Here is a 72,089-nt window from a genome sequence, read left to right on the forward strand (position 1 = left end):
GAGAATCTCAGTGTTTACTCAGATTTTCCCAGGATGAAAACTATTTCCAGATTTTGAAGTGCACATTGAAAAGCTGTGTTAATTGCTATGGCCACTAGAGGTCCAAATGAATACATCAGTGAACTGAAAGACAGTCACAATATAAATAAAGATTTTGGATATTGTATTCAATAGAACATCTTGACTTGATAAATAGATGCTATCTTAAAGATCTTGAAATTCAAGCTCTTGAAGGAGTTTCTAAGGAGTAAGATTCTTTCCCCACCTCCTTCTGACCTTTTGGAAAATACTTCATTTAAACTTCTGGAAACAGGTGGTTTCTTTTTTTTTTTTTTCTTTCCTCCAAACTCAAAGACAAGAGTTCCTATACCTAAGCTATTATTGTTAATCAGTTCCTATGTCTAAGTAGTAGGATGTGTCCCTTTATTCAGTATCTAAACCAAGGCCTTCCTGTTATAATTTATGATAATTTCTTTTTATTCTATTCTTAGTGGACCTGGAGAAGAGCCAGATCCTGTTTTAGCCATACTTCATGAAGTTCATACTTCATTTACTGAAAGGCCATTGTTAATCTCTAATCTACTCTCTTTAAAGAGCACAGTGAGGGCAGATCATGAGATAATCCTATGTTTTATGTCCACAGAACTCATCTCAGTCCAGAATAGGACAATAATAGTAATTAACAACTCTAAAGCAATTCAAACATCATAGAGGGCTCTTCCCAGAACATCTCTGTGAGGAAGATCACATGACTGTTATTATCCTTTTTTTAACTGATGAGGAAAATGAAGCTGAAAAAAGGGATAATGACTTGTCCTAAGCCATACAGCAAGAACTGTTAGAGATGAAATTTAAGCTGATCTCCTGATTCTAGGTTCAATAATCACTGAATTTTTGGTATTGGGTTGAGCCTTGTGGGGTATCCAGTCATAGATGATACTTGGAATGACAAAGAAAATAATGCTGATGGTAATAATAATAACAATGCCTAATAATGCCTTAAAACTCTTGGTGGAAAATACTGTTCACATCCAAATAAAGAATCGATGGAATCTGAATGAAGATTATGCTATTTTTTCCTTTCTTTGTTTTTTTTTTTTCCTTTAAAGTGTCTTCTTACATAGCATGACTGATGTGGAAATATGTTTTATGTGATTTCACATGTATAATCTATATCAGATAGCTTAAAATTTTGGAAAGGGGGAAAGAGAGAAGAGAGAAAAATTTGGAACTCAAAATCTTATAAAAATAAATGTTGAAAATTGTCTTTATATGTAATTGGGAAAAATAAATGCTGATTACATTAAAAAAGAAATGCCTTAAATTGGTATTATTTCTATTATTTAGAGTTCTCTCATATATACTATTTCATTTGATTTTAACTTGTTTTCATGTTTTAGATTTCTGTTGTCTAAGGACTACATGTAGCACAGTACCATCACATAGCAAATGTTTAATGAATGTTTATTGATTGGTATATAATTATATGAAGTGTTCTATTAAACTGATGGGGATGGTCTAACTCTGTAATTTTATTGGTGTGAAAGCTCCCTCCATCAATTAACATAATATTGAAGTGATAACTGCAGAAATAAGAGATTGAATGACATCCATTTTCCCAGAGTTCTTGACTCTGAGATGGCCTTTTCTATACTATACTAAGTGGTTTATAAAATTAAAAGAGAGATAGACATAAAGAGACAAAGACGTACACATTGATAGAGTTGGAGATGGAGATAGAGTCTTGAAGATAGATGATAGAGATAACAGAGATGGGTAAATGGATAGACAGCCAAATAGACAGATTAAAAATAGATGAAAGTTAGCTCTATCTGCTTATCTCCTCTTGTAATTTTTATTTCTGCATTAAACAAGACATTTTCATACATTGCACTTATATATGTATATTTGTGTTTGTATATTTTATATTCCTACATGTATACATACAAACTCCACATTTTTATGTTTATCTCTCTCTCTCTCTCTCTCTCTCTCTATATATATATATATATAAATGTGAAGAGCATCATAATTACCTTCAACTTGCAAATCCCATACCTGGAAATTTAACTCTAACAGAAATTTGCCAAGGTTTGCAAGTATTAGAACTTCTTATGAGAGCCAAGATGGCAGAGTAAAGTTAGGAAGCTGCTAGAGCTCTCCCAGTTTCCCTTGAAAACCACATGAAACCAAGACTCTGAACAGAATATGATGGAATGAAACCATTTTCCAGTTCAAGGTAGACTGAAAAAATTTCAAGAAAGGTCAGTCTCACTGGAGTCAAAAGTGTGTTCAGACCAGGTCAGATAGACACTGGGAGAACTGGTGAGAGGGTCTTAAACACAGCAAATCAGCAACTAAGACTATCAGTCCTAGCTCAGTAGAGTAGCAAACGAGGGAGGCAGCTTCCAGTCTTAGCCCAGAAGGCAAACTCTGGGAAATCAGACTGTTTCCTGAATGGAATTATCAAAACTACACAAACACAAGGGACCTCTGACAATCAAAGTCAATGCTCAGAGTTACAGAGGAAGCTTGGGATAGTGCCACCTTTACCCAGGAGCAGAGCTAAATCTTTAAAGTAAAAAAAAAAGGAAATACCAAAAGGAAAGAAAGAAAATGAGCAATAAACAGAAAAGAACCTTGATCATAGAAAGTCATTATGGTGACAAGACAGACCAAAACACAAGCTCAGACAAACACAGAGTGTTCACAGAAGAAATCTCAAAGATAAATTGGTCTCAAGCTCAAAGGAAACATTTACAAAGACTTCAAAAAGCAAATAAAAGAGGTAAAATAAAAAGTGAGAAAAAATGAGAGATATGCGTGAGGGTCAACAATTTGGAAAAGGAAGAAAACAAATGTCTGAAGAAAACAACTCCTTAAAAAGTAGAATACATCAAATGGAAAAGGAGATAAAAAAGATAAGAAAACCACACATTAAAAACTAGCACAGGCCAAATGAACACTAATGACTTTGTGAAATGACAAAAATCAATCAAACAAAAAAACAAAAAGAAAAATGGAAGAAAATGTGAAATATTTTATTGGCAAAACAGCCAACCTGGAAAACAGATCCACATGAGACACTTTAAAAATTATTGGTCTACCTGAAATCCATGACCAAAAAAAAAAAGGGCTTGGATAGCTTTCTACAGAAGATCACTGAGGAAAACTGCCTTGATATTCTAGAAATAGAGAAGGAAATACTCATTTAGAGAATCCATAGATCACCTCTGGAAAGAGATCTCACAGTGGAATCTCACAAGGAAAATTCCAAGGAACATTGTTGCGGAACTCCAAAACTAAAATCTCAAAAAAAAAAAAAAAATACTGCAAGTTACCAGAAAAAAAACAATTCAAGTATCAAGGAGCACAGTCAGAATTACCCAGGATTTGGCAGCTTCTACAATAAAGGATCAGAGGATCTGGAATACCATAGTTTGGAAAGCAAAGGACCTGGGGTTACAATTAAAATTTAACTACCTGGCTAGAATCAGCAACTTCTTTCAGGGGAGGAAATGGAGCTTCAATGAAGTAAGAGACTTTGAATCATTTCTATTGAAAAAAACAGAACTAAACAGAAAATTTAATCTACAAATATAGGAGGTAAGAGAACTATAAAAAGGTAAAGAAGGGAAAATATATATTTAAAGATTACTGTTTACATCCCTAGATGAGGAAGCAATAACTGTAACTATTGAGAACTCTATTTTTCACTGGGGCAGACAGAGGAGGCCATCCATTACATGGATGGATGAGTGTGGATATGAGTGACATGATGACAAGAAAGAAAACGATATTAAGGGGTGAAAAAAGGTCTGTACTGGAAAATGAGGAAAGAGGATGTATAATGGGACAATTAGTTCACATCAAGAGGATCAAAAGACCTATTACAATCCAGTGAAAGAAGGGAGGGCTATTAGCATTGTCTGAAGCTTGATCTCATTAGTTTTGGCTTTAAGAAGAAATAATTTAATCATTCAGTTGAGTATAGAAATTTATCTAACCCTATAAAGAGTAGGAGGAAAAAAGAAGAAAAGAAAAAGGAGGGATAGGATTGAAAGGAGGCAGGAACACTAGGGAAAAACTTAAGAGAAGGGAGGAAAGATAGATAGAAGATAAGGTAGTAAGTGGAATAGGTTAAAAAACTAGTAAGAGAAGGGGGAGGGGTGATATAAAATAAGGTAGTGGGTGATGTGGGTAAAAAAGACATACAACTAATGTTAGGCTGGAAAGAGAAAACAAAAGTATATACAGGGGAGAAAATAGGATGAAGGGAAATACAGAGCTGATAATCATAACTGTTAATGTGAATGGGATGAACTCTCCCATAAAACAGAAGCATATAGCAAAGTGGATTAAAAAACGGAATCCTAGAATATGTTGTTTACAAGGAACACACTTGAAACAGAGAGACACATACAGAGTAAAGATAAAAGGCTGGAAGAGAATTTATTATGCATCAGCTGAAGCAAAAAAACAAAAAACAAAAGCAGGACTAGTAATTCTGATCTCAGATAAAGCAAAAGTAAAAAATAGATCTCATTAAAATTAATAAACAAAATTAAGAGTTGGTTTTATGAAAAATTTATAAAATAGATAAACTTTGGTTAATTTGATCAGAAAAGGGAAAAAAATCAAATCACAAGCATCAAAAATGAAAGGAGAGAATTATCACCAATGAAAAAGAAATTAAAGAAATAATTAGGAGATAGTTTGCCAACTGTATAACAGCAAGTCTAACAATCTAATCAAAATGGATGAATATTTAAAAAAATATAAACTGCCCAGATTAGCAGAAGAGGAAATAAAATACTTAAATAGTCCCATTTTAGAAAAATATATTGAACAAGTCATCAATTAACTTCCTAAGAAAAAATTTCCAGGGCCAGATGGATTCATAAGTGAATTCTACCAAACATTTAAAGAACAATTAATTCTAATACTATGTAAATTATTCAAAAAATTGGTTAAGAAGGAATACTTCCAAATTCCTTCTATGAAACAAATATGGCACTGATACTTAAACCAGGAAGAGCCAAAACAGAGAAAGAAGATTACAAACCAATTTCCTTAATGAATATGGATGCAAAATTTTAAATAAAATATTTAAAAAGAGATTACAGCAACTTCTCAGCAGGATAATACAATATGACCAAGTAGGATTTATACCAGGAATGCAGGGCTGGTTCAAAATCAGGAAAACTATTACCATCATTGACCATATCAATAACAAAACCAACAGAAATCCTATGATAATCTCAATAGATGCATAAAAAGCTTTTTGACAAAATATAGCACTCATTCCTATTAAAAACACTAGAGATCACAGGGATAAAGGGAACTTTCCTTAAAATAATAAGAAATCTCTATTTAAAACCCACAGCAAGCATTATTTGTAATGGAGAGAAGTTGGTCACATTACCAATGAGATCAAGGATGAAATAAGAATGTCAATTATCATCACTATTATTTAACATTGTATTAGAAATGTTGACTTGACAATAAGAAAAGAAAAATAAATTAAAGGAATTAGAATAGACAATGAGGAAATGAAACTCACTCTTTGAAGAAGATATGATGATTTTATTGAGAGAAAGAAGAATGCAAAAATGAAAAACTTTTTCTCGAAAAGTTCTACAACAAAATTTTGTTATTGTCATTTATATGTACACTCTCCCTTTTTTAGCCTTGTTGCATTGTTGTGTTTTCTATGGCTACCTGATACAATTTACTAAGGAATTCCTTCTTTGTCATCTGAGTGGCAGGATCTTTATACACCTCTATCATGGTCTCTATTGTCACCTGATATTTTCATCCAGATCTCCTATCCTTGGTCAGTTTCTAGCACTTTATATATACCCAGAGTATAATGTTAAATCTTTAATTGCTTCTTTGGGAAAGTGTATCTCACACATTGTTAAGTTTAATATGTGTGTGAAGTCAAGATGCCTGAGTAGAGGCAGGAACTCATTTGACTTCTGCCAAATTTATAGAATTAGAGAAACACCAAAAGGTCAGGGAAAGACAATTGTAATGTCAAAGAAACTTTGGAGGTCAGCAGGGTGGATTGGGAGCTCTTAGCCCATAGACAATAAGGGACTGGGACAATTGGTCAAAAAAAAATGATTACACTTTTGCACTGAGTGCAAGACTCTGTTACACTACCCCCATACATAGTTTCAGGGCAAAAAGATTACTACAGCTGCAGCATCAGGGATTCAGAGATATTGGTCAGGATAGAAAAAAAATGATTGTGGTTGCTCACAAGGGAGTAGAGATACTAGTCTTTAAGTTACAGGACAAAAAGGAGCACTGACACTTGCAACACTAGGAGATGAGGGAAACTGTTCTCAGTTCAAGGACAACAAAGAACAATAATACTTGCAGATAGAGGAGACTAAGACCTTTTCCTAAGTAAAGATCGGAGCACAGGCCCAGGAGAAGTGAACACATCTATTCTTATATCATACTAACTTAGAAGCACTAAAAGCTATTTGATCTCAGAATTACCTCCAAAAACAGCTCCACAAAGAACCTGAAGTTTGGGATAGTGCCTCCTGCACCCTTGAAGTAGAGCACAATTTTATTCATTCATTCGTTTGTTTGTTTGTTTAGAAAATAGCTTTTCTTTTTTCAAAACACATGCAAAGATCGTCTTCAGCATTCACCTCTGCAAAACTGTTATTCCAAACCCCTCTTTCTCCTTTCTTCACAATTTCCCTCTCAGACAACAAGCAATCCAATGTAAGTTTAAAATGAAAAATTCTTCCAAACGTATTTCCATATTCATCATGCTGCACAAGAAAAATCAGAGCAAAAAGGAAAAAAAATGAGAAAGAAAAAGCAAACAACAACAAAAAAGGCAAAATACTTTTCTGTGATCCACAATCAGTCCTCATAGTATTTTTTCTGGATTCAGATGCTTTCTCCATCACAAGACCATTGGAACTGGCCTGAATCACCTCATTGTTGAAAAGAGCCATGTCTATCAAAGTTGATTATCACACTATCTTCTTGTTGCTTTGTACAATATTCTGTTGGTTCTATCCAATTCACTCACATCAGTTCATGTAAGTCTCTCCATGTCTTTCTGAAATCATCATGCTGATAATTTCTTGTAGAACAATAATATTTCATTATATTCACATACCATAATTTATTCAGCTATTACCCAACTTATGGGTATCAACTCAGTTTCCACTTACCACTACAAAAAGGGCTGCTACAAACATTTTTGCACATGTGGATCTTTTTACATTTGTATGATTTCTTTGAGATACAGACTGCTGGATCAAAGGGTTTGCACAGTTTTATAGCCCATTGGATATAATTCCAAATTGCTCTCCAAAATGGTTGAATCAGTTCATAACTCCACCAAAAATATATTAACAGCCCAGTTTTCCCACATCCCCTCCAACATTATCATTATCTTTTAGGACATAACTTTAACATTAAGTTAACATTCAAGAATTATAATGGAAAATGAGCAAATAACAACAAAGAATATGGCCATAAAAATGATTATGATGATAGGGAAGATCAAGATACAAACTTAGAGGAAGAAAATGATGTCAAAACATCTGCAAACAAAATCTAAAAGAAAAATGTGAATTGGACAGAAACTGAACAAAAATTTGCAGAAGACCTCATATAGAAAGCTGATATCTAAGCCAGGAAGAGAAAGAAAACTATAGACTAATTTTCCTAAAGAATATTGTTGCAAAAAATTAGGTAAAGTATCAACAAGGAGATTAAAGCAAATATTACAAAGATCATAAATGACCACTACATGTGGTTTATACTAGGAGTATAATACTAGTTCAATAACTAGGAAAATTTTAAGCATAACTGACCATATTCAATAATGAAAGCAAAATTATGTGATCATCTCAATAGATGAAAAAAAAAAAACTTCTGACAAAATACACATTTTTCCTATTTAAAAAAAGAAGGCATAGAAATAATTGGAGCTTTTCTTAAAATGATAAGTAGTGTCTATTCAAAACATTAGCAGGCCTTATATATAATAGGGATAAGCTAGCAGCTTTCCTAAGAAGATTGAGGGAAATGAGGATGCCCATTATCTTTACTACTGTTCAGTATTATATTATAAATACTAGATATAGCAATAAGAAAGAACAAGGAAGGAAAGGAATTATAACAGGTAAAGAGGAAAGAAAACTATCATTTTTTGGTAGACAATAAGATGGTATTCTTAAAGAATCCTTGAGAATAATCAAAAAACATTTGAAACAAATTCAACAAAGTTGCAGGATATAAAATAAGCTCACATACATCATCAGCATTTCTATATATTACCATCAAAGTCTGGTAGCAAGTGAGTGAAAAAAAAATTCACTTAAAATAATGCAGATAATATAAGATAGTTGAGTTTCTCCCTGCCAAGACAAAACCAAGAACTATATGAATACAATTACAAAATGCTTTTCGCACAAATAAAGTCATATTTAAGCAAATGGAGAAATACTAATTGCTCATGGGTAGACTAAAGCAATACAATAAAAATGAAAATTGCAACTGAAATAATGTACATATTCAGTGTTGTACATTCAACTTACCAAAAATTAGTTTATAGAACTAGAAAAAATAATTAAAAATTTATCTGGAAGAAAAACAATCAAGAATATCAAGGGAATCAATTTTGAAAAAATGAAAGAAGATAGCCTACCAGTACCAGATATCAAACTCTATTACAAAATGGTAATCATCAACTTGTTAAAAAAAAGTTGTAAATCAGGGCAATAGGCTAGGTTCATAATACTTAGTGAAATGACAATAGTAACTAGGGTTTTATAAACCCAAAGATTTAAACTTTGAGGACAAGAATTCATTTTCTGAAAAAAATTGCTGGGAAAACTAGAAATTTATCAGGAAATAAGTCTAAATCAATATCTTATAACATATACAAAGATAAGACCAAATGGGGTATATGATTTAGACATAAAAGGAGATACCATAAATAGAAATTTTTTACAGCAACATTAGCTGATAACAGGCTTCATCTCTTAAATATACAGAGAACTGAACCAAATTTCAAAGGATATGACCAGGAAGTTTTCAGAGGAAGAAATCAAAACTATCTATAATCAAATAAATAAATGCTCTTTATCACTACTGATTAGAAAAATGAGAATTAAAATAACTCTGGGATACCACCTCACATATAAAAGATTGGCTAATATTAAAGAAAAAAGAAACTGACAAATGTTGGAGGGTATATGGAAAAATTGGGACACTAATGTATCCTTGGTAGAACAATTTGGAAATATAAAGAACCAAAAAACTGTGCATAACCTTTGACCTAGCAATACTTGTCTATATCCCAAAGAGATACAGAGCCCAAAGAGATCAGAATATAAAGAAAAGGAACAATACGTACAAAATTGTTATATATAATTGGAAATTAAGAAAATGTCCTTTTGGGGAATGGTGTTGCAATTTATGATTCTGATAGAATATTATTGTTCTCTAAAAATTAGTAGCATGACAGTATCAGGAAAATATGGGAATATTTACATGAAGTGACACAAAATGAAGTGAGGACAAAAATATCATATATAGTAATATCAGTATTTTCCAATAGACAGTTGATCAGCTATATTCTGAGCAATGATCCAAGACAGTTCCAAAGGACTTGGTGATCAAAAATACTACATATTTTTAGAAAAAGAACTAATTCATGTTTTATTTTAAATTTCGTTATTTTCCTTGTTTTTCTTTTTTGTTGTTGTTCTTGGTTTCTTTTTTTGGCATCATGGCTAATATGGAAACATAATTTGTATGACCACATATATGTTATATTAAAATATTTACCTTCTCAAAATATTGCAAGGGAAAGAGATAAAATTTGGAACTCAAAATTTTAAAAAAATGTTAAAATTCTTCCTACATGTAATTGAGAATTATTTGATGAAATAAATTGACATATTAGGGGAAATTGTTTTGCAATTTTAAAATTGTCTTCATTACTCTGCTAAGTCTGTACAATCAACAAGGCTGGGTGTGGCTATTCAAGAAAAACTAGTACCCCTGCTGTAAAGGCTGACAAATCCTTTTCAGGGATGCTTTCTATCTTTGTTGTATACCTGTTTCTCTACTCTCACTTGTGGCTCCAAGAAGTTGTATGTGGCATGCGCAGTAGCATTCCTTTTGGCAGGAAGGTTAAACCCTGCAGGCAAATAGGGTAATTGAGGGGCATCAAATTCATTGGTGAATTGGAAGGGTTATTGATCCCATGCTTGTAAAACCTTCCCCAGAAGAACAATTAGGAGGATATAAAAAATTTGTTCCAGTAGATGGAAGCAAGTGCAATTTAATTAGACATAGAAGACATCAATGTCATTCACTGCATTGTAAGCTATTGGCAGTTGTCTTGAGTTTTGTTTTGCCAATGGACTCTGGATCACTCTGTAACAGAGAGTAACATTGATGACTTTATGGAGCTCTGCCTTACTTGAATTCAATTTGTGTGAGTCAAAATCACATATAATATCAATACATTTTGCCATTTTTATCTGCCTTGAAGATTTATGGTGATGAGCAAGTAATAAAACAACAGGTACATTTACAATGATATCTGTAATCACACAGGCTGCTTAGAGATTAGTGTCATCTTCTCACTGGACGAAAATAGACTCCTGGATGTCTGAGTAGCCTTTTTTAATGACCACATTGCTCACCTCTTGGAATGAAGAAGTGGCTGGATAAAGTACCCTCGAAATTGTTTCACCTAATCTAACCCTGGCCTGCTTACAGTAGTAGGCCAGGGGTCCTATCTTACTGTCAAAACTGTCAAAAATATACACAAAAACTTTTGCAAAAAATATTCTGTTTACCAATGATAGACCTGAAAGATGAACAGCACTTGTTGCAAGAGATCTCAGAAGGTAATATATACAAATAACAATCCTGAGTGAAACTGTCAAATGAAGGCCAGCTTACCAAAGTTGGAACTAAATGTACTTTTTTTTTCATATAGTGGGCTCTTAGCCCACTCTTAGCCCAAAATTTTTGCCAGAATTCTCCTTAATAGGTTGAACTTTCACCTGGCAGATGGTTATCTACCTGAGAGCCAGTGTGATTTCAAAAAGGGTTGTAGGATAGTTGATGTGGTTTATTACCTAACAACTTCAATGCTAGGAATAGAAGAGAAGTCTATATAAAACATTCATCAATCTGAATGACCAAGACCTTTGATACTGTTAGTGAGGAGTTTGTGGAAGATCATAGCCTTGAGTGAGGTGAAAGTTGAGGTAAAATTCCTTGAGGCCAAATCTGTTTCCTGACAGCTGCTCCAGAGCCTGCTATTTGTTAATTCAGTGGAATTGGCCTGAAGGTATTTATATTTCACTCAGGCCAAACCTCAGCCCTTGTAGGTCCTCTCTTTTCTGAGGTTTTCTCATGTTGTCTTAGGAAGACAACTGCTTTGATCCTCTGTTTTTATTGCGCTACATTCATTTTATGTTAATTTTTCTGTCTGTTTGTGGAGGAAATCTGAAGAGTCTAGAAATTTTTCTCTTAGTTTGCCATCTTACCAGAATGCTTAAACAGCACTATGGGGTCAAGAACACTTTTTAGAGGGACAGAATGGCTGAAGGGCCTGAGACTTAGGAGAGGAGAGTAGTCATCTCCTTTATTCAAAAAATAAAAATAAGGGTCACTAGTTAGTGTAGTGGATAGAGCACCAGCCCTGAAGTCAGGACCACCTGAGTTCAAATCTGGTCTCAGACATTTAACACTTCCTAGCTGTGTGACCTTGGGCAAATGACTTAATTCCAATTGCCTCAGCCAAAATTAAAAAAAAAAAAAAAAGAAAAAAAAAAAAAAAAAAAAAAAAAAAAAAAAAAAAAAAAAAAAAAAAAAAGAAAAATAAGGAGAATCTGAGGCCTAGAACAACATTACCGACAATTTAGGACTAAAGTTGATGTTAATAATAAGCTGCTAAAAATAAAATAAAATTAAAATTAAAATGAGTAATGTCAAGCCCCCCCACCTCCAAACTTCTTAGAAGATCTTAAAAAGAAATGCAAAAATCAAATAAGATAAATTGTGGAATAATCAGGGGAAAAATAAGATTAATCCAAAAAAATTACCAAAAGAAAATTAATAGAAATGACATGGTACAAATGAATTTTTCCTTAAAGTGATAAAAATCATTTATCTAAAATTATTAGCAAACTATTTGTAGTGGGGCTAAGTTAGAAGCTTTTCCAGTAAAATCCAGTAAAATTACAAAAAGAAAATTAATGGAAATGACATAGTACAAATGAGGTTTTTCTTAAAGTGATAAAATTCATTTATCTAAAATTATTAGGAAACTATTTGTAATGGGGCCAAGCTAGACACCTTTCCAGTAAGATCAGGTATGAGTCAAGGATGCTTGTTGTCACCAATATTATTCAATATTATTTTGGAAATCCTAGCAATAGCATTGTCAAAAGAAAAAAGAAATAGAAGGAACCAAAATAGGGAATGATTTAATAAAATTATTTTTTTTTTACAGATATTATGATGGTATATTTGGAAAATTCCAAAGACATAACTAAAAAAATTAGTTGAAAAAATAATTTTAACAAAGGATCAGAATACAAAGTAAATCTACATAAATCATCATCATTCCTATATATCAAAACAAAACTCTGCAAGAAGAGAAAGCACTACAGTTCTGTATTCACTTGCACACCTGGTAGTACACCTGCCAAAACAAACCCAAGGGCTATAAAAACAAAATTATTAAAAAAAAAACCCTTTCATATAAATAAAATAATATTTAAATAATTGGAGAAATATTAATTGTTCATGGATAGGCAGGACCAACATGATAAAAATGAAAATTTTACCTAATTTACATATGCAATGCTATCCCAATTAAATTATCAAATATATTTTACTAAATAAGAAAAAAAAGCATAACATTTATTTAGGAAAACAAAAAATTAAGAGTGTCAAAGGAACTAGTGAAAAAATTTTAAGAAAGGGGGCTTAGTAGTACTAGACTTAAATTATATTACAAAACAGTTATTTTTCAAAACTATATGGCACCACCTAAGAATTACAAAGGGAATTGCAATCAAACAGAGTAGACAGACAATTTACAGAAGCAAATAGATATAATATCTTTGCATTTGAGAAGTGTAAAGACTTATTGGAATAAGAATTTGTTATTTGGTAAATAATTATTGGGAAAATTGGAAAGCAATATGACAGAAACTGGGCATAGACCAATATCCTATATCATTTACCAAGATAAGATCACAATGGATTCATGACCTAGATAAAAAGAGGAATATTAAATGTAACTAATAAGCAAGTGAAACATAATACTTATAGGCTAATAATTTATAAATAAACAAGAGATATAAGATAAAGTTAAATGTAAAATGGATAATTTCAATTATTTTAAATTAAAAACAAATGTAGCCAAAATTAGAAGAAAAGCAAAAAATTTGGAAAAAGTTATAGACTGTTTCTCAGATAAAGGTCTCATATCCTAAATATATACAGAAATTTGTCAAATGTAAAAGTATGAATCTTTCCCTAATTGATAAGTGATCAAAGGATATGAACAGGCAGTTTTTTAATGAAAAAATGAAAACAATTTATATTCATACGAAACACTCTAAATCATTACTGATTAGAAAATGCAAATTAAAACAACCTTGATATATCATTTCACACCTATAAAATTGAATAAAAATATTAGGAAAGTGACAAATGTTGGAGGGGATGTGGAAAATTGAAACACTAATTCATTGTTGGTAGAATTCTGAAGTTATCTAACCATTTTGGAAAGCAATTTAGAATTATGCCCAAAGAGTTATTAAATTGCTTATACTCTTAGACTTATCAATACCACTACTTGGTCTATTTCCAAAGCTCATTAGGGAAAAAGAGGAATAACCTAAATGTTCTAAAAAAGCTTGTGGTAGTTCTCTTTGAGGTGTCAAAAAAGGGAAATTTCAGGGAGGCCCATCAATCTAGGAATGGCTGAACAAGTTAAGGTAGATGATTGTGATGAAATACCACTGTGCTATAAGAAATGATGAGCTTAATTATCTTAGAAAAACATGAAAAGTCTTGCATGAAATAATGAAGAGCAAAATGAGCAGAACCAAGAGAAGTAATAGTAATATTATACCATAACAACAGTGCTACTTTCCTATTGACTTTGAACAAATAAGTCATCTTGACTATTATAAATACACAAATTAATTATAAAGAACATATGAAATAAGATGCTACTTGCATCTAGAGAAAAAAAATGAAAAATAGAAGTATGCAGAGAATAATTTTACACACACTCATGCAAATATCCATTTGTATCTAATGGTAGTCATCTCTGAGACAAGACAGGGTTCAGGGAAGAGAAGAAAAAAAGGGGGAAGGGAATTTACATGCTAACTCTGTTGTGTATTTAAAATGAACAGCTAGTTGAACACATTGGATTTGTGGTTTTATGTTATGGCAAAATTTGTTTGCCCTGAGAAGTTAATCAGTACTGTATGTCAATTTCATGACAGCATGCTTGCATGAGCTCTAGATAATATACTAATATATATATATATAATGCTCTAGATAATGTACATTTTCCTAGTTATCAATGGAGTGAAGGAGGGCTCTGTGCTTGACTGTGGTTTTAAACATGTTTTTATCAATGTCATCCTCAACAAGGATGAAAATGGCATCAAGCTATTTCATTCAAGGTAAATTGCTTAAGTTGAAAAGGCTACCAGCCAAGACTAAACTAGTTGAAGATTTGGTGTGCAACATTTTGTTCACATATGATTTTGCACTCAATGCAGCCTCTGAGGCTGAGACAAAAAAGAGTATGCATTGATGCTTTACTAATTGTGTTAATTTTGTCTTAACAATAACACCAAAAAACAGAGGTACTCTACCACCTAGCACTGTACCAATCCATTTTTTGAACTATTGGTTACAGCAAATGGAGAAATCTTGAATGCAGTGATTAAATTCATTATCTTGATCATATACTTTCCAGGGATACACACACAGATGAAGGTATGCATTGCTAGAACTAAGTGTTTGGGAAACTCTGGAAGAAAGTATAGGAGAAAAGATGTTACTCTGACTTCTAAAATGAAAGTCTACAGAGCCTTTGTGCTGATCTCATTGTTGCATGTGTGTAAAATCTGTATAGCATACAAATGACATACCAGAAAACTGAATCCTCTCCATTTGAATTATCTTAGAAGAATTCTGAAGATCACCTGGCAAGGTGATGTACTGGACATTATAGTTTTCCCTTGAGCTGAATTGTCAAGCTTTCAAATTCTACTGCAAAGAGTGAAACTCCATTGGGCTGGCAATGTTGTTCAAATGCCAAATGTATGTGTGCCTAAAAGACCCTTTTTGGGTGAATGCACAGGAGGCAAGAGCTCATAAAGAGGTCAAAAGAAGCAATACAAGGACATTCTCAAGGTCTCTCTGAAGAACCATGAAAGACATGGGTGCCATTGATATAGGACCACCAAGCCTGGTTTCCCCACATCAAAAAGGGGGCTTTGCTCCATGAGCAAAATAAAAATTTAACAACTCAAAAGAAAAGTGAAATGTGGAAGTTTAAAGATATTTCCATTTCCATTATGTTCAGTTAAACAATTTGTGCCCAACCTGTGGTACAGCTTTTTGAGCTTATGTTGATCTGATCAACCACAATTGAACACATTGAATCTTGACCCCAACATAATGAGTTGTTATGGTCCTCATTAAGCATGAAGAACAAGAATTGTTACCACTATCAACAAGACAATAAACCAAGCCCTGATGTGTAGATTTGTTGATTTCTATGGTGTTAATTTTTGAGTAAATTTCCTTTCATGGAAGGAGAGGTAGAGTACCTCTGTTTTTTGGTGTTATTGTTAAGACAAAATTAACACAATTAGTAAAGCATCAATGCATACTCTTTTTTTGTCTCAGCCTCAGAGGCTACATTTGAGTGCAAAATCATATGTGAACAAAATGTTGTACACCAAGTCTTCAACTAGTTTAGTCATGGCTGGTAGCCTTTTCAACTTAAGTAATTTACCTTGACTTTGTGGTATGAGCAAAAGTAATAACCGTTGGATCCAGGACTTCACATGAAGACCCATACCAGCCTAACCAAATTGGAGTCTATTGACAATGCAAGGTACCACGCCCTGCTCAGCCCCAGCTCCCCCAAGGCACTAGGTGACCTTGACAATAGGACATACAAGCCTGTATCTTTGAGCATTTCAGCATTGAGCAAAAGTCCATTTGTGCCATGGGACAAGACATAGACATTTTCTGTTGTGCTGCTAAGAAAAGAAAACAAATATTTCAGGATTGCAATCTGAATGGCTGACTGTGTGCTAGATCATCTGGCAGCCTAGCCCTAGGACCCTACCCATCATCACAGAAGACTCGTGAAAGCCCAGCCACAGTGCCAGCTGGCCAGATGCTGTGCATGTTGTCCAGGATTGACACTTGGTCAGAGGCCAGAATAACACCTCCACAGTCCTAATTGTGCAAAATTTGCTGCTCTTGTGTAGAGGCAGAAAGTTAGAGAAAACCTTGGCTGTAGCTAGAGGATCCTGTATCCTCTGGACCTGCCTGGGTAGAAGAAGTTTTGCTGTAACCCTTCCTTTCTGTGGAGAAGGAGGGCAGTTGGAGACACTGAAATTTTTTCCCAACCTGCCCCTTCCCACACTTCCCCTCTAGCAATGATTCCTTTTCATCGGTGTGACTTCCCCTTCTAAACCTGAGACCACCCAAACCTTGTTTCTCTGCATTGCCCACTTAGTGGAGAAAAGACAGAAGTTCCTACCTGCCATGAATTTAGGAGAGCCCTGTAGATAGCCTTGTTACATGCTTTGTGCTTTGATCAGAGGCAGTCTCATCCTTGACTGCTCAAGTTTCCTCAGAATAACTGGAAAAGCTCCCAGAAATATGGACACTGAGATCTTCCCTGGGGCAGATTTATGCATGTACACTATTAAAATTAAAATACACAAACATACACACTATTCAAACTCAATTTCACAATCTGCTCTCTAGACTCAATACTAGCTGGCTACAGCATACTCTTATTATACAGCTGTCAGTTATGTTTCATCAATCTCTATTCCTCACACTAAGGAAAACCAGAATTCTGAATTTTTTGTGCCACAGTTTCCTTTTATTGTCCTGCCTCAGTTTCCCTAAATGTTAATGCCTTAGTTTCCCTGATTGTTCTGCCTCAGTTCCTTGAATTGTTCTGCCTCAATCCCCCTGATTGCAACCTTATTCCTAATCATTAGTACTGATATAACTTAGGGCTGGCTTCTCTGAGACTATAAATTATAAAAGTTTAATCCAGATAAGAAGAAAGATCTTCTATCTTAGACATTGTGACTCCAGACCTTCCCAATTTATCCAAATGTCAAGTGTCTCTCCCCATTCTGTCATTATTCTTCTTAATCCCAATTTATCAGAATTTATGGTCCTCAAACCCCCCCCCCAACCCCGCCCTCCATTCTGTCAGAACTGGATTGATGGTCCCTTTTGGCTCTCAGTGCTTGAACTCTGCCTCTGCCTCAGTCTACCCCAGTCGCTTAGAGCCATGTGTATATATATATTTCATGGGAAACTCATATTCTCTGCTGATACTTTGAGATATCAGCCCTGGGGGCTACATGCCCCCAGCACAATCTCTCCCTCTCAAATAAAATATTAAAAACTCTCTAAATCTCAGTTTCTCTAGCATTAGAGGTTCCACTGAGATATCAGAAATAAGAGCAGGATGAGAGATTAGAGACCTTTGGGTCTCTGCCTTGGGCCTCTTGGCAGCTAGAGTTCTGGGTTCTTTGTATGGAGAGACTCTCTGGATCACTCCAGAATCTATGGGAAGAGAGCAGTTTTTCAGCCAAAGCTGCATCCAAAGCTGGGCACCTTCATTTTGGCCACAGGATAGTAAGTCTGGATATCTTAGGGCATAATCTTATCTGTTTACCTCTTCTGTCTGTCTGTGCTAGCATCTGGATTCTCAGAATAATAAAACACTGACGGGTGTTAATTTCTGAGAACAACGTCCACTGGATGCTGTGTGGCACTACATGGGTGTCTTCTAAAACACATATCTGTTTCTGTGTGCCAATTGGCACAACTCTGGGTTTTCTAGAGTATAAATCTAGGTCTGGTTATCTGATCCTGAGTGCCTTTTTTTTGGCATTATCTCGTTATGTATTAAATGTTTAGTTAAAAGTTGTAATTGTGCAGTCTATTGCTGTGTGATTTGTGTTCTGTGTTCTGTGTGACTTGTCTGTTTTGTTGATTTAAGAGCTCTGTTAAGTTTTAAGAACTGTGACTGATAAACTGGGAAAATTTGGGAATTGGTCATTTCAATGCTGCAAATGTGTTTAGCATAAGCTTGGTCTAGGTTGGGCAGGGCAAATAAAATCTCTAGAGGAATTTCATAACCTGTTGATAAAGGTTTATGCTAATTGCTTTAAAATTCAGTTGAGGAAGAGGTTAACAGAGCTGGGTTAAGTGAGAAAAGAAAAAAAAATATCCTTTTGGGCCTTTTAAAATGGTACTAAATAATTTTACTATTGCCTGTGCATGCTAGATTTGTTTATCTTGAGTATAAGATTTTAAGAATTTGTTTGAATATTGAAACCTTTATTACTGAAGGAGAAAAAGAAAAAAAAAAAAGCTTTGCTATTTTAAATTGGCAGTAAAGTTTTTTCCCTGAAAAGCAGTTTTCAAAGCCTGATAGTTCAGGATTAAAGGGAAAAAACAATAAAATTCAAGTTTTGCTTGAGCTGGGGAGAGATAAAAACCTTATCTGACTGAAGCTTTGCCTGGACAGATGAGAGATGCTAATTGCTGTAGAAAGAAAACTCAAGCAGAAGAAAAAAAAAACGAAAAAGAAACAAAAACTGTATTTGATTTGATCAATTTATGTTACCTTCTGAAACATATTGGGTAATTTGCAAGCATTATAAGTTATGCTTTTCTGGACATGTGTGGGTAGTTATTTATATTCACTGTATTGTGAATCTTAAAAGTTTTGAAGGGAAAAGAACAGAGAATGAATGTGATTTAAGAAGAATTGATTTGTAGGAGCAATTAAAGGTTTGAATAATTTTAGGAAGGGAGAGAAACTATCAGGAAGATATTTGGGAGGAGAGAGAAGAAGGAAAATTTGCATGTAGCTAAGAGAAAGAGAAAAGTAGGAAAAGAAAGAAGGAAGTTTTTTTAATGGAAGAATGGAGAAAATTGAGTGGGGAATCTTGAGTGGAAAAGAATATTTTGTCTTCAAGGGTAAAGATCACCTTCTCTTCTCTCCCCTTTCCCCCCACTGCTTGTGGCTGCCTGTTTGGAGGCAGAGTGGGGGAAGGGCGGCCACGTGGAAGCCCTTCCCCCAATTAGGCCTGATATAGCCTTTAAAAAATTATTATTATTATTATAGCTTTTTATTTACAAGATATATGCATGGGTGAATTCTTCAGCATTGACCCTTGCAAAACCCTCTTTTTTAACTTTTCCCCTCCTTCTTCCCACCCCCTCCCCTAGGTGTCAGGCAGACCCATACATGTTAAATATGTTAAAGTATATGTTAAATACAATATATGTGTACATATCCATACAATTATTTTGTTGCACAAGAAAAATTGAACTTAGATATAAGGTTAAAATAACCTGAGAAGGAAATAAAAAAAATGCAAGTGGACAAAAACAGAAGGAGTAGAAATGCTATGTTGTGATTCATATTCATTTCCCATAGTTCTTTCGCTGGATGTAGCTGGTTCTATTCATTATTGAACAAATGGCACTGATTTGGTTCATTTCATTGTTGAAGAGAGCCATGTCCATCAGAATTGATCATCATATAATATTGTTGTTGAAGTATATAATGATCTCCTGGTCCTGCTCATTTCACTCAGCATCAGTTCATGTAATTCTCTCCAGGCCTTTCTGAAATCCTCCTGCTAGTCATTTCTTACCAAACAATAATATCCCATAACATTCATATACCACAACTTATTTAGCCATTCTCCAATTGATGGGCATCCATTCAATTTTCCATTTCTAGCCACTACAAAAAGGGCCGCCACAAACATTTTTGCACATCCAGGTCTCTTTCCCTTCTTTAAGATCTCTTTGGGATATAAGCCCAGGAGTAACACTGCTAGATCAAAGGGTAGGTACAGTTTGGTAACTTTCTGAGCATAGTTCCAAATTGTTCTCCAGAATGGTTGGATTTATTCACAGTTCCACTAACAATGTACCTGATATAGCCTTTTAAATTTAAAAAAAATTTTTTTTTTTTATTTTTTAGCTGTAGCTCTCAGCTGAAAAGAAGTACTCTATTTAAAGAAACAACCCATTTTTATTGTAGTGAGTTAATGGACTGAATATTTTTTTCTCTAGATGCAGAATGGTTTCTTTGGTTAAGGAATATGATCACAAATGTGATCTATAATTTGGTAAGGTTATTTCTAAAAGTTTAATATTTTAAAGAACTTTTTGGATTGTTTTATGTGGAATTAGGATATTCTGTTTGAGTTTTAATTGATTATATTGGGTCATCTTAAAAATTATGCCCATCATTTAAAGGGCCTCTGAAGATAATAGTTTTTTTTTTTTTTTCCTTTGTCTTTTTGAAAATGTTTCTGTTATGGACAACATGCAATTTGGGATTTTTCTATGTATTGGGTATTTTAAAGCAAAATGATTTGTAATGTTCACTTATGAAATATCTATGTAGATATGTAAGATAATTGTGTGATCTTACTGGGACAAAATTCTTACTGGTATCAATATAAGGTCATGGTAAATATCTGTTTGGGATTTATCTGAAACTTTAGTTAATGGGATTTGTTATTGGAGGTAAGATTTCTGGGGCTTCTAGCTAATACCATTTAGGAGTTTTAAAGCTCCACCTTCTGACAGTTAGTGGGACAATCACCTGGAATAAAACTGAGTTAAGGCTATTTTGTCCTGTTTGTGCTGAAGGATCAGTTTTTATACTGTTATAATCATGTCCCTGCATTTTTTTTTCCTCCTGTGACTGACTTCTATGATCAGAACAAATGTCAATAGAACTATTGATGCAGTTCAATTATGTCATGCCTTGCTGTTTCCAATCTGATTGTATGTAATCATTATATCCTCAATATTTAGGCAAATGAGTATTTACCCTCGTCATCTATCTATTACTGGATATTGTGTCTGTGGATCTTCAGGTTTTTAAGGATTTTTAAATAATGAGAGGACAATTAGCACAGTTGTCTGTGAAACCTAACATTTTTATGGGATTATAGCTGCTGATAACTGTTAACCTGTCCTGTAAAGCAAACCTGTTTCTTCTTACAAAGGAAGCTGCTGGCTAGTCTATACTGGCCTCTTCACATTTTGCAGCAGTCTTGTGAACCAAGTTTTTCTAATGTCAGACTGTTCTAACCGTTATTTGTTAGATTTGTTTTTGTCCTAGATTTTGGTGAAATTCCAGTTATATTGAACTGCTTCTGGATCCTGGATTAGCCCATTGATTGTTGTCAGCATACCACACCCATCCCCTGCATGGACTGAGGCTCTGCCCCTTTTCTGCACGAGGCAGTTTTTGAATGAGAGACCTTTACTCCTGCTCCTAGTGTACTTTGGACTGATATAGGGGACTTGGGAATAGTTGATGAATAACTATTAAACGTTGACTGGGTCATCTATCACTGTGTGTTTAAGACTAGGGATGAAAATTGTTAAATTTGGGTAACTTGCTATTAAGGAGGTTATCTATATTCACTTCAGAATATGTAATTGTTTAGGGGATTTTTTAAGGAAACTCCTCCTGTACTAGTGTGCTATGTATAGAACTACAATTCACTCTTGGGAAATCCCATATTTTTTTTTTTTTTTGCATGATTCCTTTCCATGAGAAAAAAAAAAGAGGAGGAAGAGATAGGGAATTAGGGAAACTGGTGGATTTTTGAGGAATTAAGAAATTGTTGGATTTTTCTCAAAATACCTGAAAAAGTGAGAACTCCTAGTTCCTATTCATTTTGTGTTAGGCACTTCTGCCCCATTCCTTATCTTACCAATTCAGATTGAACTGGAAGTCCTTTAAACAGTCTTTTTTTGTTTGTTTGTTTGTTTTTACTATGCTTTAACTTTTAAGCCCCTTATTCTGTTGGAATTGCCCTGACAGATTCAGTTTGGGGATCAATTTTTTTTTTTTTTTTTTTTAGGAAATCTCTAAGATATAGATACCTGTCTTGGGGCTGGCAGTCTATCTGATCTGTTTTTCCAGTCCTGTAACACCAGTTCCTTAATTAGTATTTCAGCATTCTCAAAGGACATTGCAGTTTTGTATAAGGCTTCTAAAAGTTCGAGATTTTGCCTGCCTTGATAGTCTAACTGAGCATACTCTGATAACTGCTCAGAAATCTGAATCCTTTCTGTATCCTGGTAAAGGTGTTTCCCAGCCTGTCTGTTCTCCCAGGCGGGAACGAATGGAGTCACTTTTAGTCTCATTTTTCCCCCTGGAGTCTATCAGACAGACATTCTCTGCCATTCCTTTTTCTCATAGTAGGGATAGGACTGGCAGGCACCACCATCCTTAGCACCACAGCCCTTCTGACCAGCAATTCTGGGTATGTTGAGTTAAGTGCACAAATGACCACAGATCTAACTCATAGTGAACTCCATCTCACACTGGATTTTCTGGCTGAGATGGTGCTTCAGAACTGCAGAGGACCCAACATGTTTGCAAAAGGGATCCTTTGTATTGCTGTTAACTCTGGGTTGTCAGGGAGAGACTTGTCCTTGCCATAAGTCCCTGAATTTTCTAGCTTTATTTTAGTTTATTTGCCTCACATAGGGTTGGTCAAAATTATGGTGCTAAGACTTTCCAGGTATCTAGAGAAAGGTAATTCAATGGTTTGAATATTCAGAAGAGAGAGAGAGAGAGAGAGAGAGAGAGAGTGTGTGTGTGGAATGTTGTGCCACAGTTCCCTTTTATTGTCCTGCCTCAGTTTCCCTGAACTGTTCTGGCTCAATTTCCCAAAATTGTTCTGCCTCAGTTTCCCTGAATTGTTCTACCTCAATCCCCCTGGTTGTAACCTGCTTCCTAATCATTAGGACTGATATAATTTAGGGCTGGCTACTCTAAGATTATAAACTATAAAAGTTTAATCCAGATAAAGAGAAAGACCTTTTATCTTAGATATCATGACTCCAGACCTTCCCAACTTATCAGAATGTTGGGTGCTTCCCCCCATTCTGACACTGTTCTTCTTAAACCTAGATTATCAAGATTTTATGGTCCTCACTCCCCACCCTGTCAGAACCGGATTTATGATCCCTTCTCAAAAATTCACCATTACCAGAGTTTGGATTCCACCCCCTGTCTTAGACTCTACCCTGATAGCTTAAGAACCGTGTGTGTGTGTGTGTGTGTGTGTATGTGTGTATCCATTGCTCCTGCAAGTTATACTTTTATAAAATGCCATAAAACTAATTTTCATCAGCTTTGACAAATTGGTCCTAAAACCTGCCATCTGACGATCCTGAAACTCTTATTCTATCTTCTCCTACCCCACTTCTCTTAAAGGCAGGGGTGGGCTGAGAGGAAGGGATACCCTATTTATCCTATTTTAGCTGAACATTGCTTTTAACAAGTTTTGTGTTACCTGCAATGAATTTCCTCTTTGTTTTAGTTGTTTCCTGTCTCTGAAAAGTCTTAATATCTGCAATTTCAAATGGACAAATCTCCAGATTTAAACCTAGAACTCCTTTGCTATTTCTTCATGTTATTCTTTTCTATTTTCTAATTGTCTTAATCATTATTCTCTCTCTCTCTCTCTCTCTCTCTCTCTCTCTCTCTCTCTCTCTCTCTCTCTCTCTCTCCATTTTCTGATGTAATTCTCCACCCTCTTTTTCAGGAGAACACTCCATCAAAATTCTTTCTACAAGGTAGGTGGCTTTCAATTTGTTTCCAGTTGCAGTCATCCTTTCTTTTCTTAATCCCAAAATAGAAGGATATCCTGATTGACCCCCCTTCCCCCAGGGGCAGATTCATTCACTGTTTGATGCCTGTCTGACTTATTCTTTTATAAGACCACAAAACAGCTCTTCTCAAAAGGACTACACATATATGTTATATGTTGTGTGTTATGCATATATTATATACATACATATATATGTATATATGTGTGTGTGTGTGGGGGAACAGTCAGGCACAAGATCCCCTTTCTAATGCAATTAACTAATCGGAGACATCATCAGGTACAAAGGGAAAACATTTATTTAATCCCTGCAGGGAGAGACCCAGACACACACCCAGGAGCCATCCCAACCCCCATCATGATGTGCCTGGAACCTGATCTGCTTCTGGCTTGTCTAGGGTTTAAAAGGCAAAGGACTCCAGCCTTCTCATTGAATAGACTAAAAGAACATAACCATCCTTGACCAATGATCACTAATGCTGGCTCCCTCTTACAGGTCATGTCACTTCCTGCAACTTCCTGTATCTCAGATTCAAAGTTCATTCCTCCAGAGAGTAAATGACCTCCCCAAGGTCTCAGTTCTGGAAACAGGGAACATATGACTCAACATTTAGAAATACTTCATCCAATCAGTTCCATTCACACACACACACACACACACACACACACACACACACAAATAGGCAGGAACCATACATAAATTTGGTTTAAGAAGTTTTGTATCAGAAATGGTTTTATCTGTATTATCCTGTTTTCTAACGATTTTCCAGTTTCTTCTACAGGGAGAGTGAAGAATGCTAGGAAGTAAGGTCTATCAGGAATTAATGGGGGATTTGCAGACTTTCCAGAGAAAACAAACCTAGGAAAAATGGGCTTTGGTCTAAGCTCAGAACCTATCAAATAACTGGTAAGCTGTTTTCAGGTTCAAGCCAAAAGGACCACAGAGGATTCAAGGACTCTACTAGAAGAGAAAGATCTAAGTTAGAGAGAAAGGTCTAAAAGTGTACAGAGGATTATAAAGAGTAACGTCAGGAGAACCTCACTGGAGTAGGGGACGTGCTGAGTGTGAGTCAGTGGCAGCTTGTCTCACACAAAGAAGAGTAAAGACAGAGTTTTAAAATGACAGCAGACTAGCTGCATCTCCTTTTCCCAGATGAAGACCATGTATTTTTTTGAGCAATAATAACTTCCTAGAATACTTCTCTAGGAATTTGAGTCAGGTTAGGTTTATTTGATAAAGGAGGATAATACTAAGAGGTAAGTCAGGAGACTCACTTCCTGCATTATTTGTAAGGAATTCTTTGCTCAGCTTTCTATTCACTTTATTGTCAAGTTTTCAGGTCTGTTGATATGTAGAATTAAGTAAATTTGTTAAGTTTTATCTTTTTTGGAGATGAAAAGTTAGGCTTCCTTGTTTGAATAATTTGTTTCCCTATAGTGTATATTATAAATTGATTCAGACAATCTTCAACTTGACTAGGTAATTATAAATATATAATTTAAATATAGCAACATATAAATATTAAATGTGAATGGTAGAAAAATCCTGAGGGAAAAGCTTTAGTTTGTGCATGAATGTTTGTTTTATTCCAATAGAGAAAGAGTTTATTATAGAACATAGAGGGAACAGAATCCCTCTATGGATATGGACCGAGGAGTTTCCTAGTCAGTCATCATGTTGATAAGATGTATAGCACAATCAAGCAATCAGCAAGCATTTATTAAGAGTTACTGTCTTCCAGGTACTGGTTCTGGAAATATAAAGACAAAAATGAAAATAGTTCCTGGCCTTGAGTGACTTATAGTTTTGCTGAGTGGGACAACATGTCTGTGGAAACCCCTGAGATCTTTTTTTCCCAGATCATATTTGCACATCTCCTGAAAGATGGTTACTCCTCATTCAATATATTCTTTGTATCTGTATTTCTAAAACTATACCTTATAAATCTCACCAATTCATTTACCTATAATAGACAATAAGAGAACACAATTAATTCAAAACAAATACATTTGTTGAGATTGTATAGTAAGAACAAAGAAACAGAAAAGAAAGAGACAGAGACAAAAAGACAAAAACCACAGAGACAAAAAGACAAAACCACAGATCCTGAGAGGAGAGACAGAGGAAGAGACACAGAGACAGAGAGATAAACAGAGAAAGACACATATATACAGAGGTACAGAGACAGAGAGGGAATATTTATCAAATATTTATTGTTTTCCAGAAAGTTGGCATACAAATACAAAAAGGAGATTATTCCTATTCTCCATGAATTTTCATTTTAACAGGAGCAAGATAAAATATAAAGCAATCCTGGGAAAATGGGGAAGGGTGCTTGCATGGAGATAATGGAGGTGGTTTGGGTGTAATAAATGGTAATGGGATGATCTGGGAATGAAAGGAATAGCTTAGTTGGAGTTGGCAATGGTGATTGCCAACCAAGGATTCACTAATCAGGAAAGCAAAAAAGCTCATGCCAGAGTCATTTTGAGATGTTAGGAAGTAGGTGGAAAAATAGAGCAGTCCAAGAGTCAGTTGAGTTGGGAATGATCAGAGCTACAAAATATTCTTCCAATAAATATGGAGTTAACTATTCTAAAAATATTAAGTTTTGTAAGAAAGATTGGGTATACACATAGTGGAGAAAAGCACATGTAGAGGACACAGTCACCAAGGAAAATCACAACACTGTAGAATCCTCAATGTCTTTTCTCTTCTCAAGGCTTCTTTTCTTTGCTCCAATAAGTGCAATGATACTTTTAAGTAATTTGATCCACTGGATTCCCCTGACTCGCCTTCTGTATGGTAAATCATCTTATACTGGTCAAATTGTTCTGTTACAGGAAGTCATTCTCAATAGAGATAATTCAACTTCTTCTGCTGAATTCTGGCACAAAATAAAAAGCAAAAAAGAGATAATTCTCTCAAGAGCTGGGTTCTTCTTATAAATTTGGCTTTCTTCTCTTTTGCCAAAGATATGTCTTTTCTCAGGATTTGTTTATGTTTTATAAGCCACTAGGCACACAGGTGATCGTTCCAGGGGTCCTCAAATTACGGCGTGCGGCAGCTGAGGACAATTATCCCCCTCACCCAGGGCTATGAAGTTTCTTTATTAAAAGACCCACAAAACAAAGTTTTTGTTTTTACTATAGTCCATCCCTCCAACAGTTTTAGGGACAGTGAACTGGCCTCTATTTAAAAGGTTTGAGGATCCCTGCAGACAATGGATGGCTGGCTGACCTTCAATTCAATAAAGTTAATTGAGGAATTTCACTATGTCTCATAGAGGACTAAGGAAATAGAAACAAATCTGAAAGTGATGAGCTCTTTACAAGTTATGAATTGACCACTTCTAGCTTCATATTGTTGTGCCACAGTTCTCTTTTATTGTCCTGACTCAGTTTCCTTAAATTGTCTTGCCTTGGTTTCCCTGAATTGTTCTGCCTCACTTCCTAATTGTTCTGGTTAATACTGCAACACCATCCCTCCTTATTAATCATGATGATCCAGATAAGGAAAAAGACCTCCTATCTTAGACATCATCAGAATGTTGGATGCCTCCCAACTTATCAGAATGTTGGGTTCCATTCTGTATTACCAATTTACCAGATGTCCCCCATCCCCTCCAACCCTTTCAGAACCAGATCCATAGTCCTGTTCCTACTCTCAGCACTCTGATTCCACCCCTGCCTCAGTCTACCCCTGTATTGGAGATATATATATATATATATATATATATATATATATATATATATATGTCATTGAGAACTCACGTTGTTTGCTGAATTCTTGGAGAGCATAGTCTCATTCAGCCCTGGGACCAAACCATAGATCCATTTGATTCCAGTAAATCTCTCCCTTTCAAATAAAATATTAAAAACTCTCTCAAATTTCTATCTTGTCTCAATTTCTCTGGCATTACAATACTATTTATAATTCATGAATGGTTCAATCAGAGACAGATTTACTCAAGGTTCCTACTTTTTACAAATTATGAATATATTTATTTCATACTGAAAAAATTGTCTAAAAGGGTCAAAACCTTAATACTTCATTGTCTATTATCTGGCAACTATATAGTATAATTTCATTATGTGGATTGGGGGTACATACTTGATTAGGGATCCACAGCCAAACCTCTTGCTATAGGTACAAATATAGAAAATACCAAATAGTTATGATATGATTTAGGAAGAAACATCTGTGAGCTAGGGGGATTTAGAAGTCTTTATGTAAAAGGTGGCACTTAAGAGTCCATTTAGTGCATGCTATGTGTAAGGAGAATTGATAGTGATATCCTTAGGATGAAGAGAGTAGGGTAATCATCTATGAAGGCTTTAGAATGTATAATGCAAAGAAAACGTATCGGAGGATAGAGATATAGGAAGACAAGAGGTGACTTTATTATTGAAGTCAGTAGTGGCAATTAGATTTTTGCCACTGATGCTCTTTATTGTTCCCCCATTGATCTGTCACTGAGAGGCATGGTTCCATAGGACAGTTGGCACCTCAGGACCATTATACATTAAAGCAAAGACGTTCTCTGAAAAACATATCTCAAAATTCTGAAAACTTGTTGTTCTTTCTCTCTTGCCCCTTACTACACAAAGTCAGTAAGAGAACTTGTTATACCTTGTGTCTCCTCCTGATGTTTTCAGATTCCTCATTTGCCACTGTCACTTAGCAATTACTTCTCCTCCTTTAAAGTTTGTCCTCTATAGGCCTTGTTGCTATTATCTATGGATCTTCAGGTTCTTTTTCATTCTCCTTAATGATTTCAGTACCTGGCTTGCAGTCTTCAATCCTGATTTAATCTGGTCCTTTGAATTAGTCTGCCTTCCAGTTTCTCTATCTCTTTATTCCCTTGCCCCTAGTCTAGCTAATTCACATACAATGGCATATTCTGTCATCTCCTTCTTAGTAACACATCTATTCAACAGAATTTGTCCTGTCATAGGCTTAGTTATGACTGGTGACATGACTAATAAAGTTTATTTTTTTAAACTTTTGTTGAATTGTTGAGATTGTTGAATAGTACTCTCTAGAATTCTAAGATAGATTGATTTCCCAATCAAAAGTGATATGCTGTAGAAGATGATGGAATTAGAACATTTTTTTTTTTTTTGAGAAATAAGCATGTTTCAAAATCATTAGCAAATTAAGTACAGGTGAACAAATAAATGTTTTTATCAGGATCATTTCAAACATTTTGATGGCTAATAGTAGGGGACTGAGAGGTAACCCTAGTAAGACCCTTTTCTCTTACATCTATTTATTAGCTTTTTGGATGAGCACATTTCTTTGAGGGCAATCAGATAAATAATTTCTACTATATTTACAGATTTACTCCTCTTGTTTGGGTCATGTTTGAGGTGGTATCTCAGAGATGGGCCGAATGTGGTGAGTCCAAACAACATGAATTTCTTTGTGTCAACTATTATGCCACTGGAGTGTGGGAAGAGATAATGTTTAACAATTACAGTAGTCTTGGAAATGATGATTTGAACACATTTTGAAAAAAAATAAAGGAAAACCTGTTACTATTTTCACCAGAGGAAATTCAATTTAAATAGGACTGAAAAATAATTTCAAGAATTGATTATCCAAGTCAGTAATTCTAAGACATATGTTGTTGAGATTCCTAAAGGGATTGATGTATTTCATTGTGGTGTCACTATGATCTCCTCTTCCTTTCCGAGTCAACATATCTCGTTACTAGTAGCTTTGGCTCCGAAGAGGTTGTCAAAATTTTACTGGACTGTTTGGTAACTTCCTCAATGTTCTCCATCATTGGAATATTTTCCCATGAAATTCAGGAACCTAGATAGTTCCTATTGCAATTGGTGTGACAGTATGAAGGACATCTTGGTCCAATTTATGAAGAATTTCTATTTGTGAAGTTCTACACAAGCAATTTATACTTCCACAGAAAGTCTTTTGTTTATTTTTTGAATTACTTGATGAACCAGGAGTTTCTTTGCATTAGCCAAACTACATCTCTGTATAAATGAGGTGAACTCTGTCATCCTAAGGGATAGAAGGGTAGCAGCTATTTGAGAATTTTAGAAAATATCGTATTTTCCCCAAATGCTTCTTGATGCTGGGGAGTGCACTTTCATCTAGGTTCATGTAGGACTATCCAGAGTAAGGTTCTGTCTACTGAACAAGAGCAGTATAGGGTTCAACAGTGCTTTCTGGTAAGTAAAAATAGTAAAAAAAACAATACAATGGGTAGGCAAGAAGGTTGATTACCTTGGACACAATGCAGTATTATTTAAAAGCACTTTTTTCATTGCTTTTTATAATTAGAATATTTTGTTATTTGAATTTATTCAAACAAAATTTAAAAATTTTGAGTTTTACCTCCTCTATTTTATTTCTCTGGGTATTCATTGGTTTTAAATGATTTTTCATTTAAAACTCATTAATGTCTCTAATTTTTTCTCCTTACCTATTTCTACATTTATGTTAGTGGAGTTTTCAAATATTCAGGAAATTTATGTGTTAATCCAACCATTAACCTTTCTTTGGTTCTTGTAGTTCTTACAGAAGTTTATGTCCTTAGGACGATTTGTTGCCCAGTTCATTTATTTCATATAATTTCTTCATTATTTGAAAAACATTTTGGATTATTCACTTATTTAATAACTTTCCTAATTTATCTGTTATGATTTCCTGATAAAGACTTTTTTCCTTCCTCCTTTCAGTTACTTGTATCTTTTGCTATATTACTTATTTTTATTAATATTTTTTACTTTATATTTATTTACCCTTATTATTTACTAATATATTAAGTTAATTTGTTTTATTATTTTATTTTATACAGTTTTCACTGTTTTGAGGTACAGGTAAAATGGTGGTGGGATAGAGATCAAAGAAGTCTCTTACATTAAATGCTACAGAATAAAAAAGGATAAAAAAAAGTAACTGGCTCAGGTAAATTATTTATGGCTTTTAAATATGATAGCCATGCACCAGGTCTGCTTATAGTCTCCATTTGCAATTTTTCCTTACATACATGAATAATTTTGTATGGTGAACTATGGAGGAAAAAATATAGCTATAAAGAGGAAGGATCTGGGCCATAAAATCCTCTTCCCTGCCTTCTTCTCTCCTATTTATTTGCTTTTCCAGAATAAATGAATCCAATTTCTTCCAACTTTCCCCAGCAGGCTTATTTTACAAATGTCCATAATTTGAATCATTTTGTTCTAGGTTCTTTTAAACTTTTAATCTTCCTTAAGTTATAAAACTACACTCTCTTAATAGGGTTTTGGATGAACAGATCTGTCCTTTCATTCAAATGACATCTTCTCTTGGTGTTGTTAGACATATCTCTTTATAATGAGCTTATCCCTTTATGCAATTTCATTTCCAAAAGGCTGACTCAGTTTCTTCCTGTCTTAGGGGATTGGAAAAAAAAACCCATAGAAGTCTTATTCCTTTAATAGGTATGATTTATTTAATTGGTCCCTGCTGTATTAACCAAATAGCAGGGTGTTTCATGGTATATGAGCTGAAGTAAATCGCCCTTTTGGCTGGATGAAAATTGTAGAACTGGATCCAAAGTTTATCTTAAGAGCTAAATGAGATTCACAGAAGTCTTGGAATACTTTGCATCTAGTAATTGTAAAAGCTGCCTGGGTCATTTTTCAACTTCAAGTTCTTGGCTCTGTGTTAAATATTGCCAATGGAGTGGGTAGGATTTTTTCCCCCTATCATTCAATTGAACCTCTATTTTTTCATGGAAAATATTTTTGCAAAAGTAAGACATATTTGTGGGGATTTGTGTCTTTTGCTTTGACTAATTAGTCGAGAAAGAAGCAAAGCTAAGCAATTTCTATGTTGTTTCCAATTTACCACTGGGAGATTTTGGAATGAGAATGATGTGGTCAATGGGGATATTGTATTGAACATCATAGATAATTATGGCACAAGTTCTTAGAATTTTACTTGGGAAATCTCTTTCCCTAATATGCTATATAAAGCAAAATGGATAATATTTAAAGCATGCTGCTTCAAAAACTTGGACAGGAGTCTTATTTGAAGTTGTTAGATATGTGGGAAGCCATTGTTATATATATTCTCCCATTTTCTCAGACTATATCATCTCTATGCCAATCTGAAAAGGGGAGTGACTAGAGAAGAACAGGGGTGGGGAGAAAGAAATCATAAGAAATAAATAACTCTTTGAAACTGACTTCTTTCTTAGTTGTTAAAAGCTTGTTGCTTTTTTCTCTATACTGCTGTTCTATGCCATTGTGTCACTCATTCCATTCTTCTCCAATTAGTATTGTCAGAGCCTAATAGAACTCCACCCATCCCCCATAAAATTACTTCAACGTTCTAAGACAGATCTTTTTCATTGTGAGCATTCCTATATTATTGAAGAACCCACCTAGTAGTGTATGGGTGATTAAGAAGGTGGAATTTTGAAGCTATTATTTGAAATTAGATGATAAAATCATTCATGGAGTAGTGAGAAGAAACAGAAGCTCAAAACTCTGAGAAATGGGATTTCAATCCTAACAAATAATTTTGAGCAAGTTTTCTGGGTTTAATTTTCTTTATTTCTAAAATGAGATTCTGGACAAAGTAACCCTTGGGATTCCTTATGGTTCAAACATATTGTGACTCTATAGACCTCAATTTTTCTTTGGGTGAGTGTACCTCACAAACGTCAAGTATTTTTCTTCAAATTTTCCAGGTAGAAAAAGGAAATTATGAATTCTGAATTTAAAAAATAATTAATGAAATAAAATAGCAAATAAAATGATAAGAAATGATGCCACCACATACATTTGGGTTTTAGTCACAGTTTTACATTGGGAGAGGGCACATATAATCAAGAAACACTTATGGAAGGTACCCATGTGGGTAGCATCTATGCCCAGGGTACATGTAGAAAGAAGTACACAGAAGTAACACATGGGATAAAGGTATAAAGGCATATTATATTCATGAAGATGACACATGCATACCAGAGAAAATAATACCTATAATGCTGTAAACTCACCAATGTTCTCATGTAATGTGGTTATATAGGCCTACAATGTTCTTATGTAATATGATCATGGATCTTGGAAGTCCTTTACTATCATTACTCTGCTTTCCACTGAGTACATTGTCTCTGATAGTTATATTATTTCTGTTTCTATTGATTTTTTTTATGTCTGGGTGGAATTTATACTTTCTTTTGATCATTAAACTGCTTTCTGCTACCAGCTTCTAAGTTTTGTCTTTTAAGGGAATATTTTTGCCATCTCAGGTCTAAATAAGTAAAGTATATTAAATAGTAAACCTCTCCCTGAAAAGAATAGGATGGAAGCTCTTTAAGGCTTAACTAGGGATATACACTATTACATCTATTTTAGGATAATTGAAAAAAAAAAGCTAGGCAAAATTACCCCAGATGAAATTAATTTTATGTCCTGATTGTGTCTGATGTTGAATCAAAGTCCATTGTTCCAAATACCTATCTGACAAAGGCTTAGGAATTCCTAATAAATTCTGATGAACCACCGTGGGGTATCCTTTGGCATAATACTGTTTCAGAGGACCTCTGTTAAGACAAAAAATCAAACCAAAAACAAACAAAAAAACCCCACACATATTGTGTGAAGCTCCAAATACTATTTTGCTCTGAGATATTCCCTAATTTTCCATACAAGTGATTGCAAACAAGAGCAAGTTGAGCATACAAGTCATCTTTTGTTTTTTCTTACTACTTTAAAATTTATTTTTAATACACAATGCTTTATGAATCATGTTGGGAGAGAAAAATCAGAGCAAAAGGGAAAAACCTTGGCAGTGATTATTAAAAAAAATAGAAAAAAAGAAGTGAACTTGGCATATGTTGATTTACATTCTGTCTCCTTAGTTCTTTTTCTGGATGAAGATGACATTTTCTGTCGAAAGTCTACTGATATTGCTTTAGATCACTGAGCCACGGAGAACTATCTTTTATAGTGATCATCATGCATTCTTGCTGGTATTATGTAGAATGTATTCTTGATTCTGCTTGTTTTGCTCAGAATCAGTTCTTGTAAATCTTTCCAGGCTTTCCTAAAATCAGCTTGTTCATTAATTTTTTTTTAGTGAACAATAATATTCCATTATCCTCAAATACTACAATTTGTTCAGCCATTTTCCAACTGATGGGCATCTATTCATTTTCCAATTCTTTGCTACCACAAAAAAAGCTGCTACAAACATTTTTGCACGTATGGGTCCTTTTCCTTCTTTTATGATTTCTTTGCAATACCCATCCAGTAATGGCACTGCTGGGTCAAAAGATATGCACAGTTTTATAGTTCTTTGGGCATAGTTCCGGATTGTTCTCCAGAATGATTGCATCATTTCACAACTACACCAACAATGTATGTGTCCCAATTTTCCCATATCACCTCCAAAATTTATCATTAGCTCTTCTTGTCATTTTAGCCAATATGAGAGGTATGAGGTGGTACCTCAGAGTTGTTTTAATTTGCATTTCTCTAATCAATAGTGGCTTAGAAAATTTTTTCATATAATTATAAATGACTTTAATTTTGTCATCTGAAAATTGAAAGAAAACATCTTTCCTCTCTCTCTTGCTGAATTATATTCATTCACTTACTATGTTTATGTAACACTAATAAAAACAAACCCTAACATTTTTACTGAATTCTTTTTAGAATAAAACCTTGGCTGAGTACAAAATTTTATCTTAATTCTTCATTACCTATATGCAGAATGATCTTGAGGCATTTCAAATAAAATGATTCATAATCAAATAACAAAGCATTTACACCCAAGGTTGGGAGTCAAAATTGACCCAAGTAATATACTCATTCAAGAAAACAAGGACACGCCTACAAATGGTATGGCTTAGACTACCTTTACTGTATAAGTTTGGAGATTTCATATTATAGATAACATTTATTTCCTTCTTTCCATTCATAAGCCACCAAACTGACTCAGTACCTCATGATGTCTCTCCTAAATGACATCTCTGAATCCTTGGTATTGGTATTTGGTATTCTTAATTGGTATTTCTAAAGCACAGGTATAACTACTTTATCCAAGAAATCCCTGTGGCTCTCTCTTACCTGTAGAATAAAAGATATGCCCTTTCTATCTAAGATTATTGCATATTATTCCCTTTCATAAGCACTACATTTCAGACAAACTGATCAATTTGCTACTATCCCCCATACAGAACTCTTTCTCTTTCTTTGTACTGGGTGTTTCTCATGCCTGGAATTCATGTCCTTTTCACCTCTGGCTCCTCTCAAAATACAGGTCAAGTTTTAACTTAAAAAGGAAGTTATTCTGATTCTCTCTTCCCTACTTGGCCTATCCTAGTTTCCTCTTCCTAGAAAAAAAACTTTGCATCATGTAGTAGCAAATGTACCTATTCATTTATAAATATAGATAAATACATGTAGATGTATATATGTACTAGCTGCATGTGCCTATTATGTATTTACGCATGTGTTTATTATGTGGAATTTTCTGTGTGCATATATTTCTTTTAAAAATGGAATAGGAACTCTTGAGAAACTTATTTTTTCTCTTCACTATCCCCTTTTAATATTTGTATATCTAGTTACCAAGCAAAGTATCTGGTAGAAATGTGTGCTTAATAATAACTTGTTATTAAATGAAGGAGTTCACAAGGGTTGTGTTATGCTTACATGTATTATATAAAGATTCAGTTACAATTTAACACTCACCTAATAAAACTATGTAGCATGGGCAAGACAATGTGCAAGCTACTAAGAATATAAATATTAAAACAAGAGTCCTCCCATGCCTTCAAGGAGTTTGTATTTTACTGAGAGGTAGGAGAACTATATATTTGCTTAAGTAACTTAGTATAAAATACTTCTAATCAGAAAAAATAAATATTTCTAATTAAGTAGTAAGAACCAAAAGATACTTGGATAGAAGATAGACATGTTCAAATATGCTGGATAAAATGGAATGAGGCTCACAAAAGTAATGACCATTAACAAATTCATTAAGCTTCTATGTATTGTTATATTATAAAGAAAACAATTTATTAGCCTAAATAAGGTCTTTCTTAAGATAGAATGTGGATCTCTGCTAGTAAACCAGAGCTTTGTACAATTCACTTATACCTGAGCAAGTAAAGTATTTACTTATTTCTTACTGGCAGGCCTTAATGACCATAATAAAATAAGAAGAGTTCAGTTTCAGGTCATAGAATTATTTGACAACAGAAGTGTAAACATTGCTATAATAAAAGAAAGTTTTAATATTTATTACTTCCAACTCTTAGACTCAATTTAGAGTTAAGCTTTTATAAAATTTCCTAACAGTGATTTTCAATTTATTGCTAGTTTCTTTGGGTTTGACTAGTTCGATTCTTTATTCTTGGTGTAAAGCAAGTTTGACATGCCTTTCTGTTTTTTGACTTTCTAAAAAAGAGATAACAGTTTATGAATTCAAGTAAAATCCAGGTGCAATTTTAGACGTTTTCTTATTATTTTGGTAATCTTTTAAAAACTCATTGATAGCTATTGTTTGATCACTTTTCTTGTCAAATATATTTTTCTCTCCTCCTCTCACCACTAGCCAGTTATTGAAACAAAGAATTGAAGAGAGAATAAACTCATAGACAAAACTAAACAACATATTAAAAATTTATAGTATGTAAAATGTTGCATATCCACAGTCCTTCATTTCTGCAAAAAAAAAAAAAAAAAAAAAAAAAAAAAAGAATGGAGCAAGAGAGTATCTTGGAACTCAACATAATCCAACTTTAAGCAGCTAGGGCCTTTGAGCTACTAGATATTTGAGGTCAATTTAGGAGTTGTAAGGACTGCTGCCAACATTATCAATGTGGAGCACTTAAAACAGTTTTTAATTTTGGAAATTCTTAGAGAGTATTCTAACAGATACATATGTTGATAAGTATGTAAATTAAATCTACATAATGTATATTGATGTACCTTAATATGAATATTTCAGAATCATATAATGACTTTATACATAGATATGATACATTAAGTGCAATATATATATATATATTAATTTGAGGAGAAAACTTGGGGGTCATTAAAAACTCTGAAGAATATGGTAATGCAGTCCTTTCACTTTCTCCTTCTTAATTTAGGCTTCAATTAATTCATTGTCTAGCTTCAATTTCTATTCAGTCTCATATGTGTATTCCAAAAAAGTTCTTTATAAATGTATGACCTAAAATGCTTTTTTTTTTTTGATAACTTAATGACACCAATGGAACGCTGGTTCTGTCATGCAAATTTTAGATGCTATCTTTTACTTCCCTCCCTTTTACTTAATTACTAATACTTTATTAATCCCTATTACTTCCCCCCCCCCCCCCAGGTTATTGGAGTTAAGGGACTTGTTCAGGGTCACACAAGTAAGTATCTGAGGCCAAATTTGCACTGATTCCAGAACTGGTGCTCTATTTGCTATACTGCCTATACTATCTACTAGCTGCCTCTGTTATTGTTCTTTGCGATTCCTTGTCATTTATTTCTTGCAATCTGCTCACTTTTACCACATGCTTTTCTATTCTCTTTGGTTTGATATTTTTTTTTTCTGGTTCTAGATAGTGATATACTAAGTCTCAGTAACATATAGCAACACTGGTAAAATGTTTGTGTTAAAAAAGAAGGATCTTTCCTGCTATGGTTTACTTGGGGGTCAATAAAATTATTTGCTACTTCTCAAAAATGACCCAACCCATTCTCATCCTCCTCAACACCAGATCTAGCTCAATGATTATCTGTATTATCCAACATATACACATGTGTGTATGTATACATGAATGTATGCATGTGTGTATATCTATATCTATATTTCTCTCTGTATATATATATATATATATATAGAGAGAGAGAGAGAGAGAGAGAGAGACAACCTCTAATCTGTGTACTCTCAGAAGCATTCTGAAAAAGGGGAAATAATCATTCTTCATCCATTTATTCTTTCCTGCATAGATGAATGGACAAGACTCCTTTGAATAATTATGTATCTCTTCCAGGTGGCTCTGCAATGACTTGGAGGGCATGATATAATCAACATGGAATACATTCACAAACCAGAACATCTGTAGGACCTTATTATGGACAGGGAATCCCCCCTTTACCTGGGCCTAGCATAGGTAATTTTGGCAACCATCATGTCCCTGTTTTATGCCTGATGATGCATCATATTAGAAGGTTATTGTATAGCTTTTTTTTTATTAGTTCAAATTTCAGGGAATTTTGAATAATAAAGATGTATGACTATGAAATAGTTTAGTGTAAAAGATCTCATATAGTGACCTTTAACTTGAATGGCTCTTTGTTTTATTGATAATCAACTAACAGTTTTGGACATTTATATTCTCTACATCTTTCAGTCAATTATTATATGGTAGCATCTTAGTTTATTGCTGAATATCCTTCAATTGGAGAATGGCTGAGTAAATTATGGTATATGAATGTTATGGAATATTATTGTTCTGTAAGAAAAGAACAGCAGAATTAATACAGAAAGGCTTGGAGAGACTTACATGAACTGATGCTAAGTGAAATGAGCAGAACCAGGAGATCATTATACACTTCAACAACAATACGATCAATTCTGATGGAAGTGGCTATCTTTGGCAATGAGAGGATCCAAATCAGTTCCAATTGAACCAGCTACACCCAGCATAAGAACATGGACCACAACATAGCATTTGCACTCCTTCTGTTGTTGTTTGCTTGCATTTTTGTTTTACTTCCCAGCTTATTTTTATCTTCTTTCTAAATCCAATTTTTCTTTTGCAACAAGAAAACCATATAAATATGTATAATATATTGTATTTAACATAAACTTTAACATGTTTAACATGTATGGGACTGCCTGCCATCTAGGGGAGGGAATGGAGGGAAGGAGGGAAAAAGTTGGAACAGAAGTATTTGCAAGGGTCAAAGTTGAAAAATTACCCATGCATATGTTTTGTCAATAAAAAAGCTATAATAATTTTTAAAAAATCCTTGGCAAAAGTCTGTTTATTATGTACTAAGAATTCCAGGGAAGATTCCTTCAGTTTGTGTAATAGATGACCCTCTTAAATATTTTGTATTGTTGGGAGAGCAGGTGTATGAGTTGCTCATTGTTGAGATATTTTAGAATCAGCAAAATGTGATTTTTAAAAAGCTCTATACATTTAATACCTTCCTTTTTTGATTCCTTATACATTGTTCCCTCAGTGCAATATTACAGTATACCTAAGTAATATATTATTTCTTCTGCTATATATTCCACCTATTTATATAACACAGTATACTGAAAAAGATGATTACACACGAAACTGCAAATCTATCATGTGTAACTTATTATTCCTTTAAAATATGTAATAAAATTATATGGATTTCTCCTCCCCCATCCTATCAATGATTACCACTACACACATGTAAGCATATATGTATATATGTATGTATACATATGTGTGTAAAACTATTCTATACATACTTCTATTTTTCAGCACTCTCTCTGGATGTAGATAGCATCTTCCTTCATATGTGATTTGTAGTTGATCTGGGAAATTATGATAATCAAAATGATTTAGTCATTCAAAGTTATTCTTAAAATAATATTGCTATTAGTATATATCATATTGTTCTGATTCTGCTCATATCACTCTTTATTAATTCATGCAAGTCTATCTACATTTTTCTTAAGATTACTAAGCTCATCATTTCTTATAGTATTTTCCAACACAATCATATACCACAAATTTTTCAATCACTCCCCAATTGGTGAGCATTCCCACAATTTCCAGTTCTTTGCTATCACAAAAGGGAACTGCTATGAATATTTTAGAACATATAGATTCTTGCCTTTTCCCCCTAATCATTTTTGGAAACATATTGCATAATATTTCAGGGATAAAGCATATGGACAGTTTAATAACTTTGTGGGTATAATCACAGATTGTTCTCCAAAATGGTTGCATCAGTTCACAATTCCACCAACAATGAATTAGTGGCACAATTTTTCACATTCCCTCTAACATTTATCACTTTTCTCTTTGATTATTTCATATATTGACAATTATACTTATTTATAAGGTTTAACACATGTTTATATTCTAACCTATTATTTTGCCTTTGGCAGTCATCTCTCTTTATTTGATAAGTAAAGTCAAATGCTTATGGAATTAGATGCTTTCTAAAGTCGTAGGTCACCCAAAGGACAATGGAGACCATATGGTAAGGTCAGACATGCTATAATATGTTCTTGATGAAAAATTATTCATCTGAAACAACATTAAAGATAACATCAAAGAGACATGTAACCAGTAAAGGAAGTGAGCTAGTTATGTAGTGAGAATGAGTTCTACTGGTCCTCATGAAATGTCATAAAGATCTAAAAGAAGGCCCCCTAGAGTGCTGGTCAGATCCCATATGGAAGGTTTGCAAGTTATGGGCAAGAATCACACAAGATGAGAAGGAATAGATGGTTTGTGATCTGGAGGCAGTATTTTCATTGACTGCATCAGAGATCTGTAGCAATATTGAAATATTTTGGCTTATGAAGCACATACTTTACACACAGCAGATGTTTAAAAAAATATATGTTGAATGAATACCATATCAATTGTATATACACATATCTGTTTATGTGCATTTACATATATGTTAAGACAAATTGGTTATTAATATCATGGGAATAACATATTGTGGTATAATTGCAAAGCTGCCCAATCTTCCTCCATCCCTTAGCTTGATAATGGTTGTGGGATGGGGGCTACAAGTATTTAAAAAGGAGAAACAGCTTCCAGATCAATCTTTTCATTTCTATCTCTGGATCATGTCACATACTTCACTTACCCTAGGATTCTTGGGAAGGTAAGGGAGGAAGGGGAAAGAAGCAGACTATTGTCTTTTATCCTTAACCAAGCAGAAATAGAGAATGCAAACACATGTCCATGTGTTGGTTTAGGCAAGTTGGAGACTTCATTTTAGAGCGGTGGTTGCTTTTTTCATTTTGTTTTTCTTCCCTGAGCATAGGTAGTCAAATAATGATCCTGAGATGGATGCTTCCAGTCTTAAAGAAAACTTTGTTCAAGAGCTTAGAAGTTCTGGGTCACTTCATTTTATTTGACTGGCAGCACAGGGAATTTCTTAACTTGGGAGGATGGCCACTAAGAGAGAAGATCTAACCTTGGCTAGATTGGCTAGAACTTATGGACCTAGGAAGTAATTGTTTGAAAATGCAGAGATAGAGTGAAATATAAAATGCCTATTTAGTAGCCCTATAAAATGATATCATGTCTTGATAGTTTATGTATATGCCTTCTAGAAGAACATAATAGTAGTTATAAGTTACTGTGTCCTGTTTTAAGTACAATGTACTGTCAATGTACATTTTAGGGTGTTATGTATATTAAACATATATTTTGTTTAAAAAATAAATAGCTGTTTTATACTTGAACTGCACTATATTTAAACAATTTTCTATTCCCTGCTTTGATGAGACTGTAGATGTGATCTAAAACTTAAACTTTAAATAAGTTTTCAGTGAGAATTCAGTGTGAGTGGGTGAATAGGAATGTTCAAAGTGAAAGAATGTAAACAAAGCTAGGTAACTAAACCAAGTGTCCTGTATGTAGATGAGAGGGGACCCCTAGTGGAGAAAGCATTTCCCGACTCTTTGAACCCCATAACTTTTATTTCTTCTTCTTTATCTAGACATTTGTTAAATATACAAGCTAAAGTACTTATAACCATTCTGATTTTGGTTTCTTTTCCCCCAACACTTCCCCTGAAAATTATCCCAGCCATTTATCAGAGAACTAAATATGTTTTCATGAATAAAATTCCCTCTTAATTGTTATGAAAGACTAACTTTCTTATTGAAATTTCCAGTTTTTTCAACTGCACATTTCTTATTTAATTTGTGCAATATTAATAAAATAGGAGAGAAAATGAGAGGTACAAATGAGGCCCCAAAAATCTGAAGGGAGAAACATGAGAATCCTGGCTGGAGATGTATAAGACATTTTGGGAAATAACCCGGATTCCTTTCTAATTAATCTCATGAATATTGTAGGTGGAACTTTTATGACCCTTTAATAATTTGAAAAAAAAATAATGAGAATTACAGAGTTTAACCCTGATTAGATTAGCTCTGATTTTTAAAATTGAATCAGTATTCATTGAGTGATAAATGAATGGATGCATAGGTGGGTGGATAGATGAAAACCACTTATTAAATGTCTTCTATTAGCCAAATACTTGCTCAAAATTAAATGTACAAATACAAAAACAAAAATAATTGTTCTTAAGAAATAAAGATACCAGGCATTTGGAATTATGTCTGAACAAGGAGCTGTAGACTGGGAAGTCATAAAAATTCTTAGGGTAACAATAGAGCTATGGATTGATATACTCTTTCCAGAGGCAATAGTAGGGGTTAACTGATTAGTTTTCAGAGAAAAAGCTGAAAGAGGGTAGGGATAAAGTGGGGTATTAAAGCAGATCACAATGCTTGACACAAGTTCAAATCAGTTTAAAGTAACATTTAAAGCTATTTTCAGTTTGAATCAGTTAAAACTTGTTCAGACAACATCAAAATGCTTCAATCTGGTTTAAAACAGTTAAAACCAGTTTAGAAAAGTTCAATCAAGTTAACAATGGTTTAAATCAGTTTAAACTGCTCTTAACTGGCTTGAACCAATTTTAACTAGTTTGAATGGTATGAGTTGGTTTGAATTGGTTTTGATTGATTTAAACTGTCTGAATGACTCTGACCTGGTTTTAACCAGTTTAAACTGGTCTGGACTGATTTAATTTGGACTGGTTTAATTGGTTTGAAATGATCTTACCCTGGGTGGGGATGGGAAGAGAAAGAGGGGGGATAAGCATATTAGGGTTCTTCAATGCCTGACACTGAGCTAAGCATTTCACAAGTTAAGTTATAAGGTACGATTGTAGCCTATCCTTACCTGCTCTGCTCAGTCCTCTAGCAGACCCCAATAAGGTTCTTATGTATTTTCCTGGGGTTTCTTAGCAGCTGCTTGGTGTAAGAATGAAGAGAGATGTATGTCTATTCAAATATGGCTAAAAAAGCTGCTTTCAGATCCATTGTGCATTATTCTCTAAGTCTTTTAGACCTCACTGTAAGGGGAAATCATTTTTTTTCCTATTCTATCCCAGCCTACAGAAATTGTCTAAAGACTCAATAGCAGAAACTTAGAGGTTACTCTGAATTACCAAATACAAAACAACATGACATCAAATATAACCAGATGTGAGGTGTGGGAGTGGGAACAATGTTGGATTGAGAGAAGTGGTTAGAGAGCATTGTCATCAGAAGGAGAGTTATCTAAGTATTATTAATATTATTATTATTATTATTACTATTGCTGAGGCAATTGGGATTAAGTGACTTGCCCAGGGTCATATAGATAGGAAGTGTTAAGTATTAAATGTATGAGGTCAGATTTGAACTCAGGTCCTCCTGACTTTCAGGCTGGTGCTCTATCCACTGCACCACCTAGCTGCCCCTATTCAAGTATTTTTTTTTAACAACTTTTTGTTGACACTACATATGCATACATAATTATTTACAAAATTATCCCTTGCACTCACTTCTGTTACAACTTTTCCCTTTTCTCCCTCCACCCTGTCCCCTAGATTTCAGGGGTCTTATACATGTTAAATACGTTATAGTATATCCTAGATACAAGATATGTGTGCAGAACCTAACACTTAGCTTGTTGCACAGAAAAAAAATGGATTCAGGAGGTAAAAATAACCTGAGAAGAAAAACAAAAATGCAAACATTTCACACTCATTTCCCAGTGTTTTTTCTCTGGATGTAGCTGATTCTGTCCATCATTGATCAACTGGAATTGAATTAGATCTTCTCTTTGTTGAAGATATCCACTTCCATCAGAATACATCCTCATACAGTATTGTTGTTGAAATATATAATGATCTCTTGGTTCTGCTCATTTCACTCAGCATCAGTTCATGTAAGTCTCTCCAGGCCTTTCTGAAATCATTCTGCTGGTCATTTCTTATAGAACAATAATATTCATAAACCACAATTTATTCAGCCATTCTCCAATTAATGGGCATCCACTCAGTTTCCAGTTTCTGGCCACTAAAAAGAGATCTGCCACAAACATTTGTGCACATACAGGTCCCTTTCCCTTCTTTAATCTCTTTGGGATATAAGCCCAGTAGAAACACTGCTGGATAAAAGGGTATGCACAGTTTGACAACTTTTTCAGCATAGTTCCAAATTGCTTTCCAGAATGGCTGGATGTATTCACAATTCCACCAACAATGTATTAGTGTCTTAGTTTTCCCACATCTCCTCCAACATTCATCATTATTTTTTCCTGTCATCTTAGCCAGTCTGACAGGTATAGTGGCATCTCAGAGTTGTCTTAATTTGCATTTCTCTGATCAATAGTGATTTGGAACACCCTTTCATATGAGTAGAAATAATTTCAATTTCATCATCTGAAAATTGTCTGTTCATATCCTTTGACCATTTATGAATTGGAGAATGGCTTGATTGCTTATAAATTACAGTCAGTTCTCTATAAATTTGGAAATGAGGCCTTTATCAGAACCTTTGACTGTAAAAATGTTTTCCCAGTTTGTTGCCTCCCTTCTAATCTTATTTGCATTAGTTTTGCTTGTACAAAAGTTTTTGATTTGATATAATCAAAATTTTCTATTTTGTGATCAATAATGATCTTTAGTTCTTCTTTGGTCACAAATTCCTTCCTCCTCCACAAGTCTGAGAGGTGAACTATCCTATGTTCCTTTAATTTACTTATAATCTCGTTCTTTATGCCTAAATCATGGATCCATTTTGATCTTATCTTGGTGTACAGTGTTAAGTGTGGGTCCATGCCTAATTTCTGCCATACGAATTTCCAGTTGTCCCAGCAGTTTTTGTCAAATGGTGAATTCTTATCCCAAAAGCTGGGATCTTTGGTTTGTCAAACACTAGAATGTTGTCATTATTGACTATTTTGTTCTGTGAACCTAACCTGTTCCACTGACCACCTAATCTATTTCTTAGCCAATACCAAATGGTTTTAGTGACTGCTGCTTTATAATATACTTTCAGATCAGGTACAGCTAGGCTGCCTTCATTTGATTTTTTTTATTAGTTCCCTTGAAATTCTCGACCTTTTGTTTTATATGAATTTTGTTGCTATTTTTTCTAGGTCATGAAAATAATTTCTTGGGAGTCTGATTTGTATAGCACTAAGTAAATAGATTAGTTTAGGAAGTATTGTCATCTTCATTATATTCACTCAGCCTATCCAAGAGCACTTAATATTTTTTTCAATTATTTAAATCTGACTTTATTTGTGTGGAAAGTGTTTTGTAATTTCACTCATATAATTCCTGATTTTCCTTTGGTAGATAGATTCCCAAATATTTTATGCTATTGACAGCTATTTTGACAGTTAATTTGTCAATGCTATTGACAGTTAATTTCTCTTTGTATCTCTTGCTGTTGGATTTTGTTGGTGATGTATAAAAATGTTGAGGATTTGTGTGCATTTATTTTGTATACTGCAACTTTGCTAAAGTTGTGAATTATTTCTAATACCTTTTTAGTAGAATCTCTGGGGTTCTCTAAGTATACCATCATATCATCTGCAAAGAATGATAATTTGGTTTCTTCATTACCTACTCTAATTCCTTTAATCTCTTTCTCAACTCTTATTGCTGAGGCTAGTGTTTCTAATACAATATTGAATAATAATGATGATAGTGGGTAACCTTGTTTTACTCCTGGTGTTATTGGGAATGGTTCCAGTTTATCCCCATTACATATGATGCTTATTGACGGTTTTAAATATATGCTCCTGACTATTTTAAGGAAAAGTCCATTTATTCCTATACTCTCAAGTGTTTTTATTAGGAATGGATGTTGGATTTTATCAAATGCTTTTTCTGCATCTATTGAGATGATCATATGTTTTTTGTTATTTGGTTATTGATATAGTCAATTACACTAATAGTTTTTCTAATGTTGAACCAGCCCTGCATTCCTGGTGTAAATCCTACTTGGTCATAGTGTATTATCCTGGGAATCATTTTCTGTAATCTTTTTGCTAATATTTTATTTAAGATTTTAGCATTGATATTCATTAGGTAGATTGGTCTATAATTTTCTTTCTTGTTTTCAAATACCTGGTTTAGGTATCAGTACCATGTCTGTTTCATAAAAGGAATTTGGTAGGACTCCTTCAATCCCTATTTTTTCAAATAGTTTGTATAGCATTGGGGTTAATTGTTCTTTAAATGTTTGGTCGAATTCACATGTAAATCCATCTGGTCCTGGGAATTTTTTTATTAGGAGTTGATTAATAGCTTGTTCTATTTCTTTTTCTAAGATTGGATGATTTAACCAATTTACTTCTTCCTCTGTTAATCTGGGCAAGCTATATTTTTGAAGATATTCTTCCATTTCATTTAAGTTATCAAATTTATTGGCATAAAGCTGGGCAAAGTAATTCCTAATTATTGCTCTAATTTCCTCTTCATTAGTGGCAAGTTCTCCTTTTTCATTTTTAAGGGTAATAATTTGATTTTCCTCTTTCCTTTTTTTAAATCAGATTTACTAAGGGTTTATCTATTTTGTTGGTTTTTTTCATAGAACCAAACTCTTAGTTTTATTAATTAATTCAACAGTTTTTTACTTTCATTTTTATTAATCTCTACTTTTATTTTTAGAATTTCAAGTTTAGTGTTTGACTAGGGGTTTTTAATTTGTTCCTTTTCTAGCATTTCTAGTTGCAAACCCAATTCATTGACCTTCTCTTTCTCTATTTTATGCAAGTAGACCTGTAGAGATATAAAATTTTCCCATATTACTGCTTTGGTTGCATCCCACACATTTTGGTATGATGCCTCATTTTTGTCATTGAAGTTATTAATTATGTCTATGATTTGCTGTTTCATCCAATCATTCTTTAGTGTGAGATTATTTAGTTTCCAATTATTTTTTGGTCTATTTTCCCCTAGCTTTTTAATTGAATATAATTTTCACTGCATCGTGGTCTGAAAAGGATGCATTTACTATTTCTGACTTACTGCATTTGAGTTTGAGGTTTTTATGTCCTAATATATAGTCAATTTTTGTATAGGTTCCATGAATTGCTGAGAAGAAAATGTACTCCTTTCTGTCTCCTTTTAGCTCCAAAGATCTATCATATCTAACTTTTCTAGTATTCTAATTACCTCTTTGACTTCTTTCTTATTTATTTTGTGGTTTTATTCATTTAATTCTGAGAGTGCAAGGTTGAGATTTCCCACTATTATAGTTTTGTTGTCTATTTCTTCTTGCAGCTCTCTTAATTTATTTTTTCAAAATTTAGATGCTACACAACTTGGTGCATATATGTTTAATATTGATATTGCTACATTTTCTATGCTACCTTTTATCAAGATATAGTACCCTTCCTTATCTCTTTTAATTAGATCATTTTTTACTTTTGCTTGATCTGAGATCAGGATGGCTACCCTTGCTTTTTTGACTTCACCAGAAGCATAGTAGATTGTGCACCAACCTTTTATATTTACTCTGTATGTATCACTCTGCTTCAGGTGTGTTTCCTGTAAACATCATGTTATAGGATTCTGGCTTTTAATCCAGTCTGCTATCTGTTTCCTCTTTGTGGTGGAGTTTACCCCATTCACATTTATGGTTAAAATGACCAATTCTGTATTACTTGCCATCTTGTTAACCTCTGCTTATGCTTTTCTTCTTTCCTTCCTTCTTACCCTCCTGCCCAGTAATAAACTTGTGAGCACCACTTGCTTCTCACAGCCCTCCCTTTTTAGTATCCCTTCCTCCACCTTAGAGTTCCTCCCCCTTTTCCTCACAATTTCTGTATTCCCTTCTGCTTAGATTACTCTTTCCCTTTTCACTTTTCCTCTCCCACTTTTCAATAAGGTGGGATAAGTTTCACCATAAATCAAATATGTCTAATATTTTTCTCTTTAAGTCAATTCTGATGGCACTAAGATACACACTGTGTTCCTTCCCCCTCCCTTCTTTCTCTCAGATATAATAGGTTTCCTTTGCCTCTTTGTGAGATGTAGTACCCCTATTTTACCCTTTTCTGGGTACAATTTCCTTTCCACCTCTAGTTTCTAGAACAAAGTATACATGTGTTCTTTATATATCTTTATAGCAGAAATACAGTTCCCAAGATGTCTTTTTAACTTTTTAGGTTTCTCTTGAGTTCTATATTTGTAGATCAAACTTTTTGTTTAGTTTTATTTTTTTTCATGAAAAATAGATGAAATTCACTTATTTTGTTGAATGTCCATCTTCTTTCCTGGAAAAAGATGCTCATTTTGGCTGGGTAAGTTATTTTTGGCTGCATATCAAGTTCCTTAGCCTTTTGGAATATCATATTCCAGGCCCTTTGATTTTTTAATGTGGACACTGCTAGATCTTGAGTGATCCTTATTGTGGCTCCTCTATATTTGAATTGATTTTTTTCTAGCAGCTTGCAATATTTTTTCCTTCATCTGATAGTTCTGGAATTTGTCCACTATATTTTTTGGAGTTTTGATTTTAGGATCCCTTTCAGTAGATGATCTATGAATTCTTTCAATGTCTATTTTACCCTCTGTTTCTAGAACATTTGGGCAGTTCTCTTTGATAACTTCCTGGAAAATAGTGTCCAGGATCTTTTTTTCATCATATTTTTCTGGGAGTCCAATAATTCTCAGATTGTCTCTCTTAGATCTATTTTCCAGGTCTGTTGTTTTCCCAAGAAGGTATTTGACATTTTTTTCCATTGTTTCATTTATTATTATTATTATTTTTTTTTTTTTTTTGGTTTTATTTGACTGATTCTTGGTGTCTCCTCTAGTCATTCTTTCTCATTTGTTTGATTCTGATTTTTAATGAGTTATTTTCTTCACTCACTGACTTGTCATGAGATAAATTATTCTGAGAGAAAAGACAGAGCTTAAGTAGATGTGTATGTCCTCTCCGCCATCTTGGCTCGAAGTCCCTATCCAAGTATTTTTAAAGACAGTTTATGGAACATGATTTATATGGCCACATGGATGCCCCACCTGAGTAGAAAATGAAATAATAACCTAGGACTTTCTTCCTTATGATTCTACATATTCAGCATTGTATAGCCATGCTTTCCTCCTCTTTCCCAATTCAGTAAGTTACTAGATTTATCTGGACCTCATTTTCTTAATGTTGAAAAATAGGCAGATGAAGCAAAACAAGGAAAAAAACAAACATACAAATTAGGGATATAACTAAAAAAGTGAAGACATTTCCTATTTGTAAGGAACTTAATTCTAATTAGAAGAGATAACATGCACAAGGAAGTGGTAGATAGAAACCTTTCTAGGAAAACTATCTCATGGTTCTATTTTCTACAAACATCGTTTCTGAAAAAAGGCTCATTCAAGTTCATGAAAAGGAAATCTATAAAGGTAATGGGAATCTTGATAGGTACTAATGAAATTAAGGACAATTGAGATGAAAGAGTTTTATTCTCTGGGTTTAGGTGAATGTATGAGGCAGGGAGAGAATAGGCTTTCCTATACACACACACACATATATATACACACTCACTGATATATCATATCACATTATAACATGTTATATATTATATCAATTATATATATTAATTACATATATTTATTACATTAAATTAATTATTACTATATTAATTATTATTAATTACATATAATTATTATTAGATATTATATTACATTGTTACATATATATTCTGGTTTTGTTCAGTCACATACACATATATGCATATATGCAGATAAATATAAATACATGTACACTTTTGATATACACAATACATATACACACATATACATATACTTACATATATTTATAGTAACAAGGGGGAAAACTAGACTTATGTTAAAGAAAAACAAATTTACAAAATAAAAAAAAATAAATTATGATTTTCCCTATATTCTAGATTACTAGAATCCTAGATTCTAAAACTCTGATAGATCTAATTACTTTGATCTCTTAGACAGATTTTTCTGCCTTCAAAAAAGGATTGATTTTTTTATACTATTGCCATATGAGTTCTTTAAGAAAATATCTTTTCCCATCATTCTTCCATGCAGTGTCCTTAAATGATTTATCTACAAAAAAGGAGTTCATACTACTTTTCCTGATATAAAATTCTATCCAGCAGGTAGTATAATCCTCACATTTCTGACTTATCTCATAATCTTCCCTTTTATGTACTCTATATACTCTAGCCATATCAGCCCAATCTATATCACTCAAACATAATTTGCAATTCTTTACTATCCTACCTTTCTTCATGATGCTTTTTAAAAGGCCTGCAATGCCCTTTCCAATTCTTGTTGGATTCCTATTCATGTTTAAATATTCAATTCAAATGGCATCCTGTTTATGAAGTTTTTTCTGAAATTCCCACAGAAATTTCATTTTGTTTACATTTTATCATAATTGTTACAGTTATCTCTGTAATAAATTTCGTAGTTATCTGTTTATTCTTGAAAGGTTAGTAAACTGTTCTGTTTCACCTGTGAGCTAAGGGTATATATATATATATATATATATATATATATATATGTATATATATATATTTTTTTTAATTTTAGATACAATAAAATAAAATTTTATACTTTGCTTCAAGTATAAAAATGAGTGATGGGATTTAGCTCTGTCAACCTCATTTTGTTATTGTTGTTGAATTGTAGCTCTTTGTGACCTCACAGACCCCACATGCCAGGTTCTTTCATCTGACAGTACTCTCAGTAATCCAACTTAATATTCACTGTTTCCATGACACTATCTATCTCATAAGTTTCGTAAGGGTTGTGCCTTATCTACACTTTATGTCTTCTTCAGAGGCTAGAATAAGGTTCTTTATGCTATAAGTGCTGAATATTTGCTTAGACTTGAAGTGGTAAAAGTCTGTATCAGCTTTTCTTGGTAAGTGGATGGAGAATTTATTATATCTATATACATATATACATCCATATATATATACACCCATTCTGACAGATTGCAGGTAAGAGGGGTAAGTCTGGGACAATTTGCAGAACCTTGCAGAAAAAAGAAATACTTGAGTCTCTGTTAAACAGGATTCAAAATTAGTTGACCACATAGACCTGTGAAGAATTATATAAGCAACCAGAGGAGTATCAAAACCTTAAGAGGCCTAGTTCAAAAGTTTGGTATTTTTACTGGTGGCTCATGCTTGGTATAGATGAATAAATGTAGCATCATATATGAATGGATAGACATAAATAAAGCTAAATGTGAGAGTCTATAGTAAAAAGATATAAGCTTTACATAAGATGGAAAGAACTTTTGAGCTACTTCCAGATTACAGTCAAAGAAATCTTGAAATTAGCAATAGTCATTGCTAAGATTAGTTATCAAGCAACAGCATCAAACTGAATCAATCAAGAAACCTTATCTGCACAAAATCCCTAAAGATAGATATTGTGGGCTTTCCATCCTAAAAGCAGAGCTATATTTTAAAAAAGAGTCAAAAAGTTAAAAATAGTTTGTGAAAATAAGGAAAAAAATACTGTAGAAACTTACTATAGGGATAAAGAAGATCAAAACAAATACACTCAGAAAATAAGGAAGATAAAGCCTCCAAGAAAAAAAAAAGACATGCATTGGTCTCAGGCCATGAAAGAACTCAAAAAGGATTTTGAAAATCAAGCATGGAGTTCTGGAAGTGAAGCCAAGATGGAGGAATAAAATCAGGAAGCTTCTTGAGCTCTCCCAGTTTCCCTCAAAAACCACATGGAATCAAGCCTCTGACCAGAGGCTGATGGAATGAAACTACTCTCCAATTCAATATAGACTGAAAAAAAAAAAAAAACTTCAAGAAAAGTCATTTCACTGGGGTGAAAAGGATGTTCACCCCAGCTCAGATAGATTCTGGGAAAGCTGGTGAGAGGAGCTTAATCACAGCAAACCAATAACCAAGACCCTCAGTACTGGCTCAGTAAAGAAGCAAATTAGGGAAACATTTTCCAGTCCCAGTTCAAAAAACAAACTCTGGGAAACCAGGATGTTTCCTGAATGAGCAGACAAAGCTACTCCCTACAAGCACAGGGGGTTCTTGTGCTCAAAGCTAAGGCTCAGAGCTGCACTGGAAGCTTGGGACAGTGCCTTTATTGCAGGAGCAAAGCTCCACCTTAAAAATAAAAGAAGAGGAAATAACAAAAACAAAAAAGGAGAGAAAATGAGCAAGAAACAAAAAAGAACCTTGACCATAGAAAGCCACTGTGGTGACAGGACAGACCAAAACAAAAACTCAGACAAGTACAAACGTCCACAGAAATCTCGAAGTGAGATAAGTTGGTCTCAGTTTCAAAGAAGCTTCTTTGAAATGCTCATAAAAAAAACTTCAAAAAGAAAATAAGAGAAGTGGAAGAAAAAAATGAGAAAAGGAATGAGAGATATGTATATGAAAGTTAACAGCTTGGTAGAGGTAGGGAAAAAAATTGTCAGATGAAAACAACTCCTTAAAAAGTAGAATTAACCAAGTGAAATAAGAGATACAAAAATAAATGAAAAAAATCACACATCATTAAAAAGTAGAATAATGCAAATGGAAGCTAATGATTTTGAGAGGCAGCAAGAATCAAACAAACTAAAAAGAATAAAAAAAATGGAAGAAATACCTCATTGGCAAAACAGCCGACCTGGAAAACAGATTCAGAAGAGACAAATTAAAAGTTATGATCCTACCTGAAGGTCATGACCCTCCCCCCCAAAAAAGCATTGATGGATGGTATTCTTCAAGAAGTCATTAAGGAAAACTGCCCCAGTATTCTAGAAACAGAGGGGGAAATACTCATTGAAAGAATCCATTGATTACCTCTGGAAAGACATCCCACAAAGAAAACCCCAAGGAACATAGTTGCAAAACTCCAAAACTATAATTCCAAGGAAAAAAATACTGCAAGCTGCCAGATAAAAGAATTCAAATACCAGGGAGCAACAATCAGGATTACCCAGGATCTGGAAGCTTCTATAATAAAGGATCTGAGAGCCTGGAATATCACATTCCAGAAAACAAAAGGACCTGGGGTTACAACCTCGAAAATTACCCAGCAAAATTCAGCATCCTCTTTCAGGGAAGGACAGGGAGCTTAAATGAGGTAAGAGATTTTCCATCATTTTTATTGAAAAAAAAAACTAACAGAAAATTAAATCTACAAACACAGGACTCAAGAAAAAAATAGAAAGATAAACAGGGGAATACACACACACATACACATACATATATTTAACTGTTAAACTATTTACATCCCTAGATGGGAAAACATTATCTATAACTCTTGAAAATTGTATCTGACACTGAGACAGACAAAGGGAGCATCACATGAACTGAAGATTGCTTATGAATGGACTCTGACATGATGATATCAAAGAAAGAAACATTAAGAGGTGGAAAAGGTCTGTACTGGAAAAAGAGGAAAAGGAAGGTATAATAGGACAATTAGTTCACACAAGAGACTCAAAAGACCTATTACAATTGAGGGGTAAAAGGGAGGGGAATGAAAACTGTCTGAAACATGATCTTATCAGTTTTGGCTCCTAGAGGGAATAACTTAATCATTCAGTTGGGTACAGGAATTTATTTAATCCTACAAAGAAGTAGGAGCATAAAGAGGAAAAGAAAATGAAGGGACAGGATAGAAGCAAGAGCAGAAACACTAGGGGAAAAAGGTAAGAGAAAGGGGAAGGGTTGCTAGAAGAAAGGTAGTAAGTGGAGTGGGTAAAAATAAATATGAGTGAGAGAAAGGGATGGGTGATAGGAGATAAGGTATTGGGTGTTGTAAGAAAAACCACTACTAAGGACAGCATGGAAAGAGAGAACAAAAGTATATGGGGGGGGGGCGGGGATAGGAGGAGGGAAAAACTGTTAATGTGAATGGGATGAACTCTTCCATAAAATAGAAACAAATAGCAGAGTGGATGAAAAAATATAACCCTATGATCTGTTGTTTACAAGAAACACTTTTCTCTCAGAGAGCACATGCAGAGTAAAAGTAAAAAGGCTGCAACAGAATTTATTATGCTTCAGCTGAAGTAAATACAGCAGGGGTAGCAATTCTGATCTCAGATAAAGCAAAGGTAAAAATAGATCTTATTAAAAGAGTTAAGGAGGGAAAGTACATTTTGATAAAGGGTACCATAAATAATGAAGTAGTAATTATACTAAATGTGTATTTGCCAAGTGGTAGAACAGACAAATTTCTAGAAAAGATTTTAAAGCAGATATAGGAAGAAATAGACAGCAAAACTATTCTAGTGGGGGACCTCAATCTTCCCCTTTTGGAATCATACAAATCTAACCACAAAATAAACAAGAAAGAAACTAGGGAGATTAAATAGGATCCTAGAAAACCTAGAGATGATAGTCCTCTGAAGAAAATTGAATAGAGACAGAAAGGAATATATCTTTTCCTCAGTAGTACATGGTACCTATGCAAAAACTGACCATGTATTAGGGCATAAAAATCTCTCAATCAAATGTAAAAAAGAAATAGTAAATGCTTTCTTTTCAGACCACAATTCAATAAAATTATATTAAATAAAGGTCCAGGAAAAGATAGACAAAAATCAATTGGAAATTAATGAATCTATTTTTATTTATAATTTATTTTTATTATTGCTATTAATTATTTATACATAATTTATATGTATTATATATTTATATATAATTAATTAAATACACTAATTACAACATTAATATTAATTAATTTATTAATCTAATCTAATTGATCTAATTTTAAAGAATGAGTGGATCAAACAACAAATCACTGAAACAATCCATAATTCCAAGCAAGAAAATGACAATACTGAGACAACATACAAAAACCTAGGGGATACAGCCAAAGCAGTTCATAGGGGAAATTTTCTGTCTTTAAATAGTTACATAAATAAAATAGAGAAAGAAGAGATCGATGCAATAGGCATGCAATTTACAAAGCTAGAAAAAAGAACAAATTAAAAACCCCCAATTAAATACCAAATTAGACATTTTGAAACTCAAAGGAGAAATTAATAAAATAGAGACTAAGAAAACTATTGAACTAATAAATAAAACTAAGAGTTGGTTTTATGAAAAAGCTAACAAAATAGATAAATTTTGGGTTTCTTTTGGTTAATTTGATTATAAAAAGGAAAGAAAAACCAAATCACCAGCATCAAAAATGAAATGGGAAAATTCACCACTAATGAAAAAGAAATTAAAGCTATAATTAAGACTTATTTTATCCAACTCTATGGCATTCTGATAATCTAACTGAAATAAATGAAAATTTACAAAAAACAATTTAGAGAAATTGCCCAAATTAACAGAAGAGGAAATAAAATACTTAGTCCCATTTTTGAAAAAGAAATTAAATAAATAACTAAATAATTCCCTAAGAAAAAAATCTTCATTGCCAGATAGATTCACAAGTGAATTCTACCAAACATTTAAAGAAAAATTAATTCCAATACTATGTAAACTATTTGCAAAAATAAGTAAAGAAGGAGTAATGCCAAATTCCTTCTATGACACAAATATGGCCCAGAAAGGGCCAAAACAGAAAAGAAAATTATATAACAATTTCCCTAATGAATATTGATGCAAAACTCTTAAATAAAATATCAGTAAAGAGATTGCAACAATTTATAAGCAGCATAATATACTATGACCAAGTGTGATTTATACTAGAAATGCAGGGCTGGTTCAATATCAGAAAAAACTATTACTATAATCAACCATCTCAATAACAAAACCAACAGAAATCATATGATGATCTCCATAGATGCAGAACAAGCTTTTGACAAAATGAAGTACACATTCCTATTAAAAACACTAGAGAGCATAGGGATAAAGGGAATTTTCCTTAAAATAAGAAGTTGTATCTATGTAAAACCTACAGTAAGCATTATTTATAATAGAGAGACACTGGAGGCATCCCCTATAAGATCGGGTTGAAACAAGGATATCTATTATCACCATTATTATTCAACATTGTACTAGAAATGCTTTAGCAACAAGAAAAGAAAAATAAATTAAAGGAATTAGAATAGGTAATGAGGAAATAAAACTATCACTCTTGGCAGATGATATGATGATATACTTAAGAGAATCCTAGAAAATCATCCAAAAACCTACTGCAAACATTTCACAGCTTTAGCAAAATTTCAGGAAATAAATCAAATCCACACAAATCATTATCATTTCTATATATTACTGACAAAGCCCATCAGCAAGAGAGAGAGAAATTCCATTTAAAATTACTGTAGACAAAATAAAATATTTGGGGGTCTATCTGTTAAGATAAATACAAAAAACTATATGAACACTATTACAAAACACTCTCACACAAATAAAATTAGGTCAAAACAATTGGAAAAATATCAGTTGCTCATGGATAGGCTGAAATAATATAATAAAAATGACAATTCTGCCGGAATTGGTCTAATTGTTCAGTGCTGTACCAATCAAGCTGCCAAAACATTATTTTATAGAACTAGAAAAAAATAACAAAATTCATCTGGAAGAACAAAAGGTCAAGAATATCAAGGGAATTAATGAAAAAAAAATACAAAGTATGGTGGTTTAGCAATACCAAACCTAAAACTATATTACAAAGCAGCAGTAATCAAAACCATTTGGTCCTGGCTAAGAAACTGAATGGTAGATCAGTGGTATAGATTAGATACAAAGACTATAGCAATCTTGTTTTTTACAAAACCCCAAACTCCAGCTTCTGGAATAAAAACTCACTATTTGACAAAAATTTCTGGGAAAACTGGAAAATAATATGTCAGAAACTTGGCATAGACCTACATCTCACACCCCATACCAAAATAAGGTCAAAATGTGTACATGATTTGAGCATTAACAATGACACCATAAACAAATTAGAAGAGCAAGAGATAATTTACTATCAGATTTTGGAGAAGCGAAGAATTTATGACCAAAGTACTAGAGAACACTATGAAAGACAAAATTTAAAAATTTATGCACAAACAAAACCAACAGAAACAAGATAAAAAGAGTAGTACAAAGCTGGGAAAAATCTTTATTGTCAATATTTCTGATAAAGGACTTATTTCTAAAATATGTAAAGAACTGTGTCAAATTTATAAGAATACAAGTCATTCCCCAATTGATGAATGGTCAAAGGATGTGAACAATTTTCAGATAATGAAATTAAAGCCATTTATAGCTGTATGAAAAAATGCTCTAAACCATTATTGATTAGAGAAGTGCAGATTAATATGCCTCTGAGATAACACTTCACATTTTTCAGATTGGCTAAGATGACAGTAAAAGATAATGATAAATGTTGGAGAGGTTGTGGGGAAACTAGTATACTAATACATTATTGGTGGAGTTGTGAAATGATCCAACTATTCTGGAGAGCAGTCTGGAACTATGCTCAAAGGGCTATAAAATTGTGCATATACCCTTTGACCCAACAGTGCCATTACTGAGTTTATATCCCAAGGAAACAAGGAAGGGAAAGGACTTAGATAGGCAAAAATGTATGAAGCATTTTAAAATGTTTTTGGGATAGCAAAGAAGTGGAAACTGAATGGATGCCCATCAATTGGGGAATGGCTGAACAAGCTGTGGTACATAAAGGCAATGGAATATTATTTTTCTATAAAAATCATGAAGAAGCTGATTATAAAAAGGCCTGTAAAGATTTATATGAACTGGTGCCAAGTGACAAGCAGAACCAGGAATACATCCTACAAAATAACAGCAAGAATGTGTAATGATTGACTATGAAAGGCTTGGTTTTTCTCAACAGTTCAGTGATCAAAAACAATCCCAATAGACTTTGGACAGAAAATGCCATCTGCATCTGGAAAAAAGATCTAAGGAGACTGAATGTAAATCAACACATGCTATGCTTATTTCTTTTTCATTTCATTTCTTTTTTATCTCCCATGTTTTCCCATTTACTCTGATTTTTCTCTCTCAGCATGATTCATAAAGTAATGTATATTAAAAATAAATGTACATACTACAATTAAAAAAAAAAAAGAAAATCAAGTAAGAGTCTTAGAAGAAAAAAGGGAAGAGAAATGGAGTGATACCAAAAAATAATCATGAAAAACAAGTCAACAGCTTGGTAAAAGAGACACAAAAATAATGAAGAAAATAACACCTTAAAAATAGACTAGGCCAAAGAGTAAAAATCAATGAGGAGAAGAATGTCTTAAAAAGTAGAATTGATCAAATGGAAAATGAGGTTCAAAAGCTCAGTGAAGAAAATAAGTCCTTAAAAATTAAAATTGAGTAAATGGAATTTTGGGGAAAAAATGACCTTATAGAAAATCAGAGTTAGAAAACAAAACCAAAAGCATGAAAAAATAGATGACACTGTGAAATATCTCAGTGGAAAATCAACTGATTTGCAAAACAGATTCAGGATAGATAACATAAAAATTTTCAGACCATCTGAAAGTCACAATAAAAAAATAACATAGGCATCATTTTTCAAAAAATCATAAGGAAAAACTGCTCTGATATTCTGGAAATAGAGAATAAAATAGAAAGAACTTTCTCATTATTAAGGAAGTTGAAAGGAGTATTGTAAAGGGCTGAAACTTTGAAAAATGGGTGCTTGAATTAGACAACCTAGCACTTATGGCTAATTACCTATTCCATGTGAAACAATGACTCTATTAGCATATGTTTTGGATAAATAAAAAGCACTGTTTGGTGTTAAGACAATCTTAGACAAAGATTTGAGGGTCGGGTAAGAGGGGTGAGAGAGGGCAGGAAGAGGAGGAGAGAAGTTGATAATTTTGGACTCAAGAATCCAAGGTACATCTTTGGTGAGCCTCGTGGCAATCTGCCTGCTTCTTTCACGTTTTCCCCTAAAAACCAAGGACTTTTAATTGTGGTATATGAAAATTATGGAATATTACTGTTCTGTAAGAAATGACCAACAGGATAATTTCAGAAAGGCCTGGAGAGACTTACATGAACTGATGCTGAGTGAAATGAGCAGGACCAGGAGATCATTATATACTTCAACAACAATACTATATGATGACCAGTTCTGATGGATCAGGCCACCCTCAGCAATGAGATCAACCAAATCATTTCTAATGGAGCAGTAATGAACTGAACTAGCTATGCCCAGAAAAAGAACTCTGGGAGATGACTAAAAACCATTATATTGAATTCCCAATCCTTATATTTATGCACACCTGCATTTTTGATTTCCTTCACAAGCTAATTGTACAATATTTCAGAGTCTGATTCTTTTTCTACAGCAAAATAACGTTTTGGTCAGGTATACTTATTGTGTATCTAATTTATATTTTAATATATTTAACATCTACTGGTCATCCTGCCATCTAGGGGAGGGGGTGGGGGGGGTAAGAGGTGAAAAATTGGAACAAGAAGTTTGGCAATTGTTAATGCTGTAAAGTTACCCATGTATATATCCTGTAAATAAAAGGCTATTAAATAAAAAAAAAAAAAAAACAAGGACTTTTACTCATCCTGACTCTGGCTGATCCTGAGGCCTCCAGGGAGCTAGCCCAGACTTCACAGAGGACATATAGCCTGAAGGCATAAATGAGAGTTTATTATAAAGGGATGATATCCAAAAAAATAAAATCAAATAAGTTTAAGGGGTGAGAAAGGACTATACTAACAGGCAAACTATATTACATAAATAAGACAAGAAAAAGCTTTTGCAGTGATGGAGAAGAGGGGGAAAGGTATGGCTCAAAGAAGGAACAACATACACACTGAATTGGTTATGGAAATCTATCTTACTCTATGGGAAAGTAGGAGGGAAAGGGGATAAAAGAAGTAATAGTGGTGTTAAAAGTAAGGGCAGATTCTGGGAGGAAGTAGTCAGATGCAAAATACTTTTGAAGAAGGGCAGGGTTAAAGGAGGAGATTAGAATAAATTCAAGGGGTAAGATGCAGGGAAATACAATTAGCTCTCAAAACTGAAAATAATTGAAGCAATTTTTTTTTCTGATTAGGGCTTTATTTCTCAAATATAGAAAACTGAGTCAAATTAATAAAAAAAAATAAGAATCATTCTCCAAATAATAAATGATAAAAAAGATAAAAAGTGGTTTTCAGATGAAGTAATCAAAACTGTCTATATATGAAAAAAAGATACTCATCCATTCTTGATTGGAGAAATGAAGATTAAAACAATTTTAAGTAACCATTTCATACTTATTAAATTAATTAACAGGACAGAAAAGGAAAATGATAAATGGTAGAGGAAATGTGGGAACAATGATACATCAGTGCATTGTTGGTGGAGTTCTGAACTGATTCAACCACTCTAGAGAGCAATTTGGAACTATTCCTAAAGCATTATGTAACCATGTATACCCTTTACCCTTAGTAATATTACTATATAAACTATTACTATTACTATTACTAATTAATAGTTTGGGTTTATATCCCAAAAGAAATTAAAAAAAATGTAAAGGATCTATATGTATGACAATATTTATAGTAGCTCTTTTCTGAAGGCAAAGAATTGAAAATTGGATGCCCATCATCAATTTTGGAATGGTTAAACCAATTGTAGTATGTGATTACAGTATAACACTATTATTCTATGGTTGATTGGTTGGCTGTTGTCCTTTGTTCTTGAAGAAAAGCCAAATGATACCACTATGTTAGTGATGAGTCAAGTTGTGTGTCTGTGGCTGATCAGACCAATATTATCTTGGAATCCTCTGCCGTGTCTGACACAAATAATATCTATGAATGTTTGGGGTGGATTCTCTAACGTGGTGGTGCAGTAAATAGAATGCCAAAGGAGTCAGGAAGTTCCTTCTTCCTCTGTTCAAATCTGGCCTCTGATTTACCAGCTGTGTGACTCTGGGCAAGACATTAACCCTATTTATCTTGGTTTCCTTATGTGTAAAATGAGCTGAAGAAGGAAATGACAAACTACCCCAGTATCTTTGCCAGGAAAGCTTCAAATAGAATCACAGAGAATCAGACATGACTTAAAAATGACTCAGCAAATAACAAATGTGCTATAAGAATTGATCAGTAGAAAGTTAGAAAGACTTATATAAGTTGATGCAAAGGGAAATATACTGTGTACAATTAACAACAATATTGTAAGATGATGAATTGTGAATGAATTTGATATCTTCAACAATACAATGATCCAAGACAACTTTGAAAGGCTTATATTGAAAATGCTATTCAACCACAGAGAAAGAGATAATAATATCTGAACACAGACTGAAAAAAATTTAAAATTATTCAAATTAAGTTGTTATTGATTCAATTATTAGCCATTTATTATTTATTAATCAAATTATTGCTAATTTAAAATATTTAAGCTTACTTTTAAATTTTTATTTTTCTCTAGCTTCTTTTTGTTTTCGTTCACCACATGACTAATAAGGAAATTTTTGCTTTCTTAATTGGGGGGAGAAGGAGAGAATTTGAAACCCAAAGTTGTTTTATTCATTGATTTATTTATTGTATTTATTGTTTTTTTTATTTTCAAAACAAATTCAAGGATAATTTTTAAACATTAATCCTTGAAAAACCTTGTGTTCCAATTCCCCTCTTCCTCCCTCACCTCCCCTAAATGGCGTATAATCAGATATATGTTAAACATGGTAAAAATATATGTTGAATCCAATATAGGCATACATATTTATATAATTTTGTTTTGCTGCACAAGAAAAATCACATCAAAAAATAAAAAATGAGAAAGAAAATAAAAATCAAGCAAACCACAACAAAAAAAGTGAAAATTCTATGTTGTGATCCACCCTTAGTTCTCACAGTCCTCTCTGTATGCTTAGATGTCTCTCCTCAGCAGAAGATCATTGATCATCATATAATCAGGGTGTTGCTATGTACAATGATCTCCTGATTCTGCTCATTTCACTTAGCATCAGTTCATGCTTGTCTCTCCAGGCCTCTCAAATTATCTTGCTGATTGTTTCTTATAGAACAATAGTATTCCTTAATATTCATATACCATAACTTATTCAGCCATTCTCTAAGTGATGAGCATCCACTTAGTTTTCAATTTCTTGCCACTACAAAAAGGGCTTCCACAAACATTTTTGCACATATGGGTCCCTTTCCCTTCTTTAAGATCTCTTTGGATATAAGCCCAGTAGAAATACTTCTGGGTATGCACAGTTTGATAACTCTTTGGGCATGGAACTTAAAGTTTTAAAAACAAATGTCAATTATGGATTATACATGTAATTGGGAGAAAATAAAATACTAAAAATAAATAAATAAATAAAAAGAATAATGACCTTTCTTCTCTCCTTTTCAAATCAATTTTGTGATTTTTTTCACTTTTATCAAGTAATTCCTCATTATTTTGATTGATGTAGCACTCACAATATAGAATAATTTAAATAATTTAAAAATAAATTTAAATAAATTAAATAATTTAAATAATATAAAATTTTTTATTGGTACAAAGCAAACACAAACACAAATAAATCTTTTATGTTTCTTCATAAATTTACATAAATAACAATTTAATGTATTTTGGTTATTTTGAAAATAATTTCTCTTTCTATATCTTTATTCTATTTTTAAAAAGTTAATATTATAGGAAGGTATAGTGATTTCTATGAGATTATTTTTATTCTACCATTTTTACAGAAGCTATTAATTAACTCAGAGAGGCAGTGTATTCCTTCAGACTCAGGAAAACCTGAGCTCAGGTACTGCATCTAACACATCTAACCAAATCACTTATTCTTTCCATTTTCCAAGTTATTCCCAAAGGCTAGATTTATATTGAACTCCCCATTCACAAGTCCAAGAAAAATATTCTAAGAGGTCCTGAAGTAAACTATCCTATCATCTGCAGTTAGAGATAATTTTGTTTCATCTTCTCCTGTGCTATGTTTCTTAATTTCCTTTTCTTGTCTTACTGCTATAGCTAGCATTTTTCAGCACAATATAAAATAATAGTATTTCAAACTCAGCATTTCTTTTTAAAAAGAGCATATTCTCTTTCTCCCTAAAACAAACCCATTCTGTTTTTCACTTGATTATGTCTTTCAAAGATACCATCACTCACAGAGCCATGCTGGCTGAAAACTTCATTGTTATTTTTTACTGCTTCTTTCCCTTCATCTCTTAGACATAATGAGTTCCCAATTCAGTTGATTCTACCTCCACAGCATCTTTCATAGTCAATTACTGTTTTCTCTTTTAGCTGATACTGTCATCTTAAATTCTTTCCTACTCCATTTACTCTTTTCTCTAATCCATTCTTCACAATCGTACATTAGATTAGCTTTTCTCAAAAAACAAAAATGAGCATTTTGTTTCTCTGAACACAGTCCTTTAATGACTGCTTTTAGATTTGTTCTTTTTGGACCTTTGGTTTCATTGGGATATAGAAATGCTACCTGTAAACTACATCTCTGAAGCAATTTATTCATAATTTATAATATCAGAGAGTTATCTGGGATCTTGAGAATTTAGTTGACTCTTTCATGATTTTACAGACATTCTAGGATGGGCCACCAGGATTTTAATCCTATTTTCTAGGCTATTCTATTAGTTTAAATATAGAAGTTAAAGGGAGAATTCTGGGAAGATATTGGAATACATCAGCAAATTTCAAGCTCTCCAAATTTCCCACATAAACAGAACAAATTTGCACCTCAGCATGAACAGATTGGTGAAAAACTAAGAAGACTTGGGGCAGAATAGGGGTCCTACTAGCACAGTCCAAGAAGATATGAATACCCTAGGCTGGATATTAATCAATGTAAAGTATAGACATCTCCAGGTTAGTTCCACAGAAAAAAAAAAACAAGTAGGGATCCCTGGAGTGAAATGGGTTTGGCTGGAGCCTCAGAAGGAACTACAGAAACTTTCATCTCCATTCCATAACATTCATATACCATAATTTACTCAGCCATTTTCCAATTGATGGGTATCCATTCAATTTCCAATTTCTAGACACTATGAAAAGGGCTGCCACAAACATTTTTGCACATACAGGTCCCTTTCCCTTCTAACTATAGCTTTTGAGGAAAGTGGTGGGGATGAAAGGGGGAAAAAAGACTGAAGTAAAAAAACATGTATAACAGAGAACAAAAGAACAGCCTATAAAGAAGTAAAGAAAAGATGGACACTCACAATTTATTCTACTATCATATATTCTTTCTTGAACCAATAATTTATTGTTACATATTTTGAGTCCTTCCTGATGTTCTGCTAGTCATATGACAATATTCTGTTTTGTTTTGTATTGTTTTATTTTCCTTTTTAAATTCTGTTTTTAAAAATTAAATAAATAAAAATATTTTTAAAATAAGAATTAATTTTTCTTCAAATCATTGCTAGAATTCCCCTTTAAGAATTCCTTTTAATTTAACACCCTCCCCCCAAAAAATACTTAAAACACTGTTTAGAAGGATTTTGTTTTGTTTTTCCTGAATGCTAAATTTATCTTTCCAAGATTAAGTTATTTTCAGCCTCTATTTCTTCTTTTGTTAATCTAAACCATTTATATTTTTGTTACTACTTTTTAAAAAAAAATTTCAATATTGTGAGCATACTATCACATATAATAGTTTTAAGTTTTTTTTTTAAATTATGGTTCATTTTGTGTGAATTATTCCTTCATGTTTTTGAATATAATAATTTGTTCCTTTCTTCACCATCAATCAAATTGGCTACTTTTTCTATTTTGTTTATTTTTTAAAAACCTACTTTTCCAGTAATCACAAATTTCCTTGATTTTTAAATTTTGTTTGTCTTTGATTTTTAAGGTATCTACTATTGTGTTGGATCAGGATTTACTATTTTATTTATTACTCCCTTCAGTCTCTCAAGATTGCTTTAGTCACATGTAGAGAATATTCAGTTGTCATATCATTTTCTTATTTTATGATTTTTTAAAATTCATCCAAGCTTTCTTTTTAGTCAATCTAGGACTTTCGACTTCTTTTTGTTGTCCCATTTGAACTCAGACTCCTATCTATCTTGTTTTCATAATCCCAGATACAGCAAGCTACATTTTAGCAATCTTCAAGTCATATAACTCCACTTTCTACCTGTTGCATCACTAAGAGTATTAACTTTGCTTTGTTATCTTTGTGTTTGAGAGAGAGAGAGAGAGAGAGAGAGAGAGAGAGAGAGAGAATGAGAGTGAGAGATTAATCTCAGAGAGACACATTAAAGTCTCAAATAATTGCTAACATACAATTTGGATCTTCATGTAGTTCAGTTGGTTTTTCTTTTAAATTTATAAGTTCTATTCTGTTTGGTAGGTATGTATTTAGTGCTGATATTACTTCAATTTCCTTCTCCAGCTCATTTTACAGATGAGGAAACTGAATCAAACATGTTAAGTGTTTGAATTACCTAGAGTCAAACAGTGAGTAGTAGTAATCAAGAGAATCAGGAAAGATTTTGTGCAGAAAGTGGTGTTTGAACTGTATTTTGAAGAAAATGAACAATTATGTGATGCTTTAAGCATTTTTTGTGTAAAAACAATTTGGGAGGGGTTGATTTCTAATTCTGTTATGCCACAGTTCTCTTTTATTGTCCTGACTCAGTTTTCCTAATTATCTTGACTCAGTCTTGCCTTGGTTTCCCTGCTTCTCAGTTCTGCAAACCCCCCCCTCCCTCTTTATCAGAATACTTGATAAGGATAAAAGATCTTATGTTTTAGAATATCAGAATGCCTCTCCCTATGCCAAGCTATTGGAATGTCAGATACTGTCTTATCAAGATGCCTCTCCCCATGGCCAGGGTACCTGCCCCTGGTTATGTCAACTCATCTCCGGTGGCTCACCCCACTTGTCAGAGTCCCATTCCACCTCTCAATACTCTGACACCACCCCTGCCTCAGTCTACCCTCTACATCAGAGCCTCGTGTATATATATATGTCATTGAGAACTCTGATTGTTTGCTGGATTCTTGGAGACAATAGTCTCATTCATTCCTGGGACCAAAACATGGATCTAATTTGATCCCAGTATATCTCTCCATTTAATAAAATCTCTCTAATCTCGATATTGCTCAGTTTCTCCCACATTACAATTCATTCTCTCACCTATCTCCATTTAATAAGTCTATTTATCCCATTAATAATCAGTCTTTAATCTATATATTTCTATACTAAAATAATTTGAACTTTTCTTTGTTTGACCTAGATAAGACTAAGGTTTATGAGCTATCTCAGAAGCTACAATCTCAGTTCTGTGTTTGAAAAATTTTTTCCCCATAGAAGCAGAGTTCAAAACAACCAAACCAAGCAACATGTCACTCATTTCCTGTCCCCTTTTTTGCTTCCTTTCGATTCCTAAATACATAGTTTGTGTTTTGTTGTCCCATCCCTTATAGATAATTGAACTCAAAATTATGTGAAAGTTCTAGGTATGATCAAACTTCCTTTAGACAAATCTATTCAAAATTGTTTATCTTTGTTAAATTAATATTTTTCTATTACACTAAGAATCTGCTCAGCACTAGATTATTTAACATGAATGCTTTAAAATCATTGATTCTTCCAAAAATCAATTTATTTTTCTTGAAAGGTTATGTTTAATTTGCAGAATAAGATGATTCATGTATTTTTTTTTTTTTTGGCTTTTCAGGAAATTATTTTGCAATATTTAATTTTTTTTGTAACTGGTTATATGCACTTTGATGATTTTGATTGAAGTTCCATGATGAGTATTCTGTTCTTAGAAGTTTGCAGCATGTTTATTTGATCTTGATAATTATATCTCTAAGTGGATTATATCAGGGTTTTCTATCTATTAGTGGTATGGATTCTAGCAGCCTACATTTTGCCTTATAGTTCTGTTATTTCTAGGAAATTTTCTATGTTTTCTTTAAATATAGAATTCATCTTTTTTTGTTTATTTTAATGTGATCTTTTTATATATGAATGATTGTTATATGATTTTCTGTAATGTGGAAGTCTGGGAATTTTTTTGGGTACAGCTTTTCACAAAATTTTGTTATATACTTCTTCAAGAAAACCTAAGCAATTTTACTCACCATGGCCTGGTCACAATAACATGCATTTATACATATAATATGACATATTATACATATGCATATAACATACATTTTTTTAAACAAAGGTTGATTAAAAGAAATGTGTGACATGCCTTAGGCCTATATGATAGAAATACATTAAAAACAATGACATGCCAACAAAATGAAAAAAAAAAAAAGACACAGATTGTATCCTTTATAAATATAGTGAATAAAGCAAAGCAATGAATGCCGGAATTGGAGTCAGAAGATGTATATTCAAATCTAATACTTTCCTATTATTAGCTATATGACTGTAAGCAAATTTCTGATTCTCAGAGGCTTATAGAATAAAATATAAGCTCTTAAACTTAGTATTTAAAGTCTCTCTTTGGTAATGGTACATATGAAGTTATTGGTATTAAAAATCTCACTTAATATTTGACTCTGGGGGCAGCTAGACACCACAATAGTTAGAGCATCAGCCCTGAAGTCAGGGGGACCTGAGTTCGAATCTGATCTCAGACACTTAACATTTCCTAACTGTGTGACCTTAGGCAAGTCACTTAGCCTCAGAAAAAAAAATTGACTCTAGCTCATTTTTCTATAACTGTTTTTACAAACTTTGTTCTAGTCAAACTGATATATTTGTTGTACTCTGAACTTAAAATTTGATGTTACCTCTCCATGCCTTTGCACAAGCTATCATACTTATCTCACATATCTTCTCTCTTTAATTCTGTCCCTTAGAATCCTAAGTTCTCATCTAGGCTCAACTCAGGTGTGACTTGCTCAGAAAGGTTTTTTTTTTTTTTTTCTGGTCTCCCTAATTTTTAATTCTTTCTGCTCTCAAATTTCATTATATTTTAAAAATAGTTTTATATATCAAGACTCTCAAATATAAACTTGTTGTCAGGAATATTTTTTTCTCTATTTTTCTTGCATCATTAATACCTAGTACAGTACCTTTGTATACAATAAGTGCTTTAAAAACCCTTGTTGAATGGAATTAAATTAAATCTATAAAATGAAAAGTTTGAATTAGATGACTTCTAATATTCTAAGCAGCTCAAAATCCATGACACTGATTAAGCAGGGGAAATAAGAAATACACACAAGTAATTATAATAGAAAGCCAAATGAGATAAGAGAAGTAATGACAAGTGAAAAGAAAGTCTTAACCAAAAGATCTAATTATAGTCAGTAAAATTCAACTGTGGACAAAAAAAACTGAAAAGGTATGAAGAAATATCAATAGAACATGTATGAGTAAAATTGTTTTTCTCACAAACCAACTACCTATTTTTTAAAGCAATTACAGGCAATTGGTAGAGACCTAGAAAGAACTCTGCTGCCATCTAGGTGCTGTTCTGGTTCAAGGTCCATATAAACATTTCACAATAACCAGGGTCCTGTCAGAGGGAAATTTCTGTAACCACTCAGAAATATAATCGATGGGGAAAATTAGTTCTTAACATATAACCGTAGAGTACAAAATTCATTTCCTTTCAATGATTTCCAGATTCAGTTGCCTATGGGCTTTTCAAAGTCCAAGTCATACTAGTCTTATGATATCAGGAAATTAAAGTGCAAAATGGAAAGCTTAACAACAAATGGCTCACATTTGAACTGTGTTTTCTCAAGCTTAGGTCTGACCATAAAAGTTATTTAGATTAAGATTGGTGAAGATGTCTTTTCACCTATACTTATCACAGCCAATCGTCTCTCTATTTCAGTGACATTCTTTTCCTAGCAGATGATTTTATAAACACACATGTATAAGACATGCATGAGAGTATACAGAAGAACAAAAAAAAAAAAAAAAGAAAAGAAAAGAAAAGAAACTGAAAATGACCAGAGAGAACAAAATAAAAATTGGGGTTTAAAAATGGACAATATATGAGTATGTATTGAAGAACAATTTCAGATTATTTTCTAGAATTCCTAACAATAAAAAAATTGTTTAGATTAAAAAAAGTTAGATAATCCTAGCTCAATTTCATTTTACTGCTTTTCCTAGTAATTACCTCCTTGTATTGGTCCAATCAGAAAACAAATATTGTTCTGTCACAAATTCCATTTCCTAGCCATTGTTGCCCAAACACATTTATACAAAACAAACACACAGAAACCTTGGAATCAAAAAGAATAGTAAAACCAGGGGCCATTGCTCTTTGTTAGACCCATGACAGGCAGAATGGTTTTCTTTAATATGTCTGGCATAATTATATCCAAATAGGATATTAGTAACCCTAAGTTACTTAAACCAAAGTATTTCCTACACCTGGATGTGCTCATGGGAAGAATCCTAGTACAAATGCCTATATGAGAGAGGTTTCTCCTTCTTACTTTAAGTGAAACTATGAGTTCATCAGAGAGAAAGAATATACGCTAATCCAGGGGTTGAAGCAATGGGCCAAAGGGTTAGTGCTTCTAGCTGTCATCTTGATTCAGTAGGTACTAAATGGTCATGGTTTAGAAGCGATTCCTACAGAAGTGCTTAGATACAAAATTAAATCATTCATGGAAGCCAGGAATCAGAGAACTTTCAAAGGAGGTATAGAAATTCTAGTAAAATTAAAAAGTATAATATGATAACAATGTAATAAAAACAATCATTATCATAAATTATAACTTTCTTAATAAAGAATCTAGAAACTAGAAAATATGTGTGTATTTACACACACATATATAAAAATATATACATATATACATACAAACATGCATATGTGTATATATTTATAATGTATATATCAGACACATAGACACATAGAGATAGAAAGAGACAGAGACAGATAGAGATAGAAAAAGAGAGAAACAGAGACAGATAGAGACAGAAAAAGAGATAGAGATAGAGAAGACAGAGAGAGAAAAGAGAGAAAGACAGAGAGAGAGAGAGAGAGAGAGAGAGAGAGAGAGAGAGAGATCTTTTGGATTGGCTAAGGGCAAAGGAGAGCATTGTCTACCCCTTCAGAACCATGATCATCTATCTACCTGAATTGACTGACCCATGTTCAATTATTCTTCATACAGAACTTTTGTCCATTTCAACCTTCAAAGGTTTTGTTTAAATATTTTGCTATTACCACCATCATTTGCACTCATAGTGGTTCCATGCAGGATGTACATACACACACATATGCATATAAACATCCACATATCACTTGTACACTAAATGAATGAAAAAAAATCTGTATACAAAATATGACTTGTTGGATGGTCAGATCATTAACCCAATACATTAATACATAAATTTGAGATATGTAATGAAGATGTATATATTCTACTCATAGTATTCATATCTGAAAAAAACTGAAAGAATATACTGTACTAGATTGCATTTGAGAAATTGTCATGCTTTTAAATGCCAAATTATTTTCTAAGATATATGCAAGCACTCACATAAATACTTTAAACTCAAATATTTTTATCTTTGTGTTTGTATTTTTTAGAACACCATAGTTTTTTTAAATAGTCAAATTGCAAGTGTTAATAGTTGAAGTAAAAATACAAGGTAGGTATAAGTAGGCAATGAAATTGTTTCCAGTGATAACTTAAATGAAAAACATGGCATAAGGAAAATATTTGAATAAATGTACAATAAAAATATATAAGAAGATCAAGCATATTAAGCCAACACTCAACCTGCCCTTCTTTTTCTTTGACATTAGTCATCATGGCCCTTTTTGTAATGGCTAGAAACTGGAAACTGAGTGGATGCCCATCAGTTGGAGAATGGCTGAATAAATTGTGGTATATGAATATTATGGAATATTATTGTTCTGTAAGAAATGACCAACAGGATGATTTCAGAAAGGCCTGGAGAGACTTACACGAACTGATGCTGAGTGAAACGAGCAGGGCCAAGAGATCATTATATACTTCAACAATAATACTAGATGATGACCAGTTCTGATGGACCTGGCCGTCCTCAGCAATGAGATCAACCAAATCATTTCCAATGGAGCAGTAATGAACTGAACCAGCTATGCCCAGCGAAAGAACTCTGGGAGATGACTAAAAACCATTACATTGAATTCCCAATCCCTATATTTTTGTCCACCTGCATTTTGGATTTCCTTCACAAGCTAATTGCACAATATTTCAGAGTCTGATTCTATTTGTACAGCAAAATAACAGTTTGGTCATGAATACTTATTGTGTATCTAATTTATATTTTAATATATTTAACATCTACTGGCCATCCTGCCATCTGGGGGAGGGGATGGGGGGTAAGAGGGGAAAAATTGGAACAAGAGGTTTGGCAATTGTCAATGCTGTAAAGTTACCCCTACATATAACCTGTAAATAAAAGGCTATTAAATAAAAAAAAAAAAAATAAGACATTAGTCACCATGTTCTGGACCTATACATAAGGCAATGACTGAATGTTGTCTGTACTTGATCCATATCACCATCCATCTCCCAATCTACTAATATAAAGGTCTGTTATAATAACAAATAGTTGCCAGTCTTAAACAGCAGTAATCAGAATCTGAGCTAGTACTTTGAAAAGGCCTTTGAATTCACTGAGGAAGCTCAGTGTGAGAAAAAGCTTTGGTCAAAAATTCTTCTACTTGATTACTATCTTCATTGCCTTCTCAAATCTGTATATTAACATATTGGATTAATAGTATAACCATCCAACAGCAAACCATACTATAGATTTTATTTATCCATGTTTATGAGTGTGTACAGATCATGGTGGTAGTAGCAGATATTTAAACAAGACCTAAAGTAAACAAAACTTCCATATGAAGCACATACAGATAACTAATACTGAGACTTCTGAGGGTAGAGCCAAGAGAGCAGAAAGCAGACAGGACTCTCTGTGACCTCCTCTAACCTTCTCTCAAACCAACAGCAGATTAAGTGTCTAAACTGGTTTTCAAATCACAGAACCCGCATATATTTAAAGTATAACACATTTCTAGAAGAAGATACCTTGGAAGAACTTCAGAACAGGTCTGCTTCAAATGGGCAGGGGGACAGTCTGCTGCAGACAGAATGAAGCACAGGGAGCCCTGGGCAGGAAGCTGGAGCAGAGAGTCAGAATGTTGCAGCTTCCATGCA

Source organism: Sarcophilus harrisii, chromosome 3 (assembly GCF_902635505.1).
Source record: "Sarcophilus harrisii chromosome 3, mSarHar1.11, whole genome shotgun sequence".
Classification (NCBI taxonomy): Eukaryota; Metazoa; Chordata; class Mammalia; order Dasyuromorphia; family Dasyuridae; genus Sarcophilus; species Sarcophilus harrisii.